We start from the raw sequence: 72,089 nt of genomic DNA on the forward strand, positions 1-72,089 counted from the left end.
TGTTGTCTGGCCTTGAATATGAGGTCGTAGAAGTTCACTCAGATGATATAGAGAGTCCCTAGACATCCTAAAGTTCTCACGCCAGTCCTCGGGCACAATACTTTCATGTACAAAATGATCCCACCACGCACGGGAGCGTCCAGGTCTCACCCAAAATCTTCACTCCATGTACGGTCTGAAAACGCAACTGTCCTCGTGTTCCGCCGTTGAACAACAACTGTGAGTAAACATCCCGTCTCCTTTGAAGAAATGTAAGCTGATGTACAAACTGACATTAATCTTTAACAACGCAATCAAACTGGAGAGTAGCCAAAACAACTGCGATACAACGTCATCCACCATCTTGTTTTGGACTGAATGGGTCACATGACTGCGTCACATGACTAAAAATGCGTCACTGTTTTCAAAAGCCTCCGTTTTCACAGTCCACACTACAACGCGAAAATGGCGTTTTCAAATGTATCCACTTTGGAGTGCGTTTTCAAAAAGCTCAGTATTCGCAGACAAAAACGCCATCTCAGGGTACGTTTACACGACAACGATGTTCTAAAAACGGAAAAGTTTTCCTTTGCATTTTTGAAAAGTTTCACGTACAGATGACTACGTTGTCAAAACGATCCCCGTTCACATGGATCTGCGAAAACGACTAAAAACGCTGTATTATGCATGCCAGGCCAGTAGTTGGCGATATCACTTTGTAAAGAATCACTACTCGCCTGCGCACATAAGCATTCTTCCACAGAGAGGTGAATACAAACAATGAAGATGGCGAAAGCATCGAGCAATTTTGTCTGGATGGACGGTGAGGTTGCTTTATTACTACAATTACTTTGCTGGAGAAGCGTCAATAAACTCAAAATCTTGAGCAGCACAAACACAGTCCTGTAGTCCACCATTGTAGTTTTGAATGTCTCGCGCATTGTTTTGAAGTACTCGCGTGCATGCCTATAGACTGAACTCTCAAGATTATTCAATAAACATTTTTACCATCACTTCATCTCCTGCCTTCTTCTGTATTCCCCCTGCTGACTCTTGGGCTGGTAGGAGAGTAAGTTAACATAAGCTGTTGATGTTGACTGGTTTTGGATATCAGACAGAACTCTGATATATGGATATCTTCTGACGGAGAGAGAGGTGTTGTGTACACTGGATCTAACATGCATTTTCAGTGCCTCATGTTTTCATACTCTAAGCATATCATTGAAAACTGTACATGGCATCACATCTCTGTCTATAGGCTATATACATAAACGGTGGGTGAATGAATTGCAGGGTAAAGGTACATCAAATAAAATTAAGTAAATAAATAAATAACATTTAAAATAAACATACATTTTTCCCATCTGAATCCATACATTAATTTCAAGATTTTCAAATTGCAGGTGCTGCCTACAGTACAATGTTCATACTCCATACAAAACACTCTAAATGAATAAATTGTTGATTATTGTTATTTGCACAGACACCAGTATTCATATTGATAATTATACATCTCAAATTGATGCCTATCAATCCATCATTCTTTATATAACAAGTAATACGCGTGCGCATGACGTCATTGTTTTCACAAATTTGCATTTTTGTATGTTTACACGGAGACGATAACAGCATCGTTTTCAAAAGTTTGCGTTTTCAGGCCCCAAAACGGCGTTGGCGTGTAAACGAACAGCCAAAATGCATAAAAAGTTTTCAGTTTTTAGTTGAAAAATTTGTCGTGTAAACGGCCCCTCAGTGTGGACGGAAAGCCAAAACGGAGAGAAAAAGATGCGTTTTCAAACGAAAATGTATTAGTGTGGACAAGGCCTCAGTCACTAATCCCTTTCAAAATATGGAGGGAAAAAAAACATGCAGTGAAAGTGAATGATGATTAAGGCTAGAATTCTGTCTAACGTCTCCTTAAAGTAATAATTTCCCCAAAATTGAAAATTCTCACATCATTTACTCACACTCATGCCATCCCAGATTTGTTTTTTTTTTTTTCTTCTTCTGAACACAACATTTTTTAGAAGAATATCTCAGCTCCGTTGGTTCATAGAATGCAAGTGAATTCATAAAGGCATAAAGGAGTATTCTTTTTATTAGATACTTTCTTACTCTTTTACTTCTACTTGAGTAATTATTTTTTTAAGTAATTGTACTTTTACTTGAGTAAAGTTTTTGGCTACTCTACCCACCTCTACTTCTCAGGTACCTTCAGAGCATGTTCCCAATGACACTAACACATACCAATTTCGTAATGATATGCCAATGCATTTGTAAAATACTGCATTTTACAACTAAATTTAAAAAGGCAGATGCCCAATTTGGCCAACATAGAAACAATGCGTATTTTTTGACTCTGCATGCCACAAGGAATCTAAAGAGAGCAGTCTCATGATTTGAATCCAAACTATTCAGAAGTTTAAGCAAAATTTCCTGTAGGTGGTGCTGTGCAAAACCTGTTCGGGTGCAGGGTATAATGACTATGACATATACCAAGTCTCGTTTCAATACGCCAAAGCATTGCCAAGATATAGCTTCACAACCTCTTTGGCGTGCTCACCACTGAATTCGTTTTAGCGTTAAATGAGAACAGTTTGGTCTATCAAAACAACTTTTTCTCATGAGTGGTCCTAGATGGTACACAGCAACTTCATGCGAATGGGACATTCGGCCTAGGAGGAGTTTGAAAATGTAGAATTTTGAGTAATTCAAAATGGTAGGAAATCTAGTTGGGGAATTTGAAATCATAATATGCCTTGGTATCGACTCGGTGTGAGCCAAAGAAACGGAGGTAAAAATAATTTTGTTTCTAGGCCTTAGGTTTCAAAAGTTATTAGAAACCAAATTTCTAATAACATAAGAGCAACTTTGAGCTGTTGGTGGCGCTAGAGGGTTTGAGATAGATACCCCAAATTTGCTATGGTATATGTTCAAACTTTCCCCTTTTAATGTGCCAAATTTCATAACTTTCCTCCAAACTTTTCTATGGGCTGCCATAGACATCGTTGATGGAAGAAGAAGAAAACGTACAGATACAGTAAGTGCCTACGTACCTTCGGTGCAAAGACCCTAATAATTTAATGCAACAAACATATAATAGTGCATTGTTAGGACAGGAAAAAAATAGACTTGTCAACTTTGATAACTTTGATAAAAGGTGGTGAAAACACTAACTCTATATGTTGTTGTTTTTGCTGACATCATGCTTTCAGTCAAGCTCTTCGGTATTTTGCTGCAAATTGGTCGAATCAAGCCAAATTAGACAGATGTCAATATGGACAGGTTGCGTGACATGCCCTCATTCTTGAAAACAACAAAACTGTCTTTACTTGCAACAAGGATAAACCATAATGTGTATTGTGTCGACCACATTGTGTATTGTAGAGTGAGTAATTGACTGCCGAGAGCATGAAACCATCAAAATTCAAGAGTCAACCAAACAATCAAATTTGCATGTTGTTAGGCCTTTGCAGTTCATATGTAATGTAATGTTAATACATTTCCCTTTTTTTAGCAGATATTTGTGTACTTTTTTCTCCACTTGATGTCCAGTGCAAAATGTGTGCCCTGAAGCAAAACCACTGATCTAAACTATTACATGAGCGGGTCTGTGCACCCATCTGTTCAAGGGTGTGTTGTGTGTCATATAGAGGGTGTATAAATACGTGTGAGCCTGACCTCTTGTGTGTGTAATGTAATATGTGTGTGTGTGTTTCCTGTGGGTCGGTGGGATATGTTTCTTTCGTATAATTTCTGCAGGTCTCCGGTCACCCGTGTGTTCTCACGCACATATTTTGCATTCTTTCCCCTCCAGCATTACCATACACCTTCCTCTGGGTTTGGCTGACAAATCTTTCCACCAGAACAGTCTGTTTCTCTCTCTGAATCCTTTGCTTTTTCCCGCTGACTCAGCAGAGTGGAGACTGCTGGGATTACAGGTTGTTGGTGACAGTAGTGTTTGCATGTGTGCTCAGATTCGCTAAGTAACAGGTCCACATTTATTACTACAGCTTCAAAGATCTGCATGCATGTGTATCTTCTGGAAATAATGTCTCTGTGTGTGTGTTTTGCTTTTGATGCAGCATAAATATTTAGGAGCCCTGGAGAGAGGATAATTTACTCTTTTTTTTCTTCTTCTTCTTTTTTTTTTTTTTTTTACATTTTCGGAATACAAATTTTAGTGGTGCTCAAAGTCCCTTTCAAGGCAAGTCATTCCACTCAGTGGCCATCTTTGGAACACTCCCGGGAAGCTACAGTATTTTCTGTGAATACAAGTGGCATAAAAGCACAGCTTTGAGTTGACTCACAGGCAATGTCTGTATCTAAAAGGTGTACGTCTTTGGCTCTTTTACCTGTAAGGCGGGACTTCCTTTTCTACATCCGCCATACTGAGGGTTTCCTATTAAAGTGCTCCGTCTCAGGCTAAATATTCTCTGGTGGTGCTTACCTGTGCAGAAGTCGCTGCCATGATGCTAGGGTGTTGTGGGTGATTGCAAGGACATTGCTATCCAGTTGCTAGGGTGTTCTGGGTGGTCACTAAGGTGTTGCTAGGGCATTACAAAGATTTTCTGAGAGGTTTTTAGTATGTTGCTATGCAGTTGCTAGGTTGTTCTGGGTGGTCGACAGGGTGTTGCTATGCAGTTGTTAGGGTGTTGCTAAGGTGTTACAAAGATTTTCTGAGAAGTTTTTAGTATGTTGCTATGCAGTTGCTAGGGTGTTCTGGGTGGTTTCTAGGGTGTTGCTATGTAGTTGATTGGGTGTCGTAGGTGATTGCAAGAATATTACTATGCAGTTACTATGCAGTTGCTTTTCTGGGGGGTCACTACGGTGTTGCTAGGGCATTACAAAGATTTTCTGAGAGGTTTCTAGTATGTTGTTATGCAGTTGCTAGGGTGTTCTGGGTGGTTGCTAGAGTGTTGCGGGTGATTGCAAGAACATTGTTATGCTGTTGCTATGGTGATCTGGGGGGTCGCAAGGGTGTTGCTAGGGGTTCACAAAATTTTTTGAGAGATTGTTTTGTATGTTGCTATGCAGTTGCTAGGGTGTTCTGGGTGGTCGCTAGTGTGTTACTATGATGTTGCTAGGTTGTTGTGGGTGATTGCAAGGACATTGTTATGCTATTGCTATGGTGATCTGGGGGGGTCGCTAGGGGTTCATAAAATGTTTTGAGAGATTTTTGGTATGTTGCTATGCAGTTGCTAGGGTGTTCTGGGTGGTCGCTAGTGTGTTGCTATGATGTTGCTAGGTTGTTGTGGGTGATTGCAAAGACATTGCTATGCAGTTGTTTTGGTGTTGCGGGGGGTCGCTACGGTGTTACTAGGGGGTTACAAAGATTTTCGGAGAAGTTTTTACTATGTTGCTATGCAGTTTCTAGGATGTTGTGGGTGATTGTAAGGATGTTGCTAGGGTGTTCTGGGTGGTTGCTAGGGTGTTGCTAGGTTGTTTCAAAGGTTTGCTTTTTAGCATGTTGCCATGCAGTTGCTAAGGTGTTGTGGGTGGTTGCTAGGGTACTGCTATGCAGTTGCTAGGGAGTTGTCGGTGATTGCAAGGATATTGCTCTGCGGTTGCTAGGGTGTTCTGTATGGTTGCTAGGGTGTTGCTATGCAGTTGCTAGGGTGTTTTGGGTGATTGCAAGGACATTGCTATGCGGTTTCTATGGTGTTCATGGGGGTCGTTAGGGTGTTGCTAGGAGTTTAAAAAGATTTTCTGGGAGGTTTTTAGTATACTGCTATGCAGTTGCTAGGGTGTTGCTATGCAGTTGCTAAGATTTTGAAGGTGATTGCAAGGACATTACTATGCTGTTGCTAGGGGGGTTACAAAGATTTTCTGAGAGGTTTTTCTATGTTGCTTTGCAGTTACTAGGGTGTTGCTGTGGGTGATAGCAAGGACATTGCTATGCTGTTGCTAGGTTGTTTCAAAGGTTTGGTTTTTAGCATGTTGCCATGCAGCTGCTATGGTGTTGTGGGTGATTGCATGGACATTGCTATGCGGTTGCTAGGGTGTTTGGGTGGTCGCTAGTGTGTTACTAGGGGTGTACAAAGATTTTCTGAGAGGTTTTTAATATGTTGCTATGCAGTTGCTAAGGTGTTCTGGGTGGTCACTAAGGTATTGCTATGCAGTTGCTAGGTGTTGTGGGTGATTGCAAGGACATTGCTATTTGGTTGCTAGGGTGTTCTGGAGGGTCGTTAGGGTGTTGCTAGGGGGTTACAAAGATTTGTTAAATACTTACTGTCAGAGGTTTTCAGTACCCTGAATTATGATGAACAGTTATACCACTAATAACCTATAAAATGAGACAATGCAGTTAATAATTCAATACGGTTCTTCATTTGCTCTGTTTGATGATAATGACAACTCACACAGCATGTATATGTTTTGAAACACGGACACGTTTCTGTAGAGTTTACTGGCTTTGGAAAGATTGTTGCTTTACACAGAGATAAAATAAATAAGTGAAATTCTTTTATAGTAACAACAATGATAGTAGCAGTCAAAATAATATCACTTGGTCAGCATTAATCTTTATATATATATATATTTATATTTAGAAAAAGTTTTATGTTTTCCCTTTAATGCGCTGGTATAAGACTTTGGTTATCCGTTTAAATTCCCAGTAGCAGCATTCCACATGAAATCCAAACAGGAACGTTGCTCCTTGTGTCATTCCGTGTCAGCTCACCCAATTCCGCTCTCTTGTGAGGTCTTCCAATGTCATTGGTGACCACTTGTCTTTGGTCGTTAGTTTGTATTTGGTGCAGCTTTTGAGAAAGTATACATTCCAGTTCTTGTAAAGTCCGTCCATCCATCAATGGTCAAATGTTTTATAGGTCATGTATTATATCCCTCATGGTTGACACAACGTGAAATATGCTTTTGCAAGCACACACACATGCAAACACACTTGTACAGCATTTAATTCATTTAGCCACTCATTCATTAGCTTTAAAGTTCACTCAAAAATGAAAGTTTTGTCATTATTTACTCACCCATCATATCATTCCAAACCATATATTGTTATTATTATTTTTTTTAAATATTCTCTCTGCTCTTTTACATGCAATGACCACAACTGTTGAGCTCCAAAAAGGCACAATAAAAGTATCATTAAGTAAGTCATTTATTTTCCAATTTTCCCATTCCATGTAGTCCAAACCATTCCCATTTGTTTTTTGTTTTTTTGACTAACAACCCAAAATTTTGGTCAGTTGCTAACAAAAACTACAACATATGGCTTCAGAAGACTCTGAATATTCCACTCAAGTCATATGGACTACTTGTATGACTGCGTGAAGATTATTAAAAAAATTCCCTTTTGTGTTCCACAGAAGAAAGAAAGTCCTATGGGTTTAAAATGACATGATGGTGAGTGAATAATGTCAGAATTTTCATTTTGTCTTGTCATTTTTATTAGTATAGCGCTTTTCACAACACACATTGTTTCAAAGCAGCTTTACAGAAAATTATGCTGTAATGTCTTAAATGTCTTTTTGAGCAATTTCATTAAAAACTTAATTGAAATTGAAAATCATGCCTTAAAATTATAATTTTGTGTACACTTTCCCTTTAAGGCAGGTCTTATCAGATGGACAACTCTCATATAACAGTAGTCTTTCTCTCTATGGCAAGCCATTTTGACATTTAATCGTGCAGCATATGAATTATAGATATCTATAATTACATTTTTACTAGTTAAAATTAGGGCTGTTGATTTATTGCGTTAATCCAATGCGATTAATTATATAAAAAATAATGCGTTAAAATTTTTTTAACACAATTAATCATGTCCCCGGACCATAATTAAAGCTCGAAGTACCACCTGTTTTCTCCAGGGGGCAGTAATCAAAACTCCAGCTGTACAGGCAATGCATAGCTTATACAGAGACCAAACCACACTTATCGACAACAGACAGCACAATATGAGAACACGTTCTTGCATTTAAACACAGGTTGATGGAGCGCAAATCCAAATGTAGGGATCTCAAGATGTGTTTTTCTAAGTATTAAACTGCATTAAACTTGACACAGTGACCTAAAAACGGTATGTTTATGACACCATGAAAACCGAGCTGCTCCAAAAGCGTCCGTCTTACGCAGGTGTACATTGATGCGTCCTTAGAAAAGCCCTTATAATAAATCTATTTCGGACAGATTGACAAATTCAATTGCAAAATGGATTACTGTGAACTGCAGGCCAATGATTGGCTTATGTTCAATAATATGGAAATAAACAATACATTGGATTCTAAAGCCACTTTTTGTTTTGACTTTTTGGTAACACTTTACAATAAAGTTCCATTCGTTAACATTAATTAATGCATTAGGTGTCATGAAGAAACAATTAACAATATTTTTTTATAACATTTATTCATTTTTGTTAATGCAAGTTAATAAAAATACAATTGTTCATTGTTAGTTCATGTTAGTTCATAATGCATTAACTAATGTTAACAAACACAACTTTTAATTTTAAAAATGTATTAGTATCTGCTGAAATTAACATTAACTAAGATTAATAAATGCTGTAAAAGTGTTGTTCATTGATAGTTCATGTTAACTAATGTTAACAAATGGAACCTTATTGTAAAGTGTTACCATCTTTTTTAACGCTTTACTCGTGTGCCACAATAATGTAATGCATTTTAATTATCTGTATTCTTTTTTTTATAATATATATATTTTGCTTATAATTAAGTAAAACTATTTATAATTATTTTATCATTATATATTAAATTACTGCTATTTGAGGGGCTTTTTCAGCAAATATTTATATATGCTATTAATTGCGATTAATTGCGATTAATTCGATTAATCGCATACCATGTCATTAACTTGACTACAGTTTTTAATCGATTGACAGCCCTAGTTAAAATGCTAATTCTTGATACCAGCAAATGAATTGCAACAAGTGAAAACGCAAAACATTTTAAGTCAGTAATTACATTTGCACTAGTAAACACATTAATTCTTGATTAATGGCGTCATTACTCACGAAAACACTAATTCTTAAAATCCACAACTGAATTACAACTAGTAAAACTACGTTTTGAAATCTCCAAGTTTATTTCAACATGTTAGATTTGGTATTTCAGACATCTGGGAATGGATTTCAAAAATCAGTAAATTGGAAAGTAATTAAAGATATCTTAAATGGTTTTTATACGAGGTACATTAACATCATAGATATCTAAAATTAACATTTCCACTAGTGAAAACCAAATTACAGATACCAAAAATGAAAATATTTACTAATGGACATTTAGGAATGGACATTTGCACTTGTAACAATGTTATTATTCTTATCAAATATTCATTTGTACTAGTATGAACTACATAGATTATATGAGTTTGGAATTTTAACTAGTAAGAACTTAATTAAAGATATCTGTAATTGCATTTTGAGCAGAAGGGAATTACAGATCATTGTGAAAGTTTTCTAGTGAAAATGCATTTACAGATATAAAAAATTATGGCTTAATAAAGAATGGGTATTTCCATGAGTAATGATGTCATGTCATATTTTATATCAAGAATTAACAGTTTACTAGATCAAATGTAATTTCTGATGTCAAGAATTAGCATTTTAGATAGTGAAAATTGAATTAATTCATATCCTGAACGTGATTAAATCTCAAAAGGGCTTGCGATATTCTCTAATCTCTCTCTCTTTCTGATTCCAATCTGAGTCCATATTCTTCTCCAGTTCAAGGATATCTGTTCCACTCCCTTAAGCGGGATCACGTCCAAGCTTGGAAGTCTTGTCTTGGGAAAATTGTAACACGATCAGCGTCTACAGGCCAATGTGGTTGTGTTTTGTATAGAGTGCTGGGAGGATCATTTCTCCATTATGGGATTGTGGGCCGTTAGCGGGATAAACAGCCTAATGGTTCGTCCGCCCGTAGAGACCTTTCCGTTGTGTTTGCTTTGGTTCGACTTCTCAGTGTCTGAAGTAAGCTGTCGTAAACCACAGTTCTGGTGTGAATTAGCTAGTGTTTATCAGTAGGGTTGTACGACGTCCAACCCAGTGAAATATGGAGTGGCGCCCTTAGATTAGCATTTAGCACTGTCTGTTCAAATAAGGCGCGACTGTCCTACCTCAAATCCTGCTTTGCATGAGCAGTGTCATTTTCACTGGACTGTCCGGTAGGACTGTCTTAGTTTATTTCCAGTTCTCATGTAAGCGTGGTCTCACAGCGAGACAGTGGAGTTTTAGCATTAGCGTGGTCGTGCTGCACGGACTTTCTTGCTCCTCTTGCTAACGGTGGTGAAGCGGAACGGCGTTAAGTCCGGCTGCTCTCCGGGAGGAAAACGCTTCATGAAGTGGACGTCCTGCTGGTTTGGTAGCGTCTGCGGACCACGGCGAGGGCGCCCTCTTTTGGTGAAGCCCACGTACCACCCCGTGTAGCGTGCTGACATGAGCGCTGTGTAATTGTTTTCCAAAACCTTTTCCACGAAGACGCAATCCGCGCTACGATTACTGACCTTCTGGTGAGACAAAACATGTCCATATACAAATATGAAGACAAAGACAAGCACAAACACACATAAACAACAACAACAAAAAAAGGGTTTACATGTGTTAGTTTGCCTATAAGCGTAATATGATGAAACTGATTAAAGACCCCATGAAATAAAAAATGGACTTTTGTGACATCTAGTTCTTATGTGTTAGCTTTGAGGCTAATTTATTCGCTTATGTACTCCTAAATGTTGAAAAAATTATGTTTAAGCAGATACATGGACTTGAAATTTTTTAATAGAGATTTTCGATTTATGAGTAAAAATTATGGAAGGCCAAATTAATCAAAATTAAATCATTAAATAAATATTTAAATTAGGGGTGTTGATTTAACGCATTAATTCAGTGCAATTAATTATATAAAAAATTATGTGTTAAAAAATGTACACAATTAATCATGTCCCCAGATCGTAATAAGGATCGTTATCTTTCTAATTAAATGATTTATAGGTTTTTTTTAATGGTTTCATTGTGTATTTGATTTTTTTATTTTTATATTTAAGTACATACTTAACGATTTGGTAACACTTTGCAACAAGGTTCCATTTGTTTACATTAGTTAACAACATTAGTTAACATGAACTAACAATGAACAATACTTTTATATAATTTATTAATCTTGGTTAATGTTAATTTCAACATATAAGTAAATTAAAAGTTGTATATGTTAACATTAGTTAATGCACTATGAACTAAAAATGAACAACTGCATTTTTATTAACTAGCATTAACAAAGATAAACAAATGCCATAGAAAATACATTGTTCATGCTTGTTCAAAGCGAATTATTTTCCAGGTTTAAGGACTTGAAACTTAAAGTTCTAATGGCTATTTAAAAAAAAAAAAGGATGAGTGTTATAAAATGTCCTGCCACAGCTTTCTGTTTCAATAGGAACTACATCAACACTGGAAAGAAAACTGCATTTCATGGGGTCTTTAAAAAAAACAAAGCAGAGGGAGTTAGCGGTAAATGGTTCACCTTGCCTACGAGCTTCCCCCTGCGGTTCATGCACAGGTAAAAATTGGTTTCCTTCCCTCTGATTCGCACCTGGCTACCGAAGGTGTCTGCTTCCACAACGAGCTGGGCTTGTGAAGAGACAGACAGAGAGACAGACAGACAGATGTTACTAAAGAACAACAACATACAGGTCTGCTGCAGTATAATAGTGAGCTCTGGTTTTGCAGTGACGTTGAAAATTAAAGAAAAAGTCAGTTTATAATTGGATGCAGTGGTTCTGTTGCACCAGCTGGTTTGACTGCACTATCGAGAAAGAGAGAAAGAGAGGGGATAATACAATGATTTTTACATTTAAATCTAAAGCTAAAAATCTTAAAGGCAGTTCAACAAAAACTATCATGATAACATTACAATTTAAATGTCATTTTTTTGCATTACAGTCATGAAATTAATTATGTTAATGAGAATATGATATATGATATTTTTAATATTTTTATTTATTTTTAATTTACTCCCCAATCTGGAATGCCCAATTCCCAATGCGCTCTAAGTCCTCGTGGTGGCGTAGTGACTCAATCCGGGTGGCGGAGGACGAATCTCAGTTGCTTCCGCGTCTGAGACCGTCAATCCGCACATCTTATCACGTGACTTGTTGAGCACGTTACCGCGGAGACATAGTGCATGTGGAGGCTTCACGCTATTCTCTGCAGCATCCACACACAACTCATCACACGCCCCACCGAGAGCGAGAACCACAATATAACGACCACGAGGAGGTTACCCCATGTGACTCTACCCTCCCTGGCAACCGGGCCAATTTGGTTGCTTAGGAGACCCGACTGGAGTCACTCAGCACGCCCTGGATTCGAACTCGTAACTCCAGGTGTGGTAGTCAGCGTCAGTACTCGCTGAGATACCCAGGCCCCCATTTCAGTCTATTTTTAAGATTTCAAATTTCATAAAATTCCATCAAATTTAATTTATAAGCTACCATGATAACATTACAATTTAAATGTCATTTTTTCGCAATACAGTAATAAAAAATAAGATTTTTTTTCGTTATGTTAATGATAATTTGACGATAAATATTAAAAAATATTTAAGTCTATTTTGAAGATTTACACATTTAAAATTTCAGAAAATTCCATCAAGTTTAATTGTGTAATATTACTAAATTTAATTAATAAAACTTATTAATATATATTTACATTTTATTTGATTAAAGATTATTCAATTCAATTTGATGGAATTTTGTTATGAATTTTAATAACTATTTTTGGAGTGTAATTGTCATGAAAATTGTTACAACGTAAGAAATCTTAATCGTGATAAAAATTTGCTTTTTTCAATTTTGTTTTTGTGGGATTCACCAAACAAACTCATGTCTATATTCACTGTCTGCCTATGTTCGGAATGTATTACTAGCTAATGCGTATTGTGTAGTATATACTGTACACTGATTTTTTTAAGCAATACAACTATTGCCCCACTATAGAGTAGTAATTAAAATATCAATTACAATATCAAGGGAAATAATTGACAATTGTGATTTTGTGTCATAATCGTGCAGCCCTACATTGCAAAAGTATTGTGCATTATTGTCACTACAGTTTAACATTAAAAACTGAGCTATTCAGTGTCAGCTTCCACTAAGGTAAATCAGTGTGTACATGTGTACGTGTGTGTGTGTGTTTCAGGATATGGCAGTTACATTTCTTAAATGGTTCTCTGTGACCTTTATAGCGTAGGGGTCACCAGAGATCAATAACCTCTTTGTCCTTGTTCAGTCTTTCCAGATACAAGCATCCCTCGCTCGCTGTGTAAATACATTTATCCCCCCTCGCTATCTTTCTCTTTTCCCTTTATTTCCTGATGTGAAGGGTCAGTCACGAAAACCTCAAGCTAATGGAAGCTTTCCAATGACATTTTCACTAGAAAGACAGAAAGAATGTCTGAATGAAAGAGGTCCATCGTGAGATTCGAGAGCAGATATCAGCTTTCAACTTCCACAACCATTGATTGGGTTGTTCTAAAACACATCCGAGACCATTCAGAGGAGGAAAGGGGGAGGATCGATGGATGGAGAGATGAGTAAAATGAGGATAGAGGTCGACCGATATGGGTTTTTCAATGGCCAATACCAATATTTAGAGATCAAGGTGGCTGATTGCTGATACAGTGACAATATATCCAGGAGATCAGGGCTAGTTGTCACTTTTTACTCCAGCGAATAGGCTATTTCCTTGGTCAATTTCTAGTTTAGATATTTTTTACCATAAAATAAGACAACAACACAGGAATTTACAGCACGGAGAAAATAGCTCAACCTTTTGGTTAAAATCTACCTTCATTATATAGTTGCTAGTTTCTGTCTCTTATTTTTTCAGATGTCTCTCTGTGTGTAAATCACTGTATCAGCAGTAGCCGAGGTCTCTGCCTCCCACTTTTCCTGTTTCCTGCAAGTGTGTATTTGTGGGTGGTCTTTCTCATGTGTGCTTGAGAACTGGGAAGAGTGAGACACATAATGTGTGTGTGTTGTTACCATATTTGTCTCCGTCTTCTCCACGAGCGCTGATTTTGCGTCCGAGCACCTGGACGTGTTTTCCACTCGTGCGGCTATAAAGCTGGTACACGCGATGATGTCGTCGACTCATGGCGTCTCGTGCACGCGTCTGATTCTCCACATGCACGCTGAAATTCACCCCATCCACACCAAACACCTGCAGGCAACAGACCACACACATCTTAACGGCCCACGGCGTCTTATTCAGTCTCTCCAATGGGATTTTTCTGAAGTTAACTCATTGTAAAAACACTCTGAAGACACCGCTTAGAAAAAAGTAAAATGGTATCACCATAGTCAGACTTTTGACTATCAGACTAAAGTCTGGTCCACATTGCAACTTATTCTGCCCAAAGAACCGCCCACTGAGACAGTGTGATGGACATGTAAACGATCAATCACAGCTTGTTTTGTTTTTATGTGCCATTTAGTGGTATCATGCACTGAAAAAAAGAAAAGAGTTTTTTGAGAAGTAAATATAGCGTAAAATATTAAGTACTTTCTACATTGAATACGTTTAAGCGTGAATAAATAAATGTTGTGATTAAAAAAAAAGACCTGTTGGTTGTTACCGTTTTTGTGTTTTGTGCACCAAGTGTTGAGGTCTGTATAATTATTCTATTCCCTGTAATGCAAGGTGATGTTCTCTAATAGATGTAAAATGTTGAAGTATATTGAAGTACCACCTACATTATATTTGTAAGTAAAAGTGACTGTGCGACCCCTCGTCCACATGCGTGGACATTGTATTTTGGCTTCGCTATGTGCAACGCATAATTAACCGACTGATCTCAGTTCAGTACACTCTGTGCTGTCAGTAAAGGGTTAAACTTTTGACGCATGGAGTCATGTGACCAAACAACATGAGGCTGATCACAGCAGAGTTTTATCTTTGGGAGAAACGCCAACAAAACTACATCTGGTAAGAAATCTCATTAAGTTTTTACATTGAAACCTGTTTGAGTCAAAAGATTAGAGACTCTAGTTTCATCCGATATGCCATTTTTAACATTTGAGCGATTTATCGTGAATCAGCACGCTGTTAAACACAGTGACCACATATGTGGACTATAGGCTCAGATTCAGTTAAAATATCCTATATTCACTGTCTGTGCATTATCACATTGAGAATTAAAGGATGCATCCAAAAACTGGAAAATTTTGTTTTCAGAGGCTTTATATGGAGTTAGGATGAAAATAAGGTGCATTTCAAACTGTTCTGAGACCAGTGCAGACAGACAGCACACTGGAGGTTAAGTCATTCACTCAATAGGGAGCAAGGGAGCAGATAAGTGCATTCACTCCTAACATCCTATTTAAAGTTCAGTTTCAGGCTGCAGATGATGTTTGGATCACTCAACATGTTTGACAGACATGAGACAATGATAATCAGTACATAGATTCAGAATTTATTATGTATCATTTTATTTTAACATGGTTGGCAGTGATTGGATGATGCTGGACATTACTTTGAATTATGAATTAATTATGCAAATTTCTGATGTAATGTCTGTAACGTCTCAACATGAATAATCAACACTACTGGAAACATCATAAACAATTTTTGACTTTCTATAGTTTGGTATTTTTTAAAATTTCACAACTTAGTCCCGCTGTCCAAATACCATGATTTTCTTTGAAGTACCATATAAATGCAATGGTATATATCAAAGTGTCATGGTATTACCATCTGATACCTTCATTGTGTTACAACCACAGTATATTTTTTTTTAGTTCATCAACATTTTATTTTGAAACAACCATGTGATCTATTCAGAAACCTATAACCAACACTGAATGCCACTTGCTAAATGTGTTTTTGAAGTGGATTGTGGAGGACTGCACAGACTTTAAGGAGGCTTTTTGACAGGGACGTAGATAAATTATCCCAATGGATATGCTTCTTTTTCAAATCTATTGTTATTTGCTATTATCGCTTAAACCTTTAATCCATTAATGTTAACTGGCATTAAATTACAGCCCCATAAAGGTGAACGTGCTCTTTATATTCAAACATGCAGGTTAACTCACCTGTAGCGGATTACACATGACCAGCATTATCTGGATATACCTGAGGAGCCAAAGAGAGAGAGCAAACAGGGTCAGGTGAGTGTTGCCATGGTAACAAAAACAAATCCACCCTGTATCACAAAGCCCTGCTGACAGATGAGGTCTACAGGGAATGGAAAGTTATAATTAACATCTAAAGAGCTCGACTCATCCTCCGGTTTGAGTACTATATTATAAGTCAGGGATAATAAACAGTCAGTCGGTCTTTATCATAAAATACAGGGTGATCAACATGTCAATTTTACGATACTGTCCAGCTGAAATTTTGGTTTTCATGTCAACACTAGAAGACACTATGTTGCTGTGGAACAAGATGCATTGTGAAAATCACTGTAAAAATATTTCATGGCTACTTAGCAATTAAATAAATAAATGGACATGAATCTAGAACAGCTATGTAGGAAATTAGTTGCCTGGAACAACGGTCAATTATACAAAAACATTTGACCATAGAATGCCACAAATGATCAATCAAGTATTCCAGAGAGCTGTGCAATAGTGCTTAAACAAAAGACTGTTAGAAAAACACAAAAAGTGAAAGGTACAAGATTGTGTACTTAACGTCTTTAATGAGGGAATAAACTACAATCCCATGAAGCACTGTGAATGACGTAATCGAATTAAAAATGATACTAAAAAATATTCAGATATGTACAAATATACAAATAGTTTGAGAGTGTAGGGACAGAAACTCGATTGCGTTATTCAAAGTGCGTCATGGGAGTGGGCGGTTGCTACAGAGCTCTTTTGGTGCACATTGATTGGTAGGTCGTTCTCTTTAGGATCATGGGTAGTGTAGTTCGTTTGAAATTCGTGTAGTTTGAAATAACACGGACTGATGGTTTCAACAAAAGCATGTACCATCGATTCACAACCTCTCTGAAATTCTCCGAGCTCACAGTCTGTCTTGAAAGGCTTTTAAGTTATCGTTAAATATCCGTTCCCCTTTGGAAAAAAATGAATGGGAAAAATACTTCCGGAACCAAAATGTTGCACTCTGTACCTTAATATACACATTATATGCAATGTAGTGAGGTCATGTGACAACAATATAGCATACTATTGTCGACCCTGAACAGAAGCTGAATCGTTTATTTTTCTTGTAAGCTGTTTTCTCCTCTTGGTCGTCCATCTTTAATCTCCACATGTTGTTGGAAAAGGAAAACCCTGACATTTGAAGCATAACTAACATTTTCATGGAAACTTGGAAGCCCACAGGTGTGAGTAAGATTTTAAGCATGTAACAGTGAGAGGATGAGGACAGCTCGGCACATTAAAGTTTCTGGCAGAGGACTGTGACGTTTATATCGAACAGGCCTGCTGGACGGATCAGTGCGTCTGCTCAGCGTAACTCAGTGTGAAAAGTCTGACGTTATTATGACAGCCACAGAGATCACAGGTCCCAGTGGAACCAACACCTTTTACAAACCAAAACTACAGAACGGAATGATTTTTGTTCAAATAAATGTAAATAAATGTTCTGTTTTTTTTTGAGCCAGTCAGCTGAGCCAAAAATGCCATGTGAATAATAACTCTAGAGCCGCAGAAAAATTCTTGCCACCTTCAAATGCATCTGGTAAGCTCCTACGTCCTAGCATGTCAGTCAAGATCAGAGAGCCAATCATAACAGTGGGTGTGTACTGTCAAGTCTTAAAGGGGAAACAGCACCAAAACCAAGCATTTCTGACAGAAGGACAGAATGAGGGTGGAAAATGATCATGTTTTACAAATATTTTACTGTTTTTTTTTTTTTTTTATGCAAAACACTTTACTAATATAACAAGTGAACCTCAAGGGAAATATTAAAATAATAAAAAAGGAATGTCATGACCCTTTTTGAAGCTCTGAAATTGAAATAATTTAGCAAAATCATTGCTTTCCATCATCTTTCATGAGGCCACGCTCCTTCCAACATCACAACTCAGCAACATCAATAATTCAGAGTTTCCTAATAGTTATTACAACTTCACTTGGTCATTCATGTGCTTGGATCACATAATTACAATACTACCGACTCCACTTGAAGGCTGCATATGTTGTGACAGTGCTGACTGACTGATGGCACCACAAGAACGCACACAGTCAAAAACCTTCACTAGCAAATAACACTTTTAAGAACCCTCCAAAAAAAACAATCACTGGCAAAACATGTACTATAAGATAATGAAATATCTGCGATTTATATGTTGCTTGCAAAACAATTATTTAGTCAGAATACACGGCTACTTTCGAATGGCCATCAGTGGAGAATGATGCTTTTTTGCCTCCATAATGGTGTAGTTCTGCCACCTACCAGCAGGGGTTAAGTGGACCATGCTAATAAGCCGAACCCTGATCGCTTGTTTATGGCTAGCATCTCTCAAAGGCTATTTATAAGTTAAAGAAAACTAGTTTGACCACTGTAAACAAACATCTTAAGTAGCTAACGCTAAAAACAGATACAGTGGAAATCTGGTGCTAACATGCTATTCACTTGGCTGTTTTAGAAAGAAACTCTTTGTTTTTGCAAGTTTGCCTCCCACACAAATGAGTAAATGCAATAATTATAGTGTCCACATGGCTACTGAGGGAATATTTCCGTTTATTGAGCTTATAATGAACAGGCGAAGGGAGATCTGTGTCACAGGCTAGTTTTTGCCAGCAGTAATGTCCACTTCGCCAAGCTAACTGTTTATAATTAATCAAATACAGTGCTGGACAGCATCTGAAGCTTTGCCCATGGACATGAACACAGAATGAAGGAAAATACAGTCCTGAGAGTCCCAAATTGTGCAATGCCTATTAGTATATAGTAAGTATATAAAAGGCACTAAAGATATTGGTACTGTAGGTTGATAGATCTCTTTATTGCTCAAATGTTGCTCTTGTATAGCTCAGGAGACTTAATTGAGTTCCCAGTTACATTTTGAAAATTTAAAATGAATGTGTATACAGTACATGCAGAAAGTATAAAGACCCCAACATTTTTTCACATTTTATACCCCATAATAACAAAGCAAAAACCAGATTTTTGATAACTTTGCAAATGTATTAAAAATAAAAAACTGAAATATCACATTGACATAAGTATTCAGACCCTTTGCTATGACACTTGAAATTTAGCTCAGGTGCATCCCATTTCTCTGGATCATCTTTGAGATGTTTCTACACTTTGATTGGAGTCCACCTGTGGCAAATTCAATTGATTGGACATAATTTGGAAAGGCACACAACTCTCTATATAAGGTCTCACAGCTGAAAATGCATATCAGAGCAAAAACCAAGCCATGTGGTCAAAGGAACTGCCTGCAGTGCTCAGAGACAAGATTGTATCGAGGCACAGATCTGGGGAAGGCTACAACATTTTTTTGGCTGCATTGAAGGTTCCCAAGAACACAGTGGCCTCCATAATTCTTAAATGGAAGAAGTTTGGAAAAAACAGGATTTGGTAAGAGAGGTGACCAAGAACCCAATGGTCACTCTGGTTGAGCTCCAGAGATCATGTGTGGAGATGGGTGAAACTTGCAGAAGGGCAACCATCACTGCAACACTCCAGCGATCTGGGCTTTATGGCAGAATGTCCAGACGGAAGCCTCTCCTCAGTGCAAGACACATAAAGAAGCAAACAAGACTCTCTGGTCTGATGAAACGAAGATTGAACTGTTCGGCCTCAATTCCAAGCATCATGTCTGGAGGAATCCAGGCACCGCTCATCACCTGCGCAATAGCATCCTAACGGTGAAGCATGGTCAAAGCTGCCAAAGGTGCTTCAACTAAGTACTGAGTCACGGGTCGGAATACTTATGTCAATGCGATATTTCAGTTTTTTCTTTTTAATACATTTGCAAAGTTATCAAAAATCTGTTTTTTGCTTTGTCATTATGGGGTATAGAGTGTAGATTGATGTGAAAAAAGAAATAAATTAAAGTATTTTAGCTGAAGGCTGCAACATAACAAAATGTGAAAAAATGAAGGGGTCTGAAAACTTTATGAATGCACTGTAGCTCAGACCATTTGGAAATGTTTGAGTTCATATTGAGATGTCTGATTGCGGACTTTGGTTTTGAGTTGCCTGACATGTCAGCATCTGGCTCAGCTAATGACGTCAGTTTTGGGCAGGACTTCCTGTTTGACTAAACAATGGAAGATTGTTCAGTGGTTCTTGTGACATGACTTTTGGTTACGAGATGCGCAAGAACAAATGAAATTTTATATTATTGATGTGTCGCCATATTTGATTTGAGTTGATCAATCATTTATTTAATAGTTAATAACAACTCACCCCTGGAGTCACGAGTTCGAATCCAGGGCATGCTGAGTGACTCCAACCAGGTCTCCTAAGCAACCAAATTGGCCCGATTGCTAGGGAGGGTAGAGTCACATGGGGTAACCTCCTCGTGGTCGCGATTAGTAGTTCTCGCTCTCAATGGGGCATGTGGTAAATTATGCGTGGATCGCGGAGAGTAGCATGAGCCTCCACATGCTGTGAGTCTCCGCGGTGTCATACACAACAAGCCACGTGATAAGATGCGCGGATTGACGGTCTCAGATGCGGAGGTAACTGAGACTTGTCCTCCGCCACCCGGATTGAGGTGAGTAACCACGCCACCATGAGGACCTACTAAGTAGTGGGAATTGGGCATTCCAAATTGGGGAGAAAAGGGGATAAAAAAAAGAAATAGTTAATAACGACTTATATTGTCTTAAAGTGAGTGTATGCCTTCAGAAGACTCGGAAAATGATGCATGGACTTCTTTTATGACAATTGGTGCTTTTAAGCATTCAAGTGAGGCACTATCCAATACTATTTTATGGAAATCATGGAAAATATATCCAAGAAAGAAAGTAATGAGTAAATAATTGCAACATTTTCATTTTTGAGTATACTATCTCTTTAAACTCTCTGTTTTTCTCCATGTCTCGTCTCTCCCTACTGGATATCCTCCTCATACTCTTGGCAAGCATTACATGAAAACAGTGAATCAGATATGGCTCTCTCTCGCTGGGTGGTGTGGGTGTGGTCAGTGTGATGTCACTCATTCTGAGGGCGAGGGTGGGAACAGACAGAGAGCAAAAAATGCAAAACACATCACTTCCTCCTTATCGTCTCGCCAATGACCCCTCGACCTTCCCATGACTGAATGTCTGAGATCACGAGACTGTGTGTGTGTTTACAGGTTTTGCTATACTTGTGAGGCCCAAAATGTTCTCACTAGTTAAAATTGTCCAGAAAAATATAGTGAAATGTGTCGAACAGCAATTTCAAATACCTGTATATCGGCCAAATCATGTTTTGTCCATGTTAATCCGAGATTTTATCCTAATCAACGGCAACAAGTGGCCAGGGGTGGAAAGAATACTGAAAAATAATACTCAAGTAAAAGTACTGTTACTTCTTAAAAAATGTAGTTTGAGTAAAAGTACCTGTCCTAAAAACTACTCAAGTAAGGAGTAAAAGAGTAGCTATTGAGTATTGAGTATTGAGTACTGAGTTGCGAAAGCGATGCCCCTTTATAATAAAAACTCGATGCTGCAATTTAAAAATGTAGCACAAATGTTTACCAGAAAGAATTAAAAATATAGGTATTTTATAGGTGTTTGTGATTGACAACTTTTAAAATACATCACTTGATATTTAAACACTACATAATCTGATGATACTGTAAACACTACATGAATCTGATTAAAAAATAAAAATAAAAGGGTGACATTACGACATCGTAATGTATGAAACAATTACATTAAAATCAGTTTATGTGTAGGGTCTAAATTTCCCTTAATGCAGACAGAGAGAGTTATTGTTGCACATAAAACATGTTCAGAACAATGCAAGGAATGCAAAAAAAAATAAAATAAAAAACACTAAAAAAAGCAGGGTCACTTGGCGTGTCATGTCCCGCACAATAGAGGGGGTAGAGCAAGGGTGGGACAAGTTGTTTGGTACAGGGGCCACATCGGGCTTTAAAGGAATAATTCACACAAAAATGAAAATTCTCTCATCATTTATTCACCCTTATGCCATCCCGGATGTGTATGAGTTTCTTTCTTCAGCAGAACACAAATTAAGATTTTTAGAAGAATATCTCAGCTCTTTTGGTCCATACAATGCAAGTGAATGGGTGCCAACATTAAAGTAGCCTAATCCATGTGACTCCAGTGGTTAAATCCATGTCTTCAGAAGAGATATGATAGGTTGGGTAAGAAACAGATCAATATTTAAGTCAATTTTTACTATAAATTATCCTCCCTGCTCAGTCAATCTCCACTTTAACTTTCACTTCTACTTTTGTTTTTGGTGATTCACATTTTTCATGCATATTGCCGTCTACTGGGCAGGGAGAAGAATTTCTAGCAAAACTTGACTTAAATATTGATCTGTTTCTCACCCACACCTATCATATCACTTCTGAAGACATGGATTTAACCACTGGAGTCATATGGATTACTTTTGTGCTGCCGTTATGTGCTTTTTGGAGCGTCAACTTTTTGGCACCCATTGACTTGTATTGTATGGACCTACAGATATGAAATATTCTTCTGAAAACCTTAATTTGTGTTCTGCTGAAGATAGAAAGTCATCCACATCTGGGATGGCATGAGGGTGAGTAAATGATAAGAGCATTTTCAGTTTTGTGTGAACTGTTTCTTTAAGTAGCACATGGGGGGGCCATATTGTCCTCCTTTTGAGATACAATGTTCCACATTTATTTAGTTCTTGTATCTTTTAAGCCCAGAAATAGTTGTGTTCTCATTCCAATGCATGATGCACAATTTTCTGAAGTTTGTGACTGAATGTTCTGCCTGAAATATTGCTCTACAAAGGTTGATACTTTTCTATCAGGCATTAGAAAAAACTTGATAAAGGCTAAATATAATTATAAATTATTTTATCATCTCTACTTTCCTGGTAATTTATTATACAAATTAACACACTCTCTACATCAGGGGTCGGTATTATTAAAAAAACTAACAATATTATTAAAAAATATTATTATAAAAAATGTCAGTGTTTTATTCTATTACATTAATACTTTTAAAGCTACTTTAAAATGTATGTAATTTGTTACTTTACACCCCTGCAAGCGGCACAGCATTTTTTAAAAACGCTTGGTTTCTGTTTCTATGGCGTCACACTGAGTAGCCCTGCACACAGTAAAATATCATTAGTCCGAAATCCTGTATATTCAACATCAGATGTGTTCTGGCTGTGACATGTGCAACATTTTCTCATTTAGTGTGGACATATTTTTTGTCTTGTCTGGTTAGGACACAAAGATACATTGCAAAAAATAAATAAAAAATTCTTACATTCTTTCAATAATTTTGACACCTCTCATTTATTAAAAATAATATTTATTAAAAAAAACTGCGGTTACAGTAAGGCACTTGCAATGGAAGTGAATGGAGCTAGTCTGTAAACAGTAAAATACTCACTGTTTCAAGAGTATAGCCACAAGACGTAAACAATATTCATGTTAACATGATTTTAGTGTGATAAAATAATTTACTAAACTTATCTGTGTAAAGTTTTATCCAATATTACAATATTGTTGCCATGACAACAGAAACCCGTTATCCCGGTATTGGATATAAATTTACACAGATAAGGTTAATAAAAGGGTTTATCACACTAAAATCATGCCAACATGTATAATGTTTACATTTTATAGCTATACTTTTGAAACTATGTGAATTTTAGCATTTATGGACTGGCCCCATTCACTTCCATTGTAAGTGCCTTATAATAATTGCTTTTTTTTTTTTTTTATAATGAGGGATGAGTCAAAATGATTTTTTTGTGGTAATGAAAATTACGTCACAAATGCTGTCGATTGAGCTTAACTTATACTGAACCCGAAACATTCCTTTAAGTCTTGTTTAGGGTTGTCCCGATACCGATACTGGTATCAGAATTGGGTCTGTTAGCGCGCTAATAAACTTGTACTTGTGCTCGTAAAAATGCTCCGATACCAAAAAGCGATACCATCTGATGTACGAATGTCATTATGTAAACATTCAGCATGCAAATTAAAATCACGTCATGTGCTGATGTGATAATTAAACCTCAAAGGTTGCGGTTTAATGAGATAAATCTATAGTTTGCATGTGCTGCGTGCTTCAAATATGAGTGTTTGTGAATGTGTGGAGCCGGTGTTGTGCTGACATACAGACACAAAGTGCTCATACCTTTAAGAGCTCCTTGGCTCTTATACGGAAAACACCATAATGACCATCTCGAGCTCTGTTTGTAGCAGATGACAGCGAGAAGAGTGGTAATTCACTATGTAGTGTGCAGCACATACAGACTACATATATATTTTATTTAATAGCAGCCTTTTGCATTTTAATAACCATTTTGGGTCACGTAGCATCCTGTTTTTCCGGAGGTTAGAAGCTACCTACACAGAAACGGAAAAGGCTTCAAAATAAAAGCTCAATTTAAATGGAAAAAAGTACTACAGAAATATATCACTACTGTATAGTTATGTATTATTCACTGTAATACTACTAATACTCATAATAATAATAATGATATCGAGGGGTCCCCCTGTCACAAGGAGATGTAGGGCCCTTGCAAATTGTAGCCAGGGCAAACTGGCAAATGTGTGAGATATGTCCTGAGCAGGAGTCAGAGCGCTTGGAATGTCAACAAGAAATTAGAGATTCATCAAATAACTTGATGAGCATGTTGATATAATTCCTGATCTATCCATTCAAAATGAAATAAGCATCAGATGCTCTCAATCTACTTAGGTCTCTGAACTCCAAACAAAAATATATTTTCTATCAAGACAGTGGTGCTTAGAGAAAGCCAGAGCCTTTCCATGTATTTGTTACTGGAGGTGCAGGAACAGGAAAGTCACATTTGATCAGAGCTATTCATGCGTGTGGTATTTAGTGACTTGAATATACTGATTATAGATTCAATTTCTATGGTAAACCACAGCCTACTAGCATATGTCCATGGTAGGCTTAGACAAATAAAGCAGACAGGTGACTACTATCCATCTGGTAAAGTTAGTATAATTGCTGTGAGAGATTTTTTCCAAATGCCACCTGTGAGAGGAAAACCATTGTATTTGCAAAATGCTCCATTGGATTTGTGGAACAGCACATTTGCAATGTCAGAATTAACAATCATTGTTAGACAAAAAGACTCAGCTTTTGCGGAAATATTGAATAGATTGTGTACCCGTAGCAAGAGTTCCCCACTATCACTTAATGACTTAAATATGCTTAAAAGTAGGGAAACTGGGCAAACCTCTTCCGCTTTACACATTTTCCCAACAAATACCCAAGTGGAAGAGCATGACATCAAACAGATAATTGCATATTGCCCAAACCACATTTGTGTACAGGCTCAGGATTTTGAGAAAAATCAACAAACTGGAGAAATGCAACTTAAAAAGGGATACTTTTCCAAAGTATTTAATTCCTGTTTACTGGAAAAGTTGCTATTAGGTAAAGGTGCGCAAGTCATGTTAATTAAGAATATTGACATTGCTGATGGGCTTGTAAATGGTGTCTGTGGTACTGTAACAGACATGGCCCTTAATACAAACAACACAATTGTGAATGTAGTATTTGTTCAGTCTGAGATTATAAAGTTGGGAAAACCACTAGAAAGCGTACACCACCACCTAGAAACATCATGAATTCTACTCCAATTACTTTAGAGGAAGAGCGAATTAACAGCAAGGGTGAGTTGCGTAAGCAGTTTCCATTAAAGTTGGCATGGGCTTGCACTGTACACAAAGTGTAAGGATTAACTGTCAATGAAGCAGTCATATCACTAAAAAAGATTTTTGCAGCTGGACAGGCATATGTTGCTTTAAGTTGAGTCAAGACTTTAAGTGGGTTGAACATTCAAGATTTTGCTGATAAAGCAATTTATTGCAAAAACAACATCCAAGAATGTATCAACACAATGCCACAGTTTGAACTTTATAATATTTCACCACATAACACCAACAACTCTTTTTCAGTTTTCCTAATGAATGTTCAGGGTTTACACTGCCATTTGCTAGGTTTAACGGCTTCAATCCAATCCTATAATTGTAGCTGTATAGCTGTAACAGAGACATGGCTGCCTGCAAACATATCAAGTGAATCCACTTGCATTGAAGGCTACCGCTTTCACAGTGCTCCACGTTGTTTTACTTACCGTACAGACAACCCTCTGTTAACTCAATTTGACACCAAAAACATGGTGATGTTGGCATATACTGTAGAACTAACATAGAGTGCATAATATGTAAACTCAACAAACTTAATATAATCCTAGTTGTTATTTACAGGCCACCACAATATCACTTATCTTTGTTTCAATAAATTACCAAACTCTGCAATACATTAAACAATATGTCAGATAATATATTTTTAATTGGTGATTGGAACCATAATGAATTGAAAACACACATAATGTCTACATTCATGGCAAACCTAGGCTGAAAATGGAACATTGATTGATCATGTGTACAAGAAAATGACATCTAAGTATACTACCATTGCACAAGTTATGCCAGTATATTTTAGTACACATGAAGCAATTCTTTGTAAATTTTCACAAACATAACTGTGTTTCTATAACATATAAAATTGTGTAACTGAATACAGCATCTGCCAAACACCATAATCATATCTATAAATACTAAAGTGTAAGCTTTAAGTTTATTCCAACTTATATTGCCTAACAAAATGTGTATGGTAACAGGGTAATATTTATATTAACATCTGCAGTATTATTTTGTTACAAATTTCATATATAACATGAACAAAACTTGGGTCTGACTACTTGGTGGTTAAGGCAAATGAACCACGAACATAGTATTTGACTGTGCTTCTGGATCCTAGTTAAACCAATACCAGACCATAACAGTTCTTGTGTTCTGTCCACAACAACATAAAAAACATACTAAAAAAATACACCTAAATATGTGTTAAAATCTGCTATGCTAGTTTGACAAAAATGTAAAATAGGTCTGACTACTTGGTGGTTGAGGCAATGGACCACGATCATGGTATTTGACTGTGCTTCTGGATCCTTGTTAAACCAGTACCAGACCATAACAGTTCTTCTGTTCTGTCCACAACAACATAAAAAACATACTCAAAACATAACTATGACTCGTAATTGCCATGTTGGTGTAATCAGGAATGGCCCATTGGTAACCATGCACAATTTGAAGCTGATCAGACCAAACATGACCAAGTTATACCCACTTCCTGGCCAACTTCCTGTTGGGTGGAGCTTAAGACTGTCAGCACGAAGTTGTCCAGCTTGATGAGATCTATATATGTACTGAGTTTAGAGACTGTAACTGAAAAAAGGTGTGCTACAGAGCATTCCAAAAATGCATATTTTAAAGGGGGCAAAACAGAGCCCCTCCCACGACCTCCTCATGTGAACATTTGCCCAGCCATAATGGTTAACAACTCTGATGTGAGTGCTAAATGTCATGTAAATATAAGCATTCCAAGTGCCTCAAGACACACCTAATATATAAAGAAAGGAATAATAACATTCAATGTGTTGCCATGGCAACATTATAAAAGATATCAATAAATCCTTACCAATTTCAAATCAGCATTGTCCTGACATTATTCTAAACAAGTTTGAATCAATTCAGGTAAAAATGAGAGTGCTATTCCAAAGTCTGTAAAAAGTGCCACACTTCTTGTTGCCAGTTGATGGCACTATGACCGTGCCCCACATTAGTCACATCCATGTGATCAGCCCCAATACCAAATATAAATCTCAATTTTGATCTAAATCACACAATGCACGCCGAAGATATGAGCACTTCCTGTTTCTCATTTTTCACCATAAATGTATTGCCTTGCCATGGCAACACCGTTTGATATATCAAAAATCCGTTCGCAATTTAGCATCTTCAATGTCTTGGCATGATGCTGGCCAAGTTTGGTGACTGTCACATAAATTCCCTAGGAGAAGTATTTCAAATTCCAGAACATGCATTTTTTCAAACAAACCAAAATGGCCGACTTCCTGTTGGGCGGAGCTAATACAAGCCAATGGGAAATATGTCTGTCGTGGTGAGAACAATGTCCCCACCAAAACTTGTGAATATCAGACAAACTCTGTGGCAACCACAGTGATAAAATCATTCAGAAATGTTAGGGGGCGCTATGTAGTCCACTGGCCACACCCAAGACAAATGACAAAATAATTATAAAATCTTGCCAAACTTTGATGGGTGTGCCAAGTTTCAAGGGCTTTCGAGTATTCCAAAGGCATAAAATATGCATTTACGAACTAGGGGGCACTGTGGAACTGATGAGGCATGTCTATGCTGAATTCCAATATCAAATCAAAATGTATGTGTAAACTTTCATAAGTTTTCAGCCATCATAAGCCCCTCAAAACATAGCAGGAAAATGTGAAAATCCCACATTCTATCCAACATGGCTGACTTCCTGTTGGGCGGAGTCAAATACAACCAAGTGAACTTTGTCTTGTATGATTAGAGCAGTAAACATACCAAATCTTGTGCACATCTGAGCAACTTGATCCCAACCATTGCTTGCGTTTGGATGCGCTGTAGAGCTCCTCGACCACACCCAAGCCTAAATACTACATAACGTTTTGATTTTACGCAGGTCTTAGGTTTGTGCCAAGTTTCTAGAGTTTTCAAGCATGATGAATTCCTAAAAAATGGGTGAATGTGTTAAAAATAAAAATAATAATAATTGTGAAAAAACATTACAAAAACAATAGGGCTTTAGCACCTCTGTTGCTCGGGCCCTAATAATAATAAATCAATAGTAATTGTATCATATTCAAGCAATATATCACATTTGTAATGCTCTGTTATGCAGCACTTTATTTGACAAAAATAATTCCAATGTTGTATTTTGGATGGTGCTGCTAAGTTCTCTATAAAAGCACTTAATTTGATAAAAAATAATACAATATTATGTTGAAAATGAATTGTTCTATATTTATTGGATTAAAGTTTTATTTAATGTATTCAATAAAATTAAAATAAACGGTTGATATAGGATTCTGAAAAAAAAAATCAGGTATCGGTTTTGGCAAGTACAGAAATGGAAGTATCGGTACTCGTACTCGTTCTCAAAAACATGGTATCGGGACATTCCTAGTCTATAAACAATTATCTATATATGCCAGTTCTGTATGAAAAGTAAACTTGTTTTCCATTTTAATTAAGTTTATTGTGCTTTCATCACTATGTTTCTTGTTTTAAGCATGAGATTTCTTTGAAAACAAGTCTTAATATCTTAACTCATTTTACTTCTCAAATTTTGTTTTAAAGACGTTTAGATATTTCTAGAAGAAAACAAGACGAATTAAGAAATTTAGCTTTAGTGTAGGTTTTGGGTTTAGGTTATAGCTTACTATGAAAAGCATTGTGTCTATGAGAGGTCCTCTAATATCTGTTTGTGAGGGCGTTTGGCATTCTCAAGAAGCCTCATGATTTCAGAAGCAGCACAAGGCCAGTTCCTCTGACAAGCCTGATTCCAGACACGCCCTCTGACCCCTGATGTAACAGTGCATCGGTGAGCTCATTCCGCAAAATTCCCAGTCATTGAGATTTTCCTCCGTCTGACGTTATAATTGGTGTAAATTGCGGCTGGGTTGCAACTCTTCTCGACATTAATAATCTGTAGATCGTGATAAGACGGTAGTTTGTGATTTATTTCAGATGATTCAGCTGCGGCGGTCCCTTACATCCCAAAAATTCACCCTGCAAAATTAAATCACTGTCGAGGTCAGGGGAAACGCCACATACAGAGGAAAACACAGCGGACGAAAAAAAGACAGGAATGGAGAAGATATAAAAGGAATTAAAAGTGTTTCTCATCTTGTCATCGCTCTTTTCCCTCCCTTTCTCTCCCTTGTTTCCTTGTCTAGAAGTTTAGAATGAAAGACTCCTCCACACTGCCTCGAATATGAAGAGATCTGAGAGAGAGACAGAAAGATAGAGAGGGAGATAGAGAGGAGGCATCTCACCAGCTGTCAGCTGTGGTGAAACAGATACATACGTGTACACACTCTCTTCATCTTGCCAGTCAACACACACATATACAGTTGTGGCCAAAAATATTGGCACCCTTGGTAACTATGAGCAAATTAGGCTGTGAAAAATAAATCAGCATTGTTTATCTTTTTGATCTTTCATTAAAAAAATTCACGAAAATCTAACCTTTAATTGAAGTAAAACAAATGAAAGAGGGGAAATATCTCATTATTAAATAAATAATTTTCTCCAAAACACGTTGGCCACAATTATTGGCACCCCTAGAAATTCTTATGAGTAAAATATGTCTGAAGTATATTCCATTCATATTTTACATTTCTTTTAGTGCACATGGGTGACTAATAAAATAAGATTGTTCAGCCATGACTTCTTGTTTCACAGGGATATAAATATGAGGTAACATACAGGCCACAGTGGGTTAGACTAAAGAATATATTTCTGATGTGCGGCAAAAGGTTGTTGAGCTTCACAAAATGGGAAGTGGCTATAAGAAAATACCATCCACCAACAGGGCAATAATTAACAAGTTCCAATCAACTGGAGAACTTAAGAATTGGCCTGGAAAAGGACGTGTGTCTATATTGTCTCCACGCACAGTGAGGAGGATGTTTCATGTGGCCAAAGAATCTCCAAGTATCACAGCTGGAGAACTGCAGGAATCAGTTGTGTCTTGGGGTCAGAAATTCTCAAAAAAAAAAAAAAAAAAAAGAATATCAGACATCACCTACATCACCACAAGTTGTTTGGGAGGGTTTCAATAAAAAAGCCTCTGCTCTCATCCAACAACAAACTAAAGCATCTTCAGTTTGCCAGACACTACTGGAACTTCAAATGCGACCAGGTTCTATGGCCAGATGAAACAAAAAAAGAGCTTTTTGGCAGCAAGCACCAGAGATGGTTTTGGCACACACAGAGATGAAGAAGTACCCAATGCCCACGTTTAAATGTGGTGCTGGATCTTTAACATTGTGGGGCTGTTTTTCTGTCGGAGGTCCTGGACATCTTGTTCGGATACATGGCATCATGGACTCTATCGTATACCAACAGATAAAAAACCAAAACCTGACTGCCTCTGCCAGAAAGCTTAAAATGGGCCCTGGTTGGATGTTCCAGCAGAACAATGATCCAAAACAAACATCAAAATCAACAAAAAATGGTTCACTGACCACAAAATCCAGGTTCTGCCATGGCCATCCCAGTCCCCTGACCTGAACTCCATAGAAAGTTTGTGGGGTGAACTGAAGAGGAGAGTCCACCTACATGGACCTCTGAATTTGAAGGATCTGGAGAGATTTCTGTATGGAGGAATGGGCTCAGATCCCTTGCCAGGTGTTCTCCAACCTCATTAGGCATTATAGGAGAAGACTCAGAGCTCTTATCTTGGCAAAGGGAGGTTGCAAAAGTATTGAATAAAAAGGTGCCAATATTTATTTAATAATGAGATATTTCCCCTGTTTCAATTGTTTTATTTCAATTAAAGATTTTTGAGATTATTTTGAATGCAAGATCAAAAGGATAAACAATGCAGATTCTTATTTTTTCACAGCCTTGTTTGCTCATATTTACCAAGGGTTCCAATATTTTTGGCCACAACTGTAAAAAATCACCAAAAAATCAGCTAAAGTTAAAGGAATAGCTTAGAGGTTGACTGATAGTGGATTTTGCTGATATCGATAACTAAGGTGGTGGAAAGGCTGATAAACGATTAATCGCCGATAGTTTTTAAAAATCAGTTTATAGAATGATAAAAAAAAATCTTAGTCTTTCCTTACTATGAAGGTCACAGACATTGAGGCTACAAGAGTCCAAAATGAATAAAATCCCAAAAGCAGTTTATTGTGAAACCAAAATCTCAATTATAACTATACAAATTAAGATTTGGTGCATAATGGGGGACTTTCAACTTAAAACAAGTCTGAGATACACCGGGGACTCTTATTTTAAAATGACAGAGACTTGGCTAACTTACAATGCTCTATATGTAAGTATTTATCAAATTATGCTTTTTATACCCTATATAATTCACCAGCTGAGATTTATTGATGACATATATAAAATGTGGACGAAAAAAAAGAAACTATTGGCATAGATTTAAAATATATATATATATATATATTAGGGATGGTAAGATTCACCAATTTGTATCGGTGCATCGGCATAAAAGTTAACGATGCGATGCATCGATTTAAAAAAGTGTGCATCAGATACAAGTTGGCATTTGAATCACAATGCATCATTTCTAACATATCTGCATTGGTAAAAAACGATTTATTTATATATAATTATTAGTAGATGTATATTAGTAGAATATGACGTATCACAACACTACGGAGACCAAGGCATGTCCTGAGAGTCACACAGAATATAGATTAACATGGCAGAGGTAGAGCTGCATCTTCCACCAAATAATTACAAATCCAATGTTTGGAAACACTTTGGATTTTATAAGAGAGATGGAAATTTTGATAAAACCCTAAATAAAATCGAACTATCTGAACCATATTGAATTGCATAGCATCATATTTTTTCCATTGCATCGTATTGCATTGAATCGCACTGTATTGAATCGAATCGAAATCGGATCGCACTGCATCGTAATAGGGGTTAATCGTATCGCATTGCATCGGTAGCTGCTTTATATGTATCTTTAATGTATCATATCGTTGGCTATGCATCAAGATGCGTATCGCATCGGCCTCAGTTATGGAGATGCACATCCCTAATATATATATATATATATATATATATATATATATATATATATATATATATATATATATATATAAATGTGGAAAAAATGAAACTATCGGCATAGATTTTTGCTAATAACCGATAGTTCCAACAAAAAAAAAAAACTGAAAAAATTAGGAAAAAAAATATAACTGTATAGATTTTTTTCCGATAACCGATAGTAAAAAAAAAAAAATAAAAAAAAATATAAACATTTTGGAAAAAACTAAACTATCGGCATAGGTTTTTGCAGATAATGGATACTTAAAAAAAAAATAAATAAATAGCGGCATAGGTTTTTGCTGATAACGATAGTAAAAAAAAAACAAAACAACTAACTGCACCGATTAATCTGTAAAACCGATATATCGTCTCCCTCTATTATGGAGAATTTTCAGGCTGCACAGCAGTTTATAGTGACAGAAAAAAAAAAAACATTATAAAAGTAGTGATTGAATTGCTGTCCTTGTGGAAACACCTTAAATCTCTCTGTTTTTGTGTTTCAGGGATTTTGCGTATGTGGCCCATGACAAGAAAATATTTATCAAATGACACTTTTAACAACCTATATATTCACCAGTTAAAGAGTTTATATGTATATGTTTCACCAAATGAGGTTTATTGATGAGGAAAAAAAAAATTAGGAAAAGGTTTATTTACTCATACACACACACACACACACACACACACACATATATATTACAGGTAGACCGATATATCGGTTTTACAGATTGACTGGTGCTGATAGTTGCTTTTTGAAACTATCGTTATGCCGTCTTACACTATGCCGATAATCAGTAGTTCCAAAAAGCAACTATTGGCATGATTAATCTGTAAAACCGATATATCGGTCTACCTCTAGTATAGTTTACCCCCAAATTTTACTTACTTGCCCTAATGTCGTTCCAAACCTGTGACTTTATTTCATCTTTATTAAGTCTGAATGTCTGAGCTGCTGTTTTCCTTGCAATGAAATTGGACCGATTTTCACTGTAAAGCTACAAAAAAACTACAAAAAAGCAACATACCTGTAAATGTATCATAACAGTAGCCCATATAAATCAAGTGCTATATTTTAAGTCGTATGAAGCCAGACAATAACGTTGTTTGATGAACAGACCGAAATTTAAAGAATTATCAGCAGAAATGTATTGCTTATGCCTTAGCTTTTCATTCCTCAGTTCATAAAAATAAGCAAAAATCGTGTTTACAGAAATGCACTTACAATGGAAGTCTATGGGGCAAGACATTGCAGCTGAATAAATGTTAAAATACACGCTGTTTCAAAAGTATAGCCACAAGACTTGAACATAATACGTTAACATGAGACTAGTGTGATAAAACCGCATATTTAACCTTGTCTGTGCTAAGTTATGTCCAATATTTCAACTCCTGTCAATGTTTTCAATGTGAGTGCTTTCACAAAATCCAAGCTCTACATTTCTGCTTTTGAAACCCTCCAATTCACTTGCCCCATAGGCTTCCAATGTAAGTGCATTACATTATATTTTGACAAACTGTGAGACTAATTGAAATTATTATGGCACAGATGCTGTCAATAGAGCTTAATGTGTTTCTTATAACACTTTCTAACCCCCTACACACACTGATTGACTTCTCATTCACTAAAGCATGCTAAAAAACTGTGTTAGACACACATACCACAAGAACACACACTTTAACAGCCACACAATGTGCAAAAACCACATTTCCTTTATTCACAACCGCAGTATTCTTAACAACTACACACACACACAGTATGCAGTATCAGTTAACCACAGACACAACAGAGCAAGACCCTTTAATGAGAAAGAAAGGATGTAAGTCAGGGTGTAGGGAACTCTATGACCCCTTTAAATGGTCATATTCTACATGTTTGTAACACTGTTTTCCCCTTGAAGGTTTCTTGCACCAAAAATAACCACAGGGTTTTCAATGCAATGCCAAACAGTTCCAACCTGTTTGCTAAGGTAAGCATCACCATTACTATTACAATTGCCACCTAGCAACTGCCCAGAACACCCTAGCAACGCAGAGCTGGGTATTGATACAGCTTTCCCAATTCGATTTGATTCTGATCCACAAGCTCTCGATTCGATTTTGATTAGATTCATATGGGTATATTTTAGTTATAATGTCCCTTTTGCTTAAATATAAAATAAATTCTCTCCCAGCTAATGCTGTTAATTATACAGGGGACTGTCTAACTAGGTACAATATGAAAACATTATATTTTATTAGATTTTCATCAATTTGGTCACATTTTAGCTTTTTAAAACTGAACAAATCATTGTATTTAATCAATAAATACGATATTATATTTCATATATTTTATTTTGTTACATGTTTATTTGCATAATTTGTAGGGCTGTCAATCGTTTAAAATTTTTAATAGAATTAATTACATGGTGTGCCGATTAATTAATCGAATTAATCACAATTAATCACATATATAAATATTTGCTTAGAAAGCCCCTCAAATAACAATAATTCATTATATATTGATGAAATACTTATATTAGTTATATTTAATTACAAATATATATATATATATATATATATATATATATATATATATATATATATATATATATTTAACAAAAATAATATTCAGATGCATTACATTAATGTAAGCATTGTTAAAACAATACAAAAAAGTGGCTTTAGAATCCGATAAATAATTTTTTGCATATTAAACATAAGTCTATCATTGGCTTACTGTTCACAGCAATACATTTTGCAACTGAATTTGTCAATCAGTCGAGATTTATGAGAGCTTGTCTAAGTACACCTGCGTCAGACAGAGGCTTTTGGAGCGTCTCAGTTGTGTCGCATCACAAACATACTATTTTTAGGTTGCTGTGTCAAGCTAAACATAGTTTTATACTTAGAAAACATGTCTTGATATCCCTAAGTTCAGATTTGCACTCTATCAAGCTGTGTTTTGAATGCATGAACGTGTCCTCTTGTTGTGCTGTCTGCGGTTGTGTCTAGAAGGGATCCCTCTCTCGCCAATCTCGCGAGATTCCTACACGGCGTTAATTTGAAGTCACACAACGAGCGCTCATAAAAGATTATTTTAAATTGTTAGCTCTACGTCTGCTACTTTCGGTCATTTCGTATTTTGTTGGTCACTGGAGAAGTACATCAATCAGCTCAATTCATGAGCGTCTAACTGGGTGGTCAAGTGGTAACATATTCTCCCCTTGTAGAAGTTCCGGGTTCTAATCCACTCAGATGCAATTTTATATGTTAATAAACAAATATTGCATCCACACTTCAGTGGATGTATATCTTGAGTGGGGAATTTTCTTTGCAATTCGACAGGAAAGGAGTGCGAGCTGCGGAAAACAAACAAAATCTCCACAAGAATTGTTTTACATTGTCCAGTTCTAGAAGAAATAAATGTCTTTAAACAGCAGCTTTTTTTATTATTATTATTCTTTTTTAATTCATGAATTATAATGTCAATTAAATCACAATAACAGAATCTATGATTTAAAGTTAAAATGTGTCTTAACACATTAAACTTTGGTATGGGCAAGCACCACTCAAAAATCTAGTTTATATCTATTCATGCTGTATTTATGCAACACAATAACCAAACGCAGGTGTCACCGCACCATGAAAACCTCGCTCTTCTCTCCATTACTGAACTCCACACCACGAGAGATAGAACGGAATGCTGTAGATGTTTGAATGGAGTTATAGGAAAATGGAAAAGTGTCTGAATGGCTTAATCTCTTTCCATAACAGATGGAGACGGCCGCTGTCTTCACCTCCACTCATACTGAAACAATATGCGGTGAGCACGTGTTTGTCTGCAGTCTCCATATGTGTTTGTGGATACTGCAAAGTTCTCAGTAATATGTTCACATTGTAGATGGAAAAGATAGCCACGGCCAGAGAGACGCTGTGTATCCTGTTGGCAAAACTGAACGGCACAAACTTCGCCCGTCTGACTGGCACACCTGCGTGCTGACCCCTGAACTCTCCGAACAGCCACACACCTCGCCTGTACGACTGAGCAGATGTGCATGTGTTGACCAGATTGGTGTGTGTACACCTGTTCACATCAACAACATGAGTGCATGTCCACCTGTGCACCAGGTTACTTGTTTTTCTTTTACAAATGTGCACCTGTGTGTCACCTGCATAGATGTTCATGAGTTGGAACTGTTTATGAATATGTATTTCCACGCATTCCCCTCATGCACTGATGTATGCTGACTGCGTTTCTGTTTTGCCAACATACAATACTTGCCATATACGCAGAAACTGCTTACTTAGGCAGAGAACTCGACAGTCACATTTGGCTAACAAATCACAGCTTTTTCATACACAAGCTTCATGTATATACACATGAATATGTAATATGTTAACCTCTCCACAGATTTAATATTAGCAAACTATAGTTTTGGCAAGTCGTTTAGGACATCTACTTTGTGCATGACACGAGTCATTTTTCCAACAATTGTTTACAGATAGATTGTTTCACTTTTCCAGTGGGTCAGAAGTTTACATACACTAAGTTTAATGTGCCTTTAAGCAGCTTGGAAAATTCCAGAAAATGATGTCAAGCCTTTAGACAATTAGCTTCTGATAGGAGGTGTACTGAATTGGAAGTGTACCTGTGGATGTATTTTAAGGCCTACCTTCAAACTCAGTGCCTCTTTGCTTGACATCATGGGAAAATCAAAAGAAATCAGCCAAGACCTCAGAAAAAAAAAAAAAAAACTGTGGACCTCCACAAGTCTGGTTCATCCTTGGGAGCAATTTCCAAACGCCTGAAGATACCACATTCATCTGTACAAACAATAGTACGCAAGTATAAACACCATGGGACCACGCAACTGTCATACTGTTCAGGAAGGAGATACATTCTGTCTGCTTGAGATTAATGCAGTTTGCTGCAAAAAGTGCAAATCAATCCTAGAACAACAGCAAAGGACCTTGTGAAGATGCTAAAGGAAACAGGTAGACAAGTATCTATATCCACAGTAAAACGAGTCCTATATCGACATAACCTGAAAGGCTGCTCAGCAAGGAAGAAGCCACTGCTCCAAAACCACCATAAAAAAGCCAGACTACAGTTTGCAAGTGCACATGGGGACAAAGATCTTACTTTTTGGAGAAATTTCCTCTGGTCTGATGAAACAAAAATGGAACTGTTTGGCCATAATGAACATCGTTGTGTTTGGAGGAAAAAGGATAAGGCTTGCAAGCCGAAGAACACTATCCTGACCGTGAAGCATGGGGGTAGCAGCATCATGTTGTGGGGGTGCTTTGCTGCAGGAGGGACTGGTGCACTTCACAAAATAGATGGCATCATGAGGAAGGAAAATTATGTGGATATATTGAAGCAACATCTCAAGAAATCAGCCAGGAAGTTAAAGCTCGGTCAAAAATGGGTCTTCCAAATGGACAATGACCCCAAGCATACCTCCAAAGTTGTGGCAAAATGGCTTAAGGACAACAAAGTCAAGGTATTGGAGTGGCCATAACAAAGCCCTGACCTCAATCCGATAGAAAATTTGTGGGCAGAACTGAAAAAGCATGTGCGAGCAAGGAGGCCTATAAACCTGACTCAGTTACAACAGTTCTGTCTGGAGGAATGGGCTAAAAATGTATGTAAACTTCTGACTTCAACTGTACATACTGTATATACAATCAAAGACATCTATACATAAACATAGTGTCTCATATGCAATAAACTGTGTTTGTCTAACAAATAAAAAGCACAGCGTATGGTATATATGGAGTAACAAGTGTAATAATGCATGTAGACTGCAAGGTGCAATCTGTGCATGCAGGTTGTAGATGTGTGGTTCTGGGAGTGTAATAATGAATTCAAGCTGCTGATCTATGCATACAGGCTGTAGATATACATACTGGTTATGGATCTGTGCATGCTAGCTGCATTTATCCACAGCCTGTATAAACAGATCTGCAGACTTAATGCAGTGGATCTGCACACATACTGTGCATGGACCACTGTGCTGGGGGTGTAACAACGCATGCAGAATGCATATTTGCACAGACAGGTGTCACATCTGTACATACAGGCTGCAGATTTGTGCATACTAGCTGCAGATCTGTACATATAGGCTGTAGATAAGTGCATGCAAGCTGCAGATATGTAATTCTGGGAATGTAATAATGAATGCTGCATGAGCTGCTCTGTGCTTGGAGTGTAACGTTTTACATGTGTAACAATGCATGGAGGCTACAGATTTGTGCAGACAGGTTAAAGAAATGTGCATACAGCCTGTAGATAAGCATATGCAAGCTTTGTAGTAAATGTAGTTTGGAGAGTGTACTAACACATCCAAGCTACTGATTTGTGCATACTAGCTGCAGATCTGCGTGTCGAGATTATAGATATATCTGGAGCCTGTGTGCGCAGATCTGCAGCCTGCATGCAGTGGCACTGCACACAGTGTGCATGGGCTGTTGTGTATAACAAGAATAAAAATGCATGCAGATTTGCGCATACAGGCTGTAGAGAAGCGCGTGCAGGCTGCAGATCCGCACATTCAAGCTGCAAATGTGTGGTTTTGGTAGTATAATAATGCATCCAAGCTGCAGATTTGTGCATACACACTTTAGCTTTGAATGTGCTTATCTACAGCCTGTATGCACAGATCTGCAGCTTGCATACAGTGGCTCTGCACCAACTGTGCATGGGCTGTTGTTCACTGGAAGTGTAACAAGTGAAATGATGCATTCAGACTGCAGATTAATGCATGCAAGCAGCAGGCCTCTGTATTCAAGTTGCAGATCTGTGCATACAAGCTGTAGAACAACTCATACAGACTGCAGATTTGCTCCACAGCCTGTAAATAAGCACATACTGGTTGCGGATTTGTGCATGTTAGCTGCAGATCTGTGTATACAGACTATAGATATGAATGTGCTTATCTGCAGCCTGCCTGCAGTGGCTCTGCACACACTGCATGGGCCACCTTGCTTTGATTGTAACAAGTGTAAAATTGCAAACAGGCTGCAGATTTGCGCATACTTACTGTAGAAATGCATACTAGCTGCAGATCTGTGATAAAGGGCTAAAGATCTATGCTTGCTGACTGCAGATCAGCACATGTTGGCTGTAGATAAGCACATGCATGCTGCTGATCTGTGCATGCAAGCTGCATATGTGTAGTTTGGGGGGTGTAATAATGCATCCAAGCTGCAGATTTGTGCATACCAGCTGTAGATTTGAGCATACAGACTATAGAAATGAATATGCAGATGGCTTTGCACACACTGTGCATGGGCCACCTTGCTTTGAGTGTAAAAATGCATACAGGCTGCAGATTTACACATACACACTGTAGAAAAATGCATGCTAGCTGCAAATCTGTGATTTAGGGCTATAGATCTATGCTTGCTAGCTACAGATCAGTGCATATACAGTTCACATAGCTGCCAAACGCTGGCTGTGCAGGTGAGACTGGCTCTGGGTTCTGTAAGAACTCTCAGCTGTTAAAACAGAAGTGCTTCACTGAGAGAGAGAGAGAGAGTTAGGGGAAAGAAAACGCAAAAAAAAAAACAACAAAAAAAAAAAAACTACTTCAGCTGCAACCTCGGATTCTCCATATCCCTCCCAAACCGCAATGAGCCTGCGGCCTGCCAGAGAAAGAGAGAGAGAGAGAGAGAGAGAGAGAGAGAGAGAGAGAGAGAGAGAGGTGGGGGGAATGGGCAAAGAGGGCGAGAGAGAGAAAGAAAGTTGCTGCGAGCTTTACTCTACTGAGCTCTATTGTCGAGAGCCAAAACAAGCAGGCTGATGACATCATCAAACCTGAGACCGAATGTGTCCTGAAGGCGTTCGTGTGTAGAGCTGAGGTGGAGTCGTATCCCAAATCACCCAGCACACCCTTCAAGCACAATTTTCACTACTGGCCAAGTTTAAACAATATAGCAGCATAGGGAAGGAAGGAGAAATTCCGACTTCTGAACCGGGCCTGAAGGATTTTCCTCGGTCGGAGCCAGACTGACCTACAAAGGAAAAATGCAGTAACTGCACCCATGCGATTTGATTAGACAAACGGGACTTGATTTTATCCATGTGGAATTAATTGGATGGTTTCAAGTGTCTCTATTTGACAGGTGGTTAAAAAATAAGAAGACTTGATGATGTCAGCTGAAAAAAGGAAAGTTGTTTAAGAGGTGGAGCAAGATATTACATTTTGACTTAACGTCCAGAATAAGACCAGGAATGTGCGTTATGTTAGAAAATAGGGTCAATTTTGATTTCATGTTGAATGTAAAGCATAATTATGGTTTTTAAATTACATCGGTACACTGAAATCAAACGTTATTCCTCAAGATTGCAGTCTAGAGTTCAATTGCAAGAGGGTTTGATGCAGGAACTGCTCTATCTCTTTGGCCTTGAGTAAGTTGCTGAAACACAGGTGCGCCAGGACAGTTTTCCCTACTAACAGTGATGAATTGCAAAACTAACTCATCTTCAACTCAACTCAAACAAATAACCTTCAGAGCACCTGACATTTCTGTTTCTCACAGCCAGATGGGAGTCCAACACATCTGCGTCTGCCGCCTTATTCTGTTTCGACAGACCCTGACCCCAAACCTCTTCAAATAAGACACCTTTGATTTCAAATGATTAGATCAAGCGAGTCTAGCTTAATGACACCGGCCTTGAAAACAAGCGTTGAGTCTGGCTTCCACAATTCACAGCCAATTCTGCACTAAAACCGTCTGAGAACAACAAAGCCGTTTGAAGTTGTCTGTCTCTAAACTGCAGTTTCCTGTTGGAGAAGGCCTCCAGCTCCAGATGGCAGATAAGGTGCCAGTTCCGTTCTTGAGCGTTATCATTAGGTTATTTGTTGAGCTCCAGCGGGACCAGACAGCGCCTCTGTCTGCCTGGGTGAGGGTCACGGATTCTGGGCAGAGAGAGCGGATTATCAGAGGCCCTACGGTCCCCATCCACAGGTTGGGAAAGGAATGATAACCAATTCAAGATGACTGCCATGTGTGCAAAACAAAAAGGAAAAGAAAATAGCAAAAAGTGGCAGACACACATTTGGACACATCTGTGAGCCGTGTTTTCATTGGACAGGGCCTTACCTGAGCTGGGTGTGATTGACATCTGTGTCCATGGTAACCCAGAGGGGGTGATGTCATAAGATCATTAGGTATGCAAGACTCTTTCCTTTTTTTTTTTTTTTTTTTTTTTTTTTAAAAGCATAATAAATAATTTACGTATTACTTTAACACTCATTTTGCATGAGGTCATTCACAAGCCTTAATGACTTACAAGACAGCCAGCGTGGAGAGAAAGGCCCACATCGCTTCCTCCGCGTCCGAGTGGCTTCGTGCGCGCTTGAGAAACGGCTCTCCGGGGTCACAGCTTCGCGTCTGTCCTGTTTAATCCGTTTGAACGCACGGTCCGCGGATGCTCCCGCTGGCACCGCTGTACTGCATCTTGGTGCGCGCTCGGTCGGTCAGTAACGGACAGGAGGCGGGGCGCAGCTCTATCCTCCGGAGTGTGGGAAACAGGTGAAGTGAAGTTCAAACACGACCCACACCTATGCGCCGTTTCCGTGAAAGCTCGTAAAATTTTTTATTTTTAAATAAATAAATTTTTAAAAAAAACTTTCTGGCTGCGAAAAGGCTTCCTGGAACCCAACAGACAGCGAAATCGGGTTCGTGCCCAGTATTTCCAAGTAGTGGTACGTGGCTGTCCAAGCGTAACTTTCCAGTCTGAAGCTTTACATTCGAAAATGTCCTTCCACGGGCACAGAGAGCTTATTGATTGGGTTTAAAACAGATGAGATCCATGAAACGGGAGCGCGCAAGCATGGATTCGTGCGGGTGTTTTAGTGCTGACGCGCCGCGGGAGGCAGAGCACCTGGACGGGGATGGAGCAATGAAGACGCGGCGGCGAGCTGGACTCCAGGTACCGCGGAGTGGCCTCGGTCATGGCTGCTGCGCCCTGCGGCGGCGTTTACGCGTCCATGGCGCTGGAGACGCGCAGATGAGAGCCCGCCGCGGTCTAGCTCAGAGGATGTGGCAAAGTGAAAGCAGACAACCGCGACAGCCGCTCTCTGCACCTGATTTCCCGGACTCAATTGCTGCCCGTTGCCTGGAGCTCGAGCGCAATTGCAGCAGCCAAAACACGGGCCGATGACATCACCTCCAAAATGTTTGAAGGGGGAAAGAATGCAATCCGAGCTTTTTATTTATTTTTTAAAAGAAAAAAGTTTGCAGCTCCCCCCAGAGCGGCGCACAAAGTCAGAGATTTGTAGAGGGGAAAACGCGTCTTGTATTTTTGCGCATTAAAGGAGGCGATCCGTGCACTGGAAACAGCGTCCACTTAACCTGCGCCTCCTCCTCTTCCTCAGCCGCTTTCATTCACAAATACAAGAGTCAAAAAATGTTGGGGAAAACACAAAACCGAGCAGGAGAGCGGTTTTGCGCGGTGTGTAAAAGCGGCTCCGATCTTTTCTCGTCTGAAGCTCCACGAAATTACTCCAAGAAAAAACAGAACAAGATTTTAACAGCGGCGGATCAAGCCACCGTCCCTCCCTCCCTCCCCCAGACATCCCCCTCTCCCTCTCTCCCAACGAGATTAGTCAGCCTCTGTGTGATGCCGCCCGACTACAGCGAAAACACACTCAATGTCACCGCGCGCAACAAAGGAGGCGCGGGCGCACGCACAGCTGGTCCCACCGGGACGCGTCGCGTTCATGCTCTCCGCCATCGACAGACTCCAGAGGTGACACCTCTTTTTTTTTTTCTTTTTTTTTAAGAGGTTAAAAAAGCTGCCACTGGTTCAAACCCAACCCCCCCCCCCCCCCCACGAAAAACCGGGGGCCAGCTGCGCTTTACGGGTACCCCAGAAGTTTATTGCTTTTGATGCATTTTGAGTCTTCGTTTCATAACTGTAAAACTCAAGAGGGCAGAGTGAAGAGAGGCGGTTCGTTTGAAAGCCAGAGAGAGAGAGAGGAATGAAAGCGCACGGTCCGATCCAAAAGGAACATTTCTCAGCACCGCGACAGAACCGCAGACGGTCAGCCAAGCCAACACTCACCCACCCATCCGAACCCCCACCTCTCCTCTGTCTTTCTCTCGCACAGATGTGCACACACACACACACACACACACACACACACACACACACACACACACACACACACACACACACACACACACACACACACACACTCACACTCACTCACACTCACTCTCTCTCTCACTCTGACACGCGCTCAAACAATAGGCGTGTGTGTTGGTTTACTTTGCTATCCTTTGGGGACAGGTTTGTCCCCAGCAGTGAGCTAAATTTGACAAAACCTCCCTTTGGGGACGTCATATTTGTTTTCTGGTTAACTTCTAAGAAGAAGGTTAGGATTAGTCTGTAGTCATTATAATCAGCTTTATATAACAACAATAGAAGTATATGTTATTTCCAGATTCCAGACAGTTATTAATTGTGGAACATCATGTGGATCAGTAGTTAGTCAGTGGTTTGGACTTGCAGGTCATCCCTTTGGTCTCCTCCACCCAGTCACAAACACACACACACACACACACTGACATTCTCCTCTGAATATATTCATGTTTGCTTCATGTTCAATCTCTCCCACCTCATGAAGAATGTGCCATTGGAAAGAAAGTTGTTTGTCAGAGGAAGAGAGAGGAAGGGAGGGCGACAGAGGAGGAAAGAAGAGGCAGATAAGGACCATTATTAATCCATCTGACATTTACAGACCGTTTCCCTCCGGTCTTCTCAGCGTCCGTCACCTCCAACATCCAGTTTCCTTTTGTGTTCTGTGATTTTCTTCCACTAGAGGGTGCCACTAGGATCATAGCCCTCACTGACTCACAAACAGTCAACAGGTATATTGCATAGGACTAAACTACCTCATACTATGTCTGGAGTATATACAGTAGTGTGCATAGTATGGATATTTGGTTACATGCACAGTATAATGTATAAAACAATGCAATGCTCTCGCTTGCCCATTAATTTCAGTGTGACGAATGAACCATAAGTAATATTTACGGTGATTTAAAAGGAATATTCCGGGTTCAATACAAGTTAAGTTCAGTTGACAGCATTTGTGGCATAATTGGCGTCGCGGCATTGAATATATATATATATATATATATATATATATATATATATATATATATATATATATATATATATATATGGCGACTACAGTGAGACACTTACAATGGAAGTCAATGGGGCCAATCTGTAAACATTAAAATACTCACTGTTTAAAGAGTATAGCCACAAGACATAAACAATATGTGTGTTAACATGATTATAGTGTGATAAAATCTCTTACTAGCCACATCTGTGTAAAGTTAGAGCCAATTTTACAACTTCGTTGCCATTATGATGTAACGCCGTAAACCCACTAATCCTGCAAACTGCGATTGAAACAACTTTACAGCTCAAATAATACACAAGTTGTAACAGAAGAATTAATGTAAGTGCTTTTATAAAATTATAAGCGTCACATTTCTGCCTTTAAAACCTCCAAAAATTGGCCCCATTCACTTCCATTGTAAGTGCCTCACCGTAACCTCAATTTTTCTTAAAAAATTGGTAGCTCAGCAAGTATTGACGCTGACTACCACCCCTGGAGTCATGAGTTCGAATCCAGGGTGTGCTGAGTGACTCCAGCCAGGTCTCCTAAGCAACCAAATTGGCCCGGTTGCTAGGGAGGTTAGAGTCACATGGGGTAACCTCCTCGTGGTCGCTATAATGTGGTTCTCGCTCTTGGTGAGGTGCGTGGTGAGTTGTGCATGGATGCCGCGGAGAATAGCGTGAAGCCTCCACACGCTCTACGTCTCCGCGGTAACGTGCTCAACAAGCCACGTGATAAGATGCACGGATTGATGGTCTCAGACGTGGAGGCAGCTGAGATTCGTCCTCCGCCACCCGGATTGAGGCGAATCACTACGCCACCACGAGGACTTAGAGCGCATTGGGAATTGGGCATTCCAAAAAAAAAAAAAAAAAAAAAAAACTGCGTAAGGACAATTCCAAAAAGCAACTATTGGCACCGATTAAACTTTAAAACCGATATATCGGTCTACCTCTAATATAAACATATACTGTATATGTATATAAATGTATGAGAAAATAAACCTTATATAATTGATGATAATTAATACACATGGTGTTGACTTTTTCTTATAATTTTTTGTTTTTGTTTTACTAAGAATAAAGATAAAGATAGTTTCTTTTTTTTTCTCATTTTATTATTCCTCATTAATAAACCTCATCTGGTGAAACATATACATACAAACTCTTTATCTGGTGAATATATAGGCTGTAAAAAGCATCATTTGGTAAATACTTGCATATAGAGCATTGTAAGTTAGCCAAGTCTCTGTCATTTTAAAATAAGAGTCCCCGGTGTATCTCAGACTTGTTTTAAGTTGAAAGTCCCCCATTATGCACCAAATCTTAATTTGTATAGTTATAATTGAGATTTTGGTTTCACAATAAACTGCTTTTGGGATTTTATTCATTTTGGACTCTTGTAGCCTCAATGTCTGTGACCTTCATAGTAAGGAAAGACTAAGATTTTTTTTAATCATTCTATAAATTGATAAAAAAAAAAAACTATCAGACGATTAATTGGTTAAAAGCCTTTCCCACCACCTAATTATCAGTATCGGCAAAATGTCCTCTAGTGAAAACAACCACACACAAATCTGAGACAAATCCACAAATATGCACACTTGGCAAATGCAGGTTCAACAATCAAAGTAAAAACGTTCAAACATTGAATCGTACTTTGCATTTGTGAATCATATTTTGTGAATGTAAATTATGTTACGAATTTGAGAATATATTATTTTTGATACCATTCTGGCTCCATTGTTTTTTTTCAATGAATCAGATTCATTTGCGAATCAGTCTGAAATTGAATGATTTTTAAAAATCTATATCCAGCAATAACAAACAACTGGAAAGGTCATGGAAAAGTCATGGACAATCACTGGTTGTTGGGAACACTGTGTTAAGTGCAGAACTCTAGGAGGTCTTGGCTGTCCTACTCCAGATTTTAAGGCTGATTTGTCAAGCTGATTTTTCTTCTCATTCTGTCCCTTTAATTCATTCCATCTTCTTTTCTCCTCTTGTTCTTTCTGTCCCTATGCTCTGCTTGTACCAGCAGTATTGATTGCTCATATCTTTGCTTTTGCAGCTTTGGGCTATTGATCCTTGGCTGAGTCCACACACACACACACACACACACACACACATTCGTATTTTCTCTGTTTGAGATGGCTTGCTCTGCAATTGGTAAGAGAGGAAGAACTCTGGGTTAATGAGTCTGTCTTGGCAGCGTGTTTGGCTGTGAATCTCTCTGTGTTTAATGCCTCCATTCTGTTCTACAATCAACATCAATCACTTCAGCTCAAAACAGTCTGAGTCAGACAAAGACTCGTGACCAGCTGTGAGTGTGTGTGTGTGTGTGTGTGTTTGGCCTCTCTACTTGCTCCGAAAGTCATGGCTACAAAAGCACACACACACACACACACATATATATATATATATATATATATATATATATATATACATGCATTGACATTTATACATTGAGTATGTTGCAGTACTGGATGTAGATTTGGCAATGGATGATAATATCTGTATACTAATATTTCTATTGTATTATTTAAGTATCACATGTTTCTGGGTTGTTTTTGGTAACTCTTTCTATGTAGCCCCTATTTATAATGCATTGTAAAGGCATTATAAATGTATTATACTGCATTCATAATGTCTCATAATACACCTTATAATAAGTTATAACTTCTCATAAATAATTATTACTACTGTTATAACACACAATACTTCCCCTATTCATAGTTACACTTTAGAGTATAATGCATTATAACACAAGCAACATCCAATTTTATTGCAGCAGAAGTTAATAAAGTTAATAAGTGCTGTATAGTGTAAACAGTTAAAAAGCTTTATGTTGTGATCATATTATAAATGATCTTTGTCTGCTTTAAGTAACAAAAGAAATATCTTCTTATAAACAGCCATAACATAAACTTAACATACATTACATTACAAGTCAAACTTATATGTGTAATGGAAGTTATTTATAAAATAAGTCTCCAAATACGATGCACAAACATTGAATTTTTTTGAATAGAGTCCATCATAGAATTGTTTTTTTTTTCCTTTACACTGAAGAAGATTGGCTTCATGTGTGACCAACATATGAATTTCTGATATATTTTAACCATGTAGCTTAACAAGTGTTTTTCGTAATATCTCAAAATTTGCATTGAATGTGTGTTATTTTGTATTTTGTGCATATGTAATGTATATAACTTCCAGCATGACTTACAATGTCTTATAATCACTTAAAAATATCGAATGGATGTTTACAAGAAGACATTGCTTTTGTCACTTTACTTAAAGCATGACTATTATATATATATATATATTACAACACACACACACACACACACACACACACACACACACACACACACACACACACATATAATACATAATAACTTCTGCAGATAAAATTGGATGTTGCTTGTGTTATAATGCATTATACTATAAGGTATAACTATGAATAGGTAAGTATTATAACAGTGGTTCTCAACCAGGGGGTCGGGACCCACTAGGGGGCCTCAGCACACTTCCAATGGGGTGATCAGATGGCTTCAAAAGACTTGGTATATAGTGCATTAGTTGTATCAACTACTTTTACTATAGTTTTTTAGTGTTGTTGTTGGCACTAGAGGTAGACCGATATATCAGTTTTACCGATTAATCGGTGCCAATAGTTGCTTTTTGGAACTATTGGTTATCGGAAAAATTGTGTTGATAGTTGCCGATAGTTTTTTCATCATTTAGTCATTTCAAAATAAGAGTCACCAGTGTGTTTCGGGCTTGTTTATACTTGAAAGTCCCGCGTTATGCACCAAACCTTAAATTCTAATTATTATTAGGATTTTGGTTGAACAAAAAACTGCATCTGTGATTTTATTCATTTTACCAATATAAAGAAATAATAAAATTGTTGTATTTTTTTATTTTTATTTTTACGTTCTATAAATAAATTTGATAAAATAAAATCGTCCGATTAATCGGTTATCGGCATTTCCCACCACATTAGTTATCGGTATCAGCAAAATCCACTATCGGACGATCTCTAATTAGAACAACATGAGGGTGAGAATTTTCATTTTTGGGTGTACTATCCCTTTAAACTATTTCCTACCACAGCTTGATATTTAAGGCATATTGAACAATTAGCTGGTGGTAATCGCAAAATAACCCCCAACAGGGCAATTACCACGCTTATTACATGGCTACTAACTAAAATGAACAAATAAAGGACATGAAATATTGATTTGGGTTGAAATGATGTTATTATGTGAGAAGAAAGAAATCACTGTGTCTCTACAAACTGCTGAATTTCACCTACAGTTTGCATCGGAGTTCTGTTGGTGTTTATTTTGGGAAAATGACCATCTAACTGCTCATTATCCAGCTTATTACAAGACAAATTGACAAATAAATAAATAAATGGACATGAAACATTGACCCGTCTGATATTACTTAATCCCTGAATGTGCGGTTATTATTCAGAAATATCAGACCACTGGACGGCACAATTGACGAGGATTCTAGATAACAATGTTATAAGTAGAGACAACTATTTTTCTGATGAAAAATGTAAACACTGTATCTTTGTAGCGCTATTAAAACATTGCTTTGTATGTTTGAGCGTCCTGATCAGCCAAACATGGCAACAGTAGAGTGTGTTTAGAGTGGGACTTTCTGTTTTTGACCAATGGAGGATAGGGGAGTGTTCAGATCATAATTTTAGCTATTATGTTTGGTGACACTAGTGGTGTACAATTATAAACAGTAAGGTCATACAATGGTTTCTATTCCATTCTCAATCTGAGTGCATCTTCACAGTAAGGGCTGTAAGATTTTAACTGGCTGCTCTCTGTTTAACAGCTTGACTAGAGTAATGATCATTGTGTGTCTGGTGTGCAAACAGCTCCTTTGCGGTTAAGTTGGTCTGCAGGTTAGCAGTAAAGAGCTTAGAGCCCATTTTAAAAGCACACAAGGAAACCACACATGTCTTTTTAAAGATCTGTGCTTGACAGATACAAAACTAGATTGCTTTCGCCACAACTGGACAAATCTGAGCTTCCATAAGTGGTTTGCAGCCTTTCAAAGCTTGTGGTCTGTCTGTTAACCTCTCAGACCATAACTAAACTAGATTAAGATCTGTGGCAACAAGGTTTGTGGTTTTTGGGGGCCGTAGCCGCATTTGTGTGTGCGCACGTTCCAGCGCAGTCTTGTTTGGCGAGATCGCTGGTTATTTAAGTCCCGTACCAAGGTCTCATGGTTCTCATTAAGGCCACGCTTGATAGAAGGGGTGTTGAACTAGCACGTCACATCTCATCAAAAAGTCGTTATCTGCAATGAAATCCCTTTTATCAGTAAGTCGCAAATCTAAACCGTTCCCCAATGTGTAAATGTATGAGACACATTATTGAGTGTCTTTGATGACGGGCCCTGGCGAAAACGTCAAGTGCCGTAGCGCTGCGGAATTTGAGCAGTGCGGCACTTTGAAATTAGAACCTGTTAGCCACTTGTATTGCGAGTGAGGACAGCTGTGCGGGGAGTGGGTCAGGAATTAATTAGAGCAAGACATGTGTGTGATATCACCGCGAGGAGATGAAGGGGGCTGGGGAGAGAGAGGGCCGAGCGAGCTAGAATAAGAGATGAAATATTGTTTTTATTAGCGACGATGTAGGTGGCAGGGTGCCGGCTCTCGCAAGCCGAGATCAATCCGCGGAGAGTGTGCGCGCTTTGCTCCATGTTTGAAATCCATCACAGCTGTCTTGGCGGTGAGGGATAGCTTTACTTTTCCCATTTAAGTAGTTCAGTTCTTGTAAAAAGAGAGTGTTAAATGTGATAACTTCAACATGACACCGGTGACATGGAACAGTTTGTTTCAAGTGCTTTGATACCACTCCAATTAATTTCAGTGATTGTTATACTGTATATTTATAGACAAGCTGCCAAGTCGACATGAAATAAAAATGTATCCCATTTATTTACAGGTTCATCAGTGTACATTATTCCAAAGAAAATCATTTTTATCTTAGTAATGTTTCATCAAAGTTTAACCCACCTATGGTATTGTCATTTTTGACTGAAATACATTTTTTAAATTTAATAAAAATGGTTTCCTTTATCTGAGCAGTACAAGACTTGGTGACTTTGCCTCCATTTGCCATCTGAACATTAAAAAAAAAAAAAAAAAACTGGACTTGATTCAAAAAATCTAAGTGGTCGTAAAAAAAAAAAAAAAAAAAAAAAAAAAAGCGACACCCAAAATTGACCAATCATTGAAAATGAATGGGAAAGACCAAAAAAACCCCAGCTATTTTATTTGATCTGTCAAATACAATCAATAATTCAGCCACAATGCAGAAATAAACAGACAGAAATTACAGGGTGAGACTCTAAAACATCCTCGGTGCAAAACATACACATACACACCCACTCACACACACACACACACACACACACACATGAATGAACTGGTGAGACAAAAACACAGAGCTTTTTTTGAAATTTGTCAAATAAAACCAATAAATCAGCCACAATGCTAAACATACACACTCAGAAATGAAAGGTTGAGATGATAACACACTCACAATGTAGAACACACACACACACACACACACAGAACCAGGGCATCAATAAGTGGAGCTCTACAGCCTCTTTTGGTCATTGTTGGCATTACAAGTCATCTGTTGTTTTCCAGCTGATGACATCAATCTGACACACACACACACACATAAATCTTTACTATAGAAAGTTTGAAATTGCAAAACGTTTACTCTGATTCTTCTGTTTTACACTCTAGTTGAATTTTCAGAATTTTGCAATTCATTTCTGTTTCTTGATGTTCATTTTCTCGATATTATTATGCATTTCCTTCGAGTTATTACATTTTTATGTTTGAAATAAATTATTGGTAGAGAAATTTTTATTCTGTGTCTTCTCTTTGTAACACCATGGTCAGGTTTGATTGCAAGCATAATGACATTAACTACAAAAACTGACACTTCAAATCAATTTTAAAATGCTAAACTTTGACCAATAATAGTTTGATCATGTCTGAATATATATCCAAATGCATATCTTGTGATAAAACATAAAATTAGGTTACAACAAGTCATCAGACTACACAGTATGTGTCAACAGTCATCTACTGGCTGTTACTGACATAACATGGTTTTCAAGTCATGTTATTTATATTTTGTTCACCAGATTTATTTCACATTCTCATTCTTTCTTCATGTTTCAAGTTATAGAAGTGTTGGTTCTGATTTAATTTTTTTCTTTCAAAACTTGCTTATTTTTATATACAAATTAATGGTAAAATACCGAAATTTGCAAATAAGATAAAAATGGCATAAAATCCTAAAAGAAATACATAATTGTATCGTTCTTCAGAAAATATTTTTTTAATCATTTTCATCATCATCATCATCATCATCATCATCAAAAAAATAAAAAATAAAAAAAAGGGTTACACATCTAAACTTTCCTGTCAAAAATGACTGCAAATACCAAATCAAGGTGCCATTTTTGAATACCATAGGAGGGTTAATAACTTGAGTTAATAACACCTCTGAAATGACTTTCCTTTTCAGCTGATGTCAACAAGCCCTCTCGCATAGAGGCACTTTACACCATCCCATCAATTTATCATGGATAAAGTCAAGTCCTGTCCTACACTCTTCTTTTTCTTTTTCTTTCTTTCTTTTTTTTTTAATATCCTGTTTCACTCCTGTTTTCACAATATATGACACATTACAGAAGCCAGTTGTGATGTGAATGGCATTTCATGTTGACTTTAATGTATATTGTTTTTCTCTTAGACAGCAATGAGATAAAATTTTGCGTAAATCCCTGTTTCTCAGATCCCAGCAATCTCACATGTGTCTCCTCTGGTGTTTCGGAAGAGATCTCAATGTCTTAAACCATACAGACTTTGGTTTCTTGGCAAGTCTGAGCAATCAAAAGTCAGAAATCTCAATATGAACTCAAACATTTCTCATCAAATTCGTCCAAGAGCAAATAATCTGAGCTATGCTATCTACATTCATTTTATAGCTGTATACACTTATTGGATGTCAATAATTGACTCATTTGTGTCTATTTTTATTGAACTTTTTCATGCATGAATTAGATTTATTGTCTTGTTTTCCAGTAAAAATATCTAAAAATTCTTAAAATAAAATTCTCAGAGAAATGTAAAAAGTATTTGCCAATGGGGTATGAAAAAAAACTTGATTCAAAGGGAAAACAATTAAATTTTTCTTACCCCATTGGCACATAGTCTTTTCTTGTTTTTAGCATAAACCCTACCAAATTTAGTTCAATTTCTCTGAAAGTAAGACTTAATATCTTATGCCATTCTGCTTTTCAAGGTTTTTTTTTTTTCTTGTTTTAAAAATGTTTGGATATTTTTCATCTCACATTTGCTTTTTATGACACTATCGGTTAGGTTTAGGTTTAAGGTTTAGGGTAGGGGGGTTGGTTTTGTTGATATAAATCTCGATAGAGCATTAACCTTAAAATCCTCATCTCTTTGGGAGAACATTTAACTTGCTTTTATCGCCCTTTAGTGGACATTTCACCTCGAAACTGCAGTGATACGTGAATTGAACCACGTAATTTTATTTTGCAAAAATGTCGCCACAGTCACCTAATTTTCATGAGATCAGGCTGTGTAAAAGGGTTAAGGAGAAGCATCTGTGACAAAGTTTATACTTGAATAAAACATAACGGAGAACTTCATTTATGAAAGAGTGACTTTTTAGCAATAACATTTTCCTCTGGGATAGCACCACTATACACATACATATGGAGGTGGTCAGAGGTGGCAGTTAGCAGATTAGCTGCTCCCACAATTGGCAGAGCGTTTGGACGTTGTTGTGGATCTGACAGGGGTAGTGTCTCCTCGCAGGTAGTGGCTCACTTCTGCTGCCAGACCCAATGAATGTCAGCTATGAGTTTAATTCACAAAGCTCCATTAGCAAGTGCAAACATCTTTTTTTTTAACGCTGCAAATATCAGCAACTGGCGTAAATTTATTCCTGAAGTTCCTGGCATGGAGAGCCAACATTCCCCAGCGAACACAAGAGTTCTAATGTTTGCCGTTGGCTTCAGAAAATACACTGACAAGCCAAATGAACTTGTCTAAATGGGGGAGAACACAGTGAGCACTGCCAACAATTACTAACAGGTATGGCAGCACGGCCCAGGAGCGCGGCGGTTGTTGGTGTTTGTTGGAGGGATTTTGGGGTCAGCGCACAGGGGGCGGCACGGCCCGGATCCTGGAATGCTGTCAGCATTCTCCTTGACTCACAGGCAGAGAAGGTTAACAGGTAATTGTATAATTAGCAGCAGGTATTGTTTTTGAATGGCTGACTGACATGTGTCCGTGGGCAGAAACGGCAAACTTACATCAGCGTCTTGCCTTGCCACAGCTGAAATGGAAGCATTTGTCCGTTTTTGCTGAAACTACCTTGGAAAAGAAACTCTTGTTTGAGTGGGGACACATCTTGCTTGTTTCCCAGAGCTGAGTTCAGGAACAAATTGAGAGCATATTCTGGAATTCATAAGTAGCATATGAAACACTCTATTCAGTTTTTTTATCTTATTTTTGAGCTTTCTGCCATTTTATTGGTAGCAACTGGGATGGAATCGGGTAATGACATAATGTGGGTATAGTGACCATTATAACCAACCTAGTCTCCTAGAACGAACGTTACTATAACAAAACTTTTTGCAAACTGATTTTTACGTGCCACATTCTCATTTCACCACAGTTACCTGGTAAAATTAACACTAGAGGCGCTACAACAACTGTGCATTTAATTCACTTTAACACAGATAATGAGTATAACAGCTGATAAACACTTTTCACTTTATTACTCACACACTGCTATGTTATGATATAGAAACACTTTTACTATAATGCATCAATTTGAAAAATGACACATTTTAACGCTTGTGTTACAGACCCAGCTAGATTTACACACTTTTTCCAATGTGATTAGCTTTCGCTGTAGCTCAGCTGATAGAGTGCTGGGCTTTGGAGTTGGAAGACTACAGTTCAAGTCCAGCCAAACAAGCAAACTGACACATCAGTTGGAAGTGTAGAGGTTACACAAAATGACATGGAAAATGTGTGGTTGTGTCTAGAAGGGACCCCTCTCTCGTCAATCCCGCAAGATTCCTACACGGTGTTAATTTGAAGTCGCACAGCAACGAGGAGCGCTTGTAAAAGATTATTTTAAATTGTCTGTTTTGATGAACTGTCAGTTTTGATCAATTCAAGCTCTAATAAATATTTCACATAATATATTTGATAACTTTAGCTCTACACCTGCTACTTTCGGTCATTTCGTATTATGTTGGTCACTGGAGAATTACATCAATCAGCTCAATTCATAAGTGTCTAACTGGGTAGCCAAGTGGTAACATATTCTCCCCTTGTAGAAGTTCTGGGTTCTAATCCACTCAGATGCAATTTTATATTTTAACAAATAAATATTGCATCCACACTTCAGTGGACGTATATCTTGAGTGGGGACACATTTGTTTGCATTTTCTTTGCAATTCGACTGGAAAGGAGTGCGAGCTTCGGAACACAAACAAAATCTCCACAAGATTTGTTTTACATTGTCCAGTTCTAGAAGAAATAAATGTCTTTAAACAGCAGCTTTTTTTTTCAACACAAACACTTTTTTAATTTATGAATTACTATTAATGTCAATTAAGTCACAATAACAGAATCTACTATTTAAAGTAACGTGCTTTAACATGAACTTATGTCAAAATATTACTGTATTCAAGAAACATGGGATGCTATTTGAGATTTCAAGAAAACAGGATTTCTTAATACTACTACTACTAATAATAATACTAATAATAAGGCAGAGGCTTTTTGAACTAAGTGCAAATAGTGTTAGACAGATACTATTTGCACCCTTAATTAAATACTAACAGGGCATCACTGCAGTGTGTTTATTAGAGTCCCACAGACACCCTACACCAACCTATCACTACGAGGAAATCAACCTTTATATTCATTTTATTTATTATTATAAGTAGTATTTATTTATTTATTTTTTCCCTTTTCTCCCAATTTGGAATACCCAATTCCCACTACTTACTAGGTCCTTGTGGTGGCGCGGTTACTCACCTCAATCCGGGTGGCGGAGGACAAGTCTCAGTTGCCTCCGCTTCTGAGACCGTCAATCCGCGCATCTTATCACGTGATTCGTTGTGCACGACACCGTGGAGACTCACAGCATGTGGAGACTCATGCTACTCTCCGCGATACATGCACAACTCACCACACGCCCCATTGAGAGCGAGAACCACTAATCGCGACCACGAGGAGGTTATCCCATATGACTCTACCCTCCCTAGCAACCGGGCCAATTTGGTTGCTTAGGAGACCTGGCTGGAGTCACTCAGCACACCCTGGATTCCAACTTGCGACTCCAGGAGTGACAGTCAGCATCAATACTCGCTGAGCAACCCAGGCCACCAAGTAGTATTAAAGAAAAACATTAAGAGTGGAGACAGGAAACAGGATGGGGAAAACTGGATCAAAAGGAGGATTAGAACCCAAGTCATCTACATTGAAAAATAACATTTACACCATCTTATCACACTAAGCCCTCAAGGAGCAGTTGACTTTAATTTCTGTTTCCACCAGACTATTTCTGTGCAAAAAGCCACACTATGTGGCAGGTATTTATACCTAGTGCAAATAGTCACTCTATGATTATAATAATAATAATGTTATATTATTGATATTATTGAAGTTTATAATGCTTTCCATCATTAATACGCTGTGATGCAAGCAAAAAAGCACAGGCGAAAGCATCTTAACAGAATGCACATGCGCGAAAAGTTGACAAAAGTGGGATCCCTTCTAGACATGACCAAAATGTGCTTTTCAAGTCGCATTTGCTTTTAAGTCACCATCGGTTAGGTTTAGGTTAAAGTTTTAAGTTAGGGAGGTATGTTTTACTCATTAAAACCTCCATCTAACTTTCACCTGAAAAACCTTGCCTGATTCTGACACCATTTCACTCACTTTTGGCGCCCCCCGCTGGACATTTCACTGGGAAACTGCATCGAAACTTATAATAACGCACGTAATTTCGTTTTGCAAAAATGTTGCAACGGTCACGTAGTATTCATGAGATCCGGCTGATTATAACCCTTTTAGAAATGTCTGTGTTCGTCCTCCCAACCTTTTGTGAAAAAAAATAAATATTTTGCTTAACCCTGGTGCAAAGAAATATAATGATGCAATCTGCAAAAAGCAACAATAAAAAAGGTGCTTCAAGCAATTTGTTTGGAAAACCTGAAAATCGCTGAAATAGCTGTCGTGAGAAATCACCAGTGTTGGGTAAGTTACATGAAAAAAGTAATCCACTACAAATTAAAATTTCTACAATTTTAATCAAATTACTTTACTGATGACTTTATGTAACAAGTAATCACATTACAAATGACTTTTAAGTTACCTTCTAAAACTATTTTTACAGAAATTTTATTTTCCCACTCAACAATTTCAAAATAATGAATAATGTCAATAATTCCTCCTGGTTCGTTATCGCTGTCTCTTCATCTGTCACAGAAACGCAAACAGATGTACATATGAACATTATCCATGTTTTAAATGTATTGTACATAAATAATATTCTTTTTGGACCATGTGTAACCCAGGTAATGTACTTAAAAACAAATAACTTTATAATTAAATATGTTTACTATAAGTAGTAAATTATTTAGAAATAAATAATTTGTTAGTTAATAAAAATAATTTAAAATGAAATATGTTACTCTACTTTTTTTTTTACTAAAAAAGTAATTGGATTACAGTAACTAATTAGATTACACCCAAGAAAAATAGATTTGTGGGAGTGGCACTAGCTTTTTTAGCCAATCAGAAAATGTAGTTAATCTGAAACATTTTCTACGTTTAGTTTTTAGTTAGTTTAATGATTTCTAGTTTCTAGAAAGTTTTTCTTTTTCTTTTAGTATTTTAGGACTGCTAAATATATTAACTGATATAATTTAACAATGTTTAATAGTGATAAATTTATTAGGGCTATCAAGTGTTTTTGCTATATTGTGGCGTTTTCTTTTTAAAGGCGGGTTGGAACGGTTTCAGATTTTATAATATAAAGTCTGTCTAAAATTGTAATTAATTCATGGTCATTTTTATTTCAGTTTAATGCAGTTTTGGGAGTCAAGAAAATGTATTTATTTTATTTTTTTTAGCTTTTCTAATTATGTTTTTTTCTTCTTCAGTGAACAGAAACGTTTTCATTTATTTTTCGTTAACGATAATGACACTGACACGAGCCAGATTCAAGCTCAAGTCGCTTGCATATTAGCGCCAACACGCAAGAGCATGCATACTACATGTATCCTCACTCTAATGCAGTCCACCTAGAATTATCTCCTTTGCTTGACCCCGAGTGTGTGATTGTGTGTTTGAAATGTGCATGTGAGTGTGTGTGTGTGTATTTTCAACTTGTTCCAGATTGTCTGAGCATGTATGTTTATTATGAGACGGAAGTGTGTGTATGTTGATCGAGAGAGGCTTGCAGGTCGATGGCCTGTGCTGCAGGTGTAGGTTGTGTGTGTGTTGTAAAGTGTATGGTATGATTGTGTATATTTGGAATATGAGGTCAGGTTTTCAGGCCCTGCTGATGGGGAAAGCAGATGTGGTTTGTGTTGGAATCAGAATTCTTTGGATGTCGATTTTTCTCTCTTCTTCACCTTTCTTTCAGGTTTTAACCCCATTCCTCCGTTTTTCCTCATTTAACTTTCTCTCCCCTCCATCATTTCGCTGGTTTGCAGAAGAGGAACTGCACTGTTTATGAAAGACTTTAATGTGCTGTGCAATTACTCTAGCTAAAGCTTTCTTCATTAGTTACGTCAATATAACACCTTATAATCACCAGAGAAAGAGAGAGGTGGGGGAGAACAAGAAAACATACTCTGTGCAAATACACAAATGCAGAAGCGAATTCTTGGGCAATGCATTGCAAGAGTGTGGTCACATGACATACTTAATGTGCATTTTTGCATTTCTGTGACGGTAACAAACCTCAGTGCTCAAGGGGGTGATAGAGTTACCTTCAAATGTCTGTTACATTAAACGGGATTTGTAACGATAACAAGATAACGATTTTGCTGGTTAGCTTCAGCAGTTAAGGTCTTTGCACACCAGAGGCGATGTCCTGATGCTAAACCTATTTGCAGACGAATGGCCCTTTCAGATTAACAGCCAGGCGAATGATCGCCGTTAACACATTTACACCTTTACAATAGGTGGCGCTAATCGACAAGCAATTTTACCCCGGTACAGAGGGTAGCGCAAAGCACCTTTCAGCTTCACAGATGAGGAACTATTTGACAAGTTTGCAAAACAACCATGTTGTTGCAAGCGATTTCTCTTACGAGCAGATTGGAAAAAAAAGCAAATGGATTGCACTACAAGCTGCAGCAGTGATGAAGAGTTTGTTGTTGATTTGCTCAACGAGAAAGAAGACATTCGAGACACTTCACAAACTATTTCAGTTCACCTGCTGGACAAGTTCATTGGCAGTATTATCATGTAGACAGGGTTGGGGAGTAACAGAATACATGTAACGGGATTGCATATTTAAAATACAAAATATAAGTAGATAATTAGAATAGAGTTACATTCAAAAAGTATTTTGATTACTGAAGAGATTATTTTGCATTTTATTGTCAATTGTTTCATTTAATATTTAATCTATTAAATTGGAAAACATTTATCTGTATAAATGATGCAATCTGAACAGCGGTGAAACACTTTCTTATTACATGTTACATTCATGCGAGCAGACAGAGGGCGCTTTTTTATGAGTGAAAAGGTGGATGGGACGTCTTTGAGGAAAAATATGTTGTTACTCTGTGAGGTTTTGAAATAAACCTTGTGTAAATTTAATTGTCATGTGAACGTTTAGCTTTATGCTAAGCTAAAATGCTATTTCTAAACCTTTTAAATGCACCTTACCATGCAAGATTAAATTTATTTATTTTTTTATCAAGAAATTCCATGTTCGATTATACATATTTTTTCTCTAGCAAGGTAAAAGGGCAAATATATACTGTAGAAATCGAATTTTTGCTGAGAATTTTTGATTTCTTGTAAAAAAAATAAATTAAAAAAATATAAATATATTTTTAATATAAGTGTATTTTGTCTTACTGTACTGGCAAATGTTTTTTTTTGTTTTTTTTGTTTACTTGTTATTAACTTTTTTATATAGTCAAAACAAGTGAAAAAAATTTACCAGTGCTGAAGAAGTAATCCAAAGTACAGAGATTATGTTACTGACCTTGAGTAATCTAACGGAATATGTTACAAATTACATTTTACAGCATGTATTCTGTAATCTGTAGTCGAATACATTTCAAAAGTAACCCTCCCAACCCTGCATGTAGACACAGTCTGAGAGGTGAATAGAAGGAATCGAGTGCAAAAAAATTATATTAATGGTTAAAAAATTTTATCATTTGGAACAATACTGATTGTATTTTATTGTCATGGATATCTACTGTCCATTTGATTAAATCCCTGCATGTTACGAATTAAACGTGACGGCATCTAAACACAAAACCCATGTTCAGTCTGACCCATTATTAACAGCTGTCCTGTTAACGACAGCACAGCTGTTAATGACTGTTAACAACAGCACAGCAATAACTATTACATAATTTTGTGGAGAAACCACCACGTTTTTGGTATACAGAGTGCACTGCAAGTCACAGCAATAGTATTAATATTATTAATATTTGGTGAAGAAAAACACTTAAGATCCGTAAAGTTGTTTATTTAAAAAAGTGGTACATGGGGGATTGGGTAGCTCAGCGAGTATTGATGCTGACTACCACCCCTGGAGTCACGAATTCAAATCCAGGGCATGCTGAGTGACTCCAGCCAGGTCTCCTAAGCAACCAAATTGGCCCGGTTGCTAGGGAAGGTAGAGTCGCATGGGGTAACCTCCTCGTGGTCGCGATTAGTGGTTCTCGCTCTCAATGGGGCGTGTGGTAAGTTGTGCGTGGATCACGGAGAGTAGCATGAGCCTCCATATGCTGTGAGTCTCCGCGATGTCATGCACAACAAGTCACATGAAAAGACGCGCGGATTGATGTCTCAGAACCGGAGGCAACTGAGGCTTGTCCTCCGCCACCCGGATTGAGGTGAGTAACCGTGCCACCACGAGGACCTACTAAATAGTGGGAATTGGGCATTCCAAATTGGGTACAAAGATGATGCAATATATATTATATTAGAGATATAAGAGAACTCATGTAAGATTAAATGCAAAGGCAAAAAATGCAGCAATATGGAAAACATTATGAAGACAATCCACATAAGATCAGAGAGTTTTTTTAAGGGTTACATGGCAGTGATGCAGCAATATCATTTACACGTTAAAAGAACCCATATGAGAAAAAAATCTTTCAGTTTTTAAACGTTTGATGCAAATGAAATACACATCCTCACTGCTGGTTCAGGATCTTTTCCTCGACTTACTTGGTCAGAACAGCATTCTGTGCTTTAGTGCCACCAGTTGCGCTAGTTTTGGCAAATACAGCTGCTCCTGACACGTGATCTAAAGCTCATATTTCATTGATCAGGGCATTTCATCATCAGGCGAATAACAAAAAATCAGCACACTCATCGTAAAAAATTTTGCTTTGTCGGAGCACGAATGTTCACTCCAGGTGTGAACAACTTTAAAGGAATCATTTGTTTCTACTGAAAATGTAAATTGCTGCAAAAATTTGCATTTGGGGTGCAAGCATTTAGTCTTAAATATATGCAGGCTATTATTCACGTAGGTATCTTTAAACATGTCAACACTTTAACTAATGTTTACTAACTAACGTTAAGAAAACAACACCTGGGGGCCTGGGTATCTCAGCGAGTATTGACACTGACTATCACCCCTGGAGTCGCAAGTTCGAATCCAGGGTGTGCTGAGTGACTCCAGCCAGGTCTCCTAAGCAACTAAATTGGCCCGGTTGCTAGGGAGGGTAGAGTCACATGGGGTAACCTCCTTGTGGTCGCTATAATGTGGTTCTCGCTCACGATGGGGCCTGTGGTGAGTTGTGCGTGGATGACGTGGAGAATAGCGTGAAGCCTCCACATGCACTAGGTCTCCACAGTAACGCGCTCAACAAGCCACATGATAAGATGCGTGGATTGACAGTCTCAGACACTAATTCGTCCTCCGTCACCCGGATTGAGTCACTACGCCACCACGAGGACTTAGAGAGCATTGGGAATTGGGCATTCCAAACTGGGGAGAAAAGGGGAGAAAAAAAAGAACACCACACCAGCCTGGCAGTTCTGAGAGACCAGCTAAGACCAACTAAAAAGTTTAAACCATTTTATTTTTTCCTGTAGGATAGCGCCCCTTGCAGCGATGCTGAGAAGGAAAACTTTTACGTAAGTTACGTCATTAATTGCATTCTAACACATTTCATTGTGTTAGTTTGTGCATGTGTAAGAATATAAATGTCATGCAAGTTGAAAAACTGTAGGTTCTACAGCTTAAAGGGATAGTTCACCCAAAAATGAAAATCCTCTCATTATTCACTTACCCTGATGCCATCCCAGATGTGTATGACTGTCTTTCTTCAGCAGAACACAAATGAAGATTTTTAGAAGAAGATAGAGCTCTGTCAGGTCCTTATAATGGAAGTACATGGGTGCCAGCACTTTGACGATCCAAAAGTCACATTTAGGCAGCATAAAAGTAATCCACACGACTCCAGTCAATCAAAGCATGTCTTCTGAAGCAAATGGATATGTTTGTGTAAAACATAAATCAATAATTTAAATGTTATTAACTTTAGAACATATCCAGTTCATATTTAATTCCCAAAATCAAAAGGGTCATTATCAATATATGGTGGCAAACATGTCCCTTAAGTTTTCAGTCAAGAAAAAGATTTTAAATAGTCAAGTATCCCGATTTAAAGGTATCATTCTTTTAAACAATATGAAATGTTTTTGACTCTGTATTGTTCCCTATCTGCCACTCACTCGACATTGTGTCAATGTAGTGACACTAGGGGTCACTCTTTGGAGCCCCAAACACCTCTGCTTTTTTGAAAAAAGGCCAATGGAAATTGGCGAGTGGAATTTGCATGCCACTCCCCCGGACATACGGGTATAAAAGGAGCTGGTATGCAATCACTCATTCAGATTTTCTATTCGGAGCCGAGCGGTTGTATTCAGTGCACTGAATTCAATTTCCCTCCAAAGACGCACCTCAAAACTGCTGGATTTACGGCGCATTTCAGTGGCTTCTCCCCCTCTGCACCCGTGGAGTGCAGAGAACGCCCCTGGGTGCTTCGGCAGAGCGAAAAAAGAGAGTATATTCTAAAAGAGTATATTTTCATTCACAAAAAGAGCGGCACACATGGAACGCCTTTTAAAGATACCTTTCCGTTAGTGTGTTATTCCTGGTTGCGGTCGTTATCTCTCCACTTCTGACGGCCACGATCGCTGTCTTACGTGTTTGGGCACTGCCCACATGGAGACATTGTTTGTGGATGGATCATGTCCTCATTGCGAGAACATGACCATGGCAACATTGCGGTCGCAGCTTGCTTCTACCTACGGGTTTGAGGCCATGTCGGTTAGCACTGGGGGCAATTTAGGGACATCAATGGGACCGCCTCTGTCGGGTATCCCCCCATGGACCTCCCATTTCCCAGCACGCTTGCTTGGACGCTCGGACGAGACTGTCGGCTCGTTTCAGGGCGAGTTCGACCTCTTGTTCGGAGCCCGGGAAGGCAATGAGTTATCGAGCGCAGCATTGGAGAGTGGGCTCGTCCAGTTGGACGCAGAGGCTTCGACTGGGCTTTCTCCTTCGGGAATGGTCACCTATTCTCAGGCCGACGTGGAAATGACGGACATGCTTTCCCAGGCGGCCGCGAGCATCGGGCTAAAGTGGAACCCTTCACTCTCCCCTGAACCCTCGCGGCTCAACGATTGGTTCCTGGGCTCGGGGCGCCACCCACGGCCACGCCCCGCCCCGTTCCTTTCTTTCCGGAAGTGCATGAGGAGCTGACAAGGTCGTGGGAGGCACCTTTTACTGCCCAGTCTCGGTCTTTCAGCTCCCCCTCTCTCACTACTCTCGATGGTGGAGCGGCCAGGGGGTATTCGGTGATTCCCCCAGGTGGATAAGGCGCTTGTGTCCGCAGAGCGCCGCCACCTGGCGCGGGCGCCTGAAGCTCCCATCCAGGGTGTGTAGGTTTATGTCATCCCTGACGACCAGGGCCTACGGTGCTGCTGGACAAGCTGCCTCCGCCCTGCACGCCATGGCTCTCCTGCAAGTACACCAAGCCAAGGCGCTAAAAGAACTGCACGAGGGTAGTTCTGACCTGGGATTGATGCAGGAACTGCGCTCGGCGACCGAGCGACAAAGGTCACGGCGCGGTCTCTTGGGCAGGTGATGTCCACCCTGGTGGTCCAGGAGCGCCACCTTTGGCTCAACTTGGTTGAGATGCAAGGGGCTGACAAGGCACGGTTCCTTGACGCCCCCATCTCCCAGGTTGGCCTGTTCGACGACACCGTCGAGGACTTTGCCCAGCAGTTCTTGGTGGTGAAGAAGCAGATGGAGGCCATACAACACATCTTGCCCCGGCGCGGATCAAGATCCCGCACCCCATCTGCTCGTCGCCAAGGGCGTCCTCCTGCAGCAACAACACCGGCTCCGCCGCAGCCTGCCCCCTTGGCCTGGCCCTGGTGTGGAGCCCAACGCAGGAAGCAGATGCCACCCATCTCACGGCCACCGGCTAAGAACCCGAGGAAGGCTTCGAAGCATCCCTGAGACGGGCGACCCAGGGGCGAGGAGACCTGCTTCTCTGGAGCTGGTGAACAGACCACTCCATCTCCCGGTGGAGGGCTGGGAGAAAAATCTTTTGTTTCATTATTTGCCACATGCCCAAGAGGCTGCGGTACCCAAAAGTTTGACAAAAGAGTGGTTTTCTTGTTTCCTGGGTCACATGTCCAGTGCGCACGGCCGTCGTCACGACCACCATCCACCATCCCATTTTTGAAGGTATGGCGCTCCAGCGGCAGACCACCCACCCCTGTGCGCCCAGCTGTGGCACAAACACCCCCACACGGGATTGGTTCCGGTGGACTACGGGGACGAGATTCCTCCTCCCCCCTCCTCGGCCAATCTTATGGTGGGCTGCAGGAACCAGGTAAGTGCTTCGATGTCCCTGGACTCAGCACGGCCACGGGGCTCGAGTCCCCTCGACATGGCACCTCAAGCTCCGTCCCGCTGCGAGGCCCCACCCGCAGTACGTCTGACGTGATCATTCCCTTGGTCCGCTTCACCTCGGTGAAGGGCGAGAACACCGCTACCTTGCGTGCGGAGATTGCTACCCTTCTGCGCAAGGGCGCGATAGAGCCTGTCTCTCCAGCCGAGATGAAGAAAGGGATCTACAGCCCTTACTTCATCGTACCAAAGAAAGGCGGTGGGTTGCGGCCAATACTGGACCTGCAAGTACTGAACCGGGCTTTGCACAGACTCCCGTTCAAGATACTGACGCAAAAACGCATTCTAGCGAGTGTCCGGCATCAAGATTGGTTCACGCCGGTGGACCTGAAGGATGCATACTTCCACGTCTCGGTCTTACCTCGACACAGACCCTTCCTGCGGTTTTCCTTCGAAGGCCAGGCATACCAGTACAAGGTCCTCCCCTTTGGCCTGTCCTTGTCCCCTCGCGTCTTCACGAAGGTCGCAGAGGCAGCCCTTGCCCCGCTAAGGGAAGTGGGTGTCCGCATCCTCAACTATCTCGATGACTGGCTAATCCTGGCTCACTCTCGAGAGTTGCTGTGTCCGCACACATGGACCTCTTGCTCTGGCACCTCAGCTGACTTCGTGTCAACTGGGAAAAGCTGAGCTTAAGGAACTCTCTTTGAAGACTGCCCTCCTGACTGCGCTCACTTCCATCAAGAGGGTAGGGGAACTGCAGGCATTCTCTGTCAGCGGATCGTGCCTGTAGTTCGGTCCAGGTTACTCTCACGTGATCCTGAGACCCTGACCGGGCTATGTGCCCAAGGTTCCCACGACCCCTTTTAGGGATCAGGTGGTGAACCTGCAAGCGCTGCCACAGGAGGAGGTAGACCCAGCCTTGGCGTTGCTGTGTCCGGTGCGAGCTTTACGCATCTATTTGGATCGCACGCAGAGCTTTAGTAACTCCAAGCAGCTCTTTGACTGCTTTGGTGGACAGTGGAAAGGAAGCGCTGTCTCCAAACAGAGGATCGCCCACTGGGTCATTGACGCCATCGCGATGGCATATCAGGCTCAGGATGTGCCACCCCCTGCAGGGTTACGAGACCACTCTACCAGGAGTGTGGCAGCCTCCTGGGCCCTGGCCAGTGGCACCTCTTTGGCAGACATCTGCAGAGCTGCAGGCTGGGCAGCACCCAACACCTTTGCAAGGTTCTACAATCTCTGGGTTGAGCCGGTCTTGTCCCGTGTATTGGCAGGCACGAGCAGGTAAGTTCCGGGACAGCTGGCCGGGTGTACCACTTGCGCATAGTGCCTTTCCCCTCCCTTGAGGTGAAGACATGCACTCTTGACTCCCAGTCATGTTCACAGACTGTGATCCCTGGATGACTTTCCTCCTTAGCCCTCTGGTAGTTGAGTTTGCGGAGGAACTCGCTGCCGGCCCAGTACGTGCGCTAATGAGGCCCAGTACTGAGGTAAGTGCTGCACATGTGCTCTTTCCCCGAAGGCGACCCCATGTGAAATCTTCTGCAAAATCGTTTCCCTGTCGGTAAACTTCGTCTTCCTTGGGCAGAGGCCCCTCTACCCCCGGTCACCATGCTTTGTAGAAACTCCTCCCCCTTCGGGTAGGACCTACCTTGGGACCTCTACGAATGACATACTTCCGACAAGACTCAGTAAGACCATATGACGTATTCCACTCAAAATACCCCCCCCCCTTTTTGGGCAGGGTGTGGTCTCCGCAGTGTCTTCTCCTTGGGAGGGACACCCCCTGACGTAGACACTTCTGGCTCCCAGTTGGTTAACAAATTCCACTCTTTTTGGGGAGAAAAAACAGGAAAGGATGCCTCGGCTGGGCTAGCCTGTCCCTATTGTTGGGAAGTTGACTTGTTCCTGAAGGACCGTTCGACGCTCATAAGAGCATTGGGGGAGGTTACGTGACGGCCTGGTGCACTGGCTATGAGGCACACAGCGGTCTGCCCGTCACACACCGCCAGTTCACGTAACACAGTTCAGATAGTTGTGGTGTTTTGTATAGGGACCCTTAGTGTCACTACATCGACACAACGTTGAGTGAGTGACAGATAGGGAACGTCATGGTTACTTTCGTAACCTCCGTTCCCTGATGGAGGGAACAAGACGTTGTGTCCCTCTTGCCACAATGCTGAACTACCCGCTGAAATGGCCGGGACCTGGTCTCGGCTCCTCAGCACAAAACCTGAATGAGTGGTTGCATACCAGCTCCTTTAATACCCGTATGTCCGCAGGAGTGGCATGCAAATTCCACTCGCCAATTCCCATTGGCCTTTTTTAAAAAAAGCAGAGGTGTTTGGAGCTCCCAAGAGTGACCCCTAGTGTCACTACATCGACACAACGTCTCGTTCCCTCCATCAGGTAACAGAGGTTACGAAAGTAACCATGACATTTTACACATATTTTTTTAATTAAATTTGAATTTGTCAATTGCATGAAAAAAAGTCCCCTTAATGGTATTTACAGTTATTTATGTTAATTGTTTTACTTGTTTTGTTCTCTCAGGTCAAGCATTAGTGCACAAGTGTGCAAAAAATAAAAAAATAAAAAAATAAAGCAAAACAAAACAAGTAATTCATAATTTATATAATTTAAAAAGAATGTTTGTCCCTTGATTTCGTGTCATTTGTTATATCAATGTTAAAAACTTGCATTTTGAAAATATAAAAAGTTGTGGAAATGGTCAAAGTTCAGAGGAAGAAGAAGCTTCCAATTAGTCCTTTATGAATACAAATAATGTTAAGATTTTAAAAATGTTTACCCTCAGCTTTTATAGGCAAAATCTGAAATAAATTGAACAGAATTTTTTTTTTGAGAAAGACCCAAAAGAGAGAAATTAAGAATAATTTTTTGTTTACAGAAAATAAAGCCTTTTTTTTAGGATCATGAAAAATTATGCATTGTGACATTAATTTTATAACAAGTATGCTTAAAAAATAATAATAATAATAATAATTTTAGGACATTAGCTTTAAATGAAAACAGTAGAAGTCTATGGGTCTATGGGGTGACTATGGTGCGCGAGCATGTGTGGTTGACAGGTTCCCCAACACACTTACTACTCCACAGATTACCATGGATCTCTCTCTCTCTCTCTCTCTCTCTCTCTCTCCCCCCCCCCCACCCCCCCCCCGCCCCCCATCGGTACAGCTTGGCTCAACAGTACAGAATGATGCTTGTCGAGGCTCTGAAACGGGATCAAGTCGATCCTCGGCATGTTGTGATAAGCGCATTCCTGATCCCTCTCGTAACTCTCTGCTTTAAATGTGCTGACACACTCCATCCCTTAGTGTAAAGCAGGACATGACCCCTGAATCTTTACCCTGCCCTTGAGATCTGAGAAAAAGAGAGAGAGCTCTCGTTTGTCTAACAAATATTATAACAAATTAAGCAGCATTAGAATAGCCGGGCGTCAGGCCTGATCTTGGTCTGCGTTTCATTAGTGCGCCTCTCTAACGTGTCCCATCTGGATGTGCCGCTTCGAGCTCCATCCTGCCCCATGCTGTGTGGCCCAGCCTGGGTCACGATGCCCTCAGACCCCCCACCAGCACATGGCCCATTGTAGAGTCTAATTTAACCTGCATTAATTTAATGAAAAATATTTTTTTATTTCTGAAGTTAAAATGCAAAACAAACTCTTTCAATATTGTTTATTTTAATTATATTAAAATCGCTTGGCCCATTTTTACCTTTCATCCAAGAAATGAATCTGACACTTCAGTTCTACATCTGCCTCTCTCTCTGTTCCCCCTCCAGCTGATAGAAAAAAGAAATGATGGAGAAAAACGAGTGTGAATCCGATGACACCTCCTCGTTCACTCTCTCGTCTTCAGTGTCACTGATGGGGTTTTTACACAAACACACACACACACACACACACACACAGAGAAAGAGAGAGAGACAGAGACAGTCATCAGACTCCATTAAAAGCGGGTTGGGAATATAAGAAGTGACAGGGATATGGAGGCCGACAGTCATCTGGAATGTGGAGGAATTGTAGAAAGTGACAAATAATGGAATGGTGACAGAGTTCTGGAATACTGCAGGCCATCAGGACCCTATAGAACTGTACAGAGATATGGAATATGACAGAATCCTGGAAGGGAAGAATATTATGGAATGAAATAGACAAATATGTAATGAAATGTAGAAAGAGAAATAGAGAGGGTTTTTTTTTTTTTTAAATCAGTTTAGGGAATATAGTGTTGAGAAATGAGGTGTTGAAAACTTACTGTGTGTGAGAGTGGTGGGATGGATGTGTGTATGGATGTGTGCATTTAAATACATGTTATGTGTGCGTAGGTTTACTTGTCTATACTTTAAAACCTTCCTTTTGGGATATCCTGGTATAATATATATATATATATATATATATATATATATATATACACACACCGATATGCCACAACATTAAAACCACCTGCCTAATATTGTGTAGGTCCCCTCGTGCCGCCAAAACAGCACCAACCCGCATCTCAGAATAGCATTCTGAGATGATATTCTTCTCACCACAATTGTACAGAGTGGTTATCTGAGTTACCGTAGACTTTATCAGTTCAAACCAGTCTGGCCATTCTCTGTTGACCTCTCTTATCAACAAGGCATTTCTGTCCACAGAACTGCCGCTCACTGGATGTTTTTTGTTTTTGGCACCATTCTGAGTAAATTCTAGAGACTGTTGTGCGTGAAAATCCCAGAAATACTCATATCTAATCAGCCAATCATGTGGCAGCAGTGCAGTGCATAAAATCAAGCAAATATGGGTCAGGAGCTTCAGTTAGTGTTCACATCAATCATCAGAATGGGGAAAAAATGTGATCTCAGTGATTTGGACCATGGCATGATTGTTAGTGCCAGATGGGCTGGTTTGAGTATTTCTGTAACTGCTGATCTCCTGGGATTTCGTTGAAGCCATCCATCTGCGTTATTTTGTCTTTAATAGTGGAATTCCTGTTTAGCAACTACATTACCCATGGTACAACAGAGAAAGATTCACCAATCAGAGAACCGCGGCCAACTAAGCCCACGAAACATGCTTCAGATCGACTGCCCACTCCCATAACACACTGTGAATGACATAATCGAGTCGGTGTCTCTTCACCCCTTATACTACTTATCTTGTTTAATCCCCTTGGTGTCGATCTGTTCTGCCAATTGTATATTTGTATGTGAGCATAATGATAATCATAATAATAATAATAATTTAAAAAAAATGGATTATCTATTTGTACACATCAGAATATTTTGCAATAAACCTAAAATATATTGTTTCTGTACTTATAATCAACAACCAGTTTTATATATTCCCATCGTTTTTAATTTGATTACGTCATTCGCAATGCTTCATGGGATTGTAGTCTGTGTGCTCATGAAAGACGGCAAGTACACAGTCTTGTATCTTTGTCTTTATTTCTGATTTTCAAATTCTTTTTTGCCTCATAACAAAGTTTGTGATGCTGTGATTCACCTCGGAGCTGATTGTTTTGGTTCATGACTCACAACTCTTTTGTGAAGGGTTTAATGAAAAGTCTATGGGAAAAATTTATGGGAAAATACTTCCGGAACCCAAACGGCTGAATAAGTGTTTGTTGCGCTGTATATCATAGACATCATTTTGAGATTTGAATCTGTTTTTGTGATAGAATAAATGACAGTATAACATCGAAAACAGGGCGGTATATAGATATAGATATACTACACCTATGTTACAACACACACACAAATGTAGATTTCTTGGCCTCGTTCATGGCCGGCGTGTGCTGGCTTCTGACATGCTGTATGTTTGGCGTGTGCTCTGGTTTTATTTGAGTAATAGATCACAGTTGCGTCATACAGCTGCATGCGTGAGAATGCCTGTGTCTTTATCTGGGTGTCTGTTAGTGATCAGGGTTTGATCTATGATGGGGCTTTTTTGGAAGGAGGGATGTGTGTTATCAGGGGCGTAGATTCCAGGGGGGATTTGCGGGAGCAGGAGGGGGGATAACCCCCCCAATAATCAAAACAAACAAGTACAACCCCCCCCCAATATTTATACCATGATCAATGGAAACATGTAAATTCTTCACATTGTAACCCCCCCAATGTTCCAGCCAAATCTACGCCCTTGTGTTTTGTGTTTTATAGTAGTTTGCGATCAACTAATCTGATGTATGTTTGTGGTTCATTTTAAACAAAAGCATGGTCCAGATGACAGTTTCATTGCTCAGAGGTTGCTCCTTCATAGCTCAAGAGACTTAATGGAGTTCTCAGTTATGTTTCTTTTAAGGATCAGCTTGGCTCAGATGTTTCTCCTACAGTTCCTCAGGAGAAATAAAAATAGACATAAATAAGTTCACGTCGATAGCACAGCTCATTTGGTCTTGTTTTGAAATTTTAAATAATACCAAGCTATAGAAAGTCCGATTTTGTTAATCAAATTGTTCATTATGTTTCCAGGAGTGTTGGTTATTCATGTTTTTGAGACGTTACAGACATTACATCAGAAATTAGCATAATTAATTCTGATTCAAAGTAATGTCCAGCATCATCCAATCACTGCCAACCATGTTAAAATAAAATGATACATTATAAATTCTGAATCTATGTACTGATTATCATTGTCACATGTCTGTCAAACATGTTGAGTGATCCAAACATCATCTGCAGCCTGAAACTGAACTTTATATAGGAAGTTTGGATTGAATGCATTTATCTGCTCCCTTGCTCCCTATTTAGTGAATGACTTAACCTCCAGTGTGCTGTCTGTCTGCACTGGTCTCAGAACAGTTTGAAATGCATCTTATTTTCATCCTAACTCCATATAAAGCCTCTGCAAGCAAAACATTTTCC

General features: G+C 38.9%; 1 protein-coding gene across 3 annotated transcripts; it reads right to left on the reverse strand.

Moving 5' to 3' along the window:
• Window positions 1-6,317: 6,317 nt before the first annotated feature.
• On the reverse strand, window positions 6,318-43,339 carry fgf18a (fibroblast growth factor 18a). 3 transcript variants are annotated; one of them, XM_051650531.1, is made up of 5 exons: window positions 42,103-43,339; window positions 16,051-16,090; window positions 13,999-14,176; window positions 11,478-11,584; window positions 6,318-10,461 (listed from the first exon to the last, which is right to left on the reverse strand). In XM_051650531.1, the coding sequence occupies exons 1-5, from the start codon at window positions 42,132-42,134 to the stop codon at window positions 10,195-10,197; spliced, it is 624 nt and encodes a 207-aa protein (XP_051506491.1). In that variant the 5' UTR covers window positions 42,135-43,339; the 3' UTR covers window positions 6,318-10,194. The 3 variants fall into 3 exon arrangements, with proteins under 3 accessions (XP_051506491.1, XP_051506489.1, XP_051506490.1); XM_051650529.1 differs by having other exon boundaries at window positions 6,318-10,464; XM_051650530.1 differs by lacking the exon at window positions 42,103-43,339 and adding an exon at window positions 41,913-41,980 and having other exon boundaries at window positions 6,318-10,464.
• Between the last annotated feature and the right edge of the window lie 28,750 nt (window positions 43,340-72,089).

Source organism: Myxocyprinus asiaticus, chromosome 22 (genome assembly GCF_019703515.2).
Source record: "Myxocyprinus asiaticus isolate MX2 ecotype Aquarium Trade chromosome 22, UBuf_Myxa_2, whole genome shotgun sequence".
Taxonomy (NCBI): domain Eukaryota; kingdom Metazoa; phylum Chordata; class Actinopteri; order Cypriniformes; family Catostomidae; genus Myxocyprinus; species Myxocyprinus asiaticus.

Coding starts and splice junctions, on each gene's coding strand:
- fgf18a (XM_051650529.1), bottom strand. CDS start 42,134: ATGTGGGCCTTTCTCTCCACGCTGGCTGTCTT. Junction 16,091..42,102: donor CTCTCCACGCTGGCTGTCTT/GTAAGTCATTAA, acceptor TTGGCTCCTCAG/GTATATCCAGATAATGCTGG. Junction 14,177..16,050: donor TCATGTGTAATCCGCTACAG/GTGAGTTAACCT, acceptor TGTTGCCTGCAG/GTGTTTGGTGTGGATGGGGT.